We start from the raw sequence: 72,089 nt of genomic DNA, 5'->3' as shown, positions 1-72,089 counted from the left end.
TTCCATTTTTGGATGATGGATTGAACAGTGCTCCTTGAGCTGTTCAAAGCTCAGGATATTTTTTTTATAACCTATCCGTGCTTTAAACTTATCTACAACTTTATCACTGACCTGCCTGGTGAGTTCCTTGGTTTTCATGAAGCTGTTTGTTCATTAATGTTCTGTAACAAACTACTGAGGCCGTCACAGAGCAGTTGTATTTATAATGAGACTAAATTACACACAGGTAAACTTGTCTAATTTGGTTGACTTCTAAAGGCAATTGATATCACTGGATTTTGTTTAGGGGTATCAGAGTACAGGAAACTGAAAGCTAATCAACATGACACTTTTCAGATTTTATTTGCTTAATATTCTGAAAACCATGTATCATTTTCATACCACTTTACAGTTATGTGGTACTTTGTGTTGGTCTGTCACAGAAGATCTAAGAAAAAATCCATTTACGTTTGTTGTTGTGAAGTGACAAAATGTGTGAAAGTTTTTCAAGGTACTGTAGGTCTACATTCTTCTTCTTCTTTGTTAGAGCAGCCTGGGCAGAGTAAGACCCAGCTGCCATCTGTTAGCACAAATGACTGTAGAAAACATCGGTTATTGCAATAGCACATATTTATTTTTTGGGCGGGGGGCAGAGATTGAAACTTTACTGATAAATGTCATGTGACAACCTATATATGTGATGTCGTTACGGGATAATGACATGACATATATTTAGAATCTTACCACCAGTTTGATCCTTTGATCCTTAAATCCATAAATAGGGGTGAAAAGTGATGACTTTTAGTCCATTAATTGCAGCAATTATGTTTGCAGAATTGAAACATTTGCCAGAGAAGTATTTTTGAAACATCTGGATCCTTTTCGGAGTAACTGTTTACAGATTCCAACATGTCTCAGAGAAAACAACCCTACAGATTTCTAAGGTAAGTTTTCTTTCTTTTTTCTGTTGTTCATTAACAGAAAAAAGACTCACACAGACTCAGCCTCTACACGGCTGCCGTCTCCTGTAACCCGGCATGTTTCTAGGGTTTGTTTTCTTCTTTTTTTATGTTGTTCTTTCAGTGTTTGTCTTGAGATAAGGTTTGAAGTGTCTGTGGTGCAGCTGGTCTGGTCTGTCTCGAGACAGTGCAGGCTGCACCCACCTGTAACAGGTGGAGACTCACCAGGACATTCAGAACTCACAAGTTTTGTCTTCTGTAGAGGGTTTCTCTGAGAAGCAAGGGGAAGGCAGTGAGGCCTGGGGGAGGTCCACCGATATAAAGCATGGCCAGGAGGCCTGGTCCGGGTTTTTTCTTCTTTCTTTCACACGCCTGGTAGGCGGTGCCACCCCATCACAAGGGCTGGCCAGGCTTTCGGAGCCCGGGGAGCGGACACCCGTATAAAGGGTGGCCAGGCGGCCCAGTGCGGGATTTTTCTACTTTCTTTCACACGCCTGGTGGGTGGTGCCACCCCATCTCAAGGGCTGGCCAGGCTTTCGGAGCCCGGGGAGCGGACACCCGTATAAAGGGTGGCCAGGCGGCCCAGTGCGGGATTTTTCTACTTTCTTTCACACGCCTGGTGGGCGGTGCCACACCATGACAAGGGCTGGCATGGCTTTCGGAGCCTGGGGAGCGGACACCCGTATAAAGTTTGGCTGGTCGGCTGGACGTCTGCGCATAATCACATGTATTTGCAAACATTTCCGTGTTTGGATTTCTTGGAATTTGGTTTCTTTGGTGGAGATTTTTTCTTGATACGTGCAGATGTATGTGCATTAATGTTGGCATGCGTGGAGTCCTGAGGATGGCTGGTTGGGTGGACCTCTGGGCATAATCACAAGTGTGTGCAAACAATTTTATGTTTGGATTTCTTGGAATTTGGTTTCTTTGGTGGAGATTTTCTCTTGATGCGTGCAGATGTATGTGCATTAATGTTGGCATGCGTGGAGTCCTGAGGATGGCTGGTCGGGTGGACCTCTGCGCATAATCACAACTGTGTGCAAACATTTCCATGTTTGGATTTCTTGGAATTTGGATTCATTAGAGGAGATTTTCTCTGGGTGTGTGCAGATGTATGTGCATTCATGTGAGCATGCGTGGAGTCCTGAGGATTGGTGGTCGGGTGGACCTCTGTGCATGATCACAGGTGTGTGCAAACATTTTCATGTTTGGATTTCTTGGAATTTGGTTTCGTTAGAGGAGATTTTCTCTGGATATGTGCAGATGTATGTGCATTCATTTGAGCATGCGTGGAGTCCTGAGGATTGGTGGTCGGGTGGACCTCTGCGCATAATCACAAGTGTGTGCAAACATTTCCATGTTTGGATTTCTTGAAATCCGTTTTCTTTGGTGCAGTTTTTCTCTGGATATGTGCAGATGTCTGTGCATTCATGTGAGCATGCATGGAGTCCTGAGGATCGCCTGTCAGGTGGACCTCTGCGCATAATCACGTGTGTGCAAACATTTCCATGTTTGGATTTTTTGGAATTTGGTTTCATTAGAGGAGATTTTCTCTGGGTGTGTGCAGATGTATGTGCATTCATTTGAGCATGCGTGGAGTCCTGAGGATGCCTGGTCGGGTTGACCTCTGCGCATGATCAGAAGTGTGTGCAAACATTTCCATGTTTGGATTTCTTTTAAATTGGTTTCTTTGGAGGAGATTTTCTCTGGATATGTGCAGATGTATGTGCATTAATGTGAGCATGCGTGGAGTCCTGAGGATGGCTGGTCGGGTGGACCTCTGCGCATAATCACAAGTGTGTGCAAACATTTCCATGTTTGGATTTCTTCAAATCCGTTTTCTTTAGTGCAGTTTTCCTCTGGATGTGTGCAGATGTCTGTGCATTCATTTGAGCATTCGTGGAGTCCTGAGGATTGGTGGTCGGGTGGACCTCTGCGCATGATCACAACTGTGTGCAAACATTTTCATGTATTGGATTTCTTGAAATCTGGTTTCGTTAGAGGAGATTTTTTCTGGATGTGTGCAGATGTATGTGCATACATGTGAGCATGCGTGGAGTCCTGAGGATGGCTGGTCGGGTGGACCTCTGCGCATAATCACAACTGTGGGCAAACATTTCCATGTTTGGATTTCTTGGAATTTGGTTTTGTTAGAGGAGATTTTCTCTGGATATGTGCAAATGTATGTGCATTCATGTGAGCATGCGTGTAGTCCTGAGGATGGCTGGTCGGGTGGACCTCTGCGCATCATCACATGTGTGGGCAAACATTTCCATGTTTGGATTTCTTGGAATTTCGTTTCGTTAGAGGAGTTTTTCTCTGGATGTGTGCAGATGTATGTGCATTCATGTGAGCATGCGTGGAGTCCTGAGGATGACTGGTCGGGTGGACCTCTGCGCATAATCACATGTGTGGGGAACCATTTCCATGTTTGGATTTCTTGGAATTTGGTTTCGTTAGAGGAGATTTTCCCTGGATATGTGCAGATGTATGTGCATTCATGTGAGCATGCGTGGAGTCCTGAGGATTGGTGGTCGGGTGGACCTCTGCGCATAATCACAAGTGTGTGCAAACATTTTCATATTTGGATTACTTGAAATCTGGTTTCTTTGGTGGAGTTTTTCTCTGGATGTGTGCAGACGTATGTGCATTCATGTGAGCATGCGTGGAGTCCTGAGGATGGCTGGTCGGGTGGACCTCTGCGCATAATCACATGTGTGTGCAAACATTTCCACGTTTGGATTTTTTGGAATTTGGTTTCATTAGAGGAGATTTTCTCTGTATGTGTGCAGATGTATGTGCATACATGTGAGCATGCGTGGAGTCCTGAGGATGGCTGGTCGGGTGGACCTCTGCGCATAATCACAACTGTGGGCAAACATTTCCATGTTTGGATTTCTTGGAATTTGGTTTTGTTAGAGGAGATTTTCTCTGGATATGTGCAAATGTATGTGCATTCATGTGAGCATGCGTGGAGTCCTGAGGATGGCTGGTCGGGTGGACCTCTAATCATGATCACAAGTGCGTGCAAACATTTTCATGTTTGGATTTCTTGAAATCTGGTTTCTTTGGTGGAGTTTTTCTCTGGATGTGTGCAGATGTATGTGCATTAATGTGAGCATGCGTGGAGTCCTGAGGATGGCTGGTTGGGTGGACCTCTGCGCATAATCACAACTGTGTGCAAACATTTCCACGTTTGGATTTTTTGGAATTTGGTTTCATTAGAGGAGATTTTGTCTGGGTGTGTGCAGATGTATGTGCATTCATTTGAGCATGCGTGGAGTCCTGAGGATGGCTGGTCGGGTGGACCTCTGCGCATGATCACAACTGTGTGCAAACATTTTCATGTTTGGAGTTCTTGAAATCTGGTTTCTTTGGTACAGTTTTTCTCTGGATGTGTGCAGATGTCTGTGCATTCATGTGAGCATGCATGGAGTCCTGAGGATGGCTGGCCGGGTGGACCTCTGCGCATGATCACATGTGTGGGCAACCATTTCCATGTTTGGATTTCTTGGCATTTGGTTTCGTTAGAGGAGATTTTCTCTGGATATGTGCAGATGTATGTGCATACATGTGAGCATGCGTGGAGTCCTGAGGATGGCTGGTTGGGTGGACCTCTGTGCATAATCACATGTGTGGGCAACCATTTCCATGTTTGGATTTCTGGGAATTTGGTTTCGTTAGAGGAGATTTTCTCTGGATATGTGCAGATGTATGTGTATTCATGTGAGCATGCGTGGAGTCATGAGGATGGCTGGTTGGGTGTACCTCTGCGCATAATCACATGTGTGTGCACACATTTCCACTTTTGGATTTTTTGGAATTTGGTTTCATTAGAGGAGATTTTCTCTGGGTGTGTGCAGATGTATGTGCATTCCTTTGAGCATGCGTGGAGTCATGAGGATGGCTGGTTGGGTGGACCTCTGCGCATAATCACATGTGTGGGCAAACATTTCCATGTTTGGATTTTTTGGAATTTGGTTTCGTTAGAGGAGATTTTCTCTGGATATGTGCAGATGTATGTGCATACATGTGAGCATGCATGGAGTCCTGAGGATGGCTGGTCGGGTGGACCTCTGCGCATGATCACAAGTGTGTGCAAACATTTCCACGTTTCGATTTCTTGAAATCTGGTTTCTTTATTGCAGTTTTTCTCTGGATGTGTGCACATGTCTGTGCATTCATGTGAGCATGCCTGGAGTCCTGAGGATGGCTGGTCGGGTGGACCTCTGTGCATAATCACATGTGTGGGTAACCATTTCCATGCTTGGATTTCTTGGAATTTGGTTTCGTCAGAGGAGATTTTCTCTCGATATGTGCAGATGTATGTGCATTCATGTGAGCATGCGTGGAGTCCTGAGAATGGCTGGTTGGGTGGACCTCTGCGCATAATCACATGTGTGTGCAAACATTTCCACTTTTGGATTTTTTGGAATCTGGTTTCTTTGGTGGAGTTTTTCTCTGGATGTGTGCAGATGTATGTGCATTCATGTGAGCATGCGTGGAGTCCTGAGGATTGGTGGTCGGGTGGACCTCTGCGCATAATCACAAGTGTGTGCAAACATTTTCATATTTGTATTTCTTGAAATCTGGTTTCTTTGGTGCAGTTTTTCTCTGGATGTGTGCAGATGTATGTGCATTCATGTGAGCATGCGTGGAGTCCTGAGGATGGCTGGTTGGGTGGACCTCTGCGCATAATCACATGTGTGTGCAAACATTTCCACGTTTGGATTTTTTGGAATTTGGTTTCATTAGAGGAGATTTTCTCTGGGTGTGTGGAGATGTCTGTGCATTCATTTGAGCATGCGTGGAGTCCTGAGGATGGCTGGTTTGGTGGACCTCTGCGCATGATCAGAACTGTGTGCAAGCATTTCCATGTTTGGATTTCTTGAAATCTGGTTTCTTTGGTGCAGTTTTTCTCTGGATATGTGCAGATGTATGTGCATTCATGTGAGCATGCGTGAAGTCCTGAGGATGGCTGGTCGGGTGGACCTCTGCGCATGATCAGAAATGTGTGCAAGCATTTTCATGTTTGGATTTCTTGAAATCTGGTTTCTTTGGTGCAGTTTTTCTCTGGGTGTGTGCAGATGTATGTGCATTCATGTGAGCATGCGTGGAGTCCTGAGGATGGCTGGTCGGGTGGACCTCTGCGCATAATCACATGTGTGGCAACCATTTCCATGCTTGGATTTCTTGGAATTTGGTTTCGTTAGAGGAGATTTTCTCTGGATATGTGCAGATGTATGTGCATTCATGTGAGCATGCGTGGAGTCATGAGGATGGCTGGTTGGGTGGACCTCTGCGCATAATCACATGTGTGTGCACACATTTCCACGTTTGGATTTTTTGGAATTTGGTTTCATTAGAGGAGATTTTCTCTGGGTGTGTGCAGATGTCTGTGCATTCATTTGAGCATGCGTGGAGTCCTGAGGATGGCTGGTCGGGTGGACCTCTGCGCATAATCACGTGTGGGCAAACATTTCCATGTTTGGATTTTTTGGAATTTGGTTTCGTTAGAGGAGATTTTCTCTGGATATGTGCAGATGTATGTGCATACATGTGAGCATGCATGGAGTACTGAGGATGGCTGGTCGGGTGGACCTCTGCGCATGATCACAAGTGTGTGCAAACATTTCCACGTTTGGATTTCTTGAAATCTGGATTCTTTGGTGCAGTTTTTCTCTGGATGTGTGCAGATGTATGTGCATACATGTGAGCATGCCTGGAGTCCTGAGGATGGCTGGTCGGGTGGATCTCTGCGCATAATCACATGTGTGGGTAACCATTTCCATGCTTGGATTTCTTGGAATTTGGTTTCGTTAGAGGAGATTTTCTCTCGATATGTGCAGATGTATGTGCATTCATGTGAGCATGCGTGGAGTCCTGGGGATTGGTGGTCGGGTGGACCTCTGCGCATGATCACAAGTGTGTGCAAACATTTTCATGTTTGGATTTCTTGAAATCTGGTTTCTTTGGTTGAGATTTTCTCTGGATGTGTGCAGATGTATGTGCATTCATGTGAGCATGCGTGGAGTCCTGAGAATGGCTGGTTGGGTGGACCTCTGCGCATAATCACATGTGTGTGCAAACATTTCCACTTTTGGATTTTTTGGAATCTGGTTTCTTTGGTGGAGTTTTTCTCTGGATGTGTGCAGATGTATGTGCATTAATGTGAGCATGCGTGGAGTCCTGAGGATTGGTGGTCGGGTGGACCTCTGCGCATAATCACATGTGTGGGTAACCATTTCCATGTTTGGATTTCTTGGAATTTGGTTTCGTTAGAGGAGATTTTCTCTGGATATGTGCAGATGTATGTGCATTAATGTGAGCATGCGTGGAGTCCTGAGGATTGGTGGTCGGGTGGACCTCTGCGCATAATCACAAGTGTGTGCAAACATTTTCATATTTGGATTTCTTGAAATCTGGTTTCTTTGGTGCAGTTTTTCTCTGGATATGTGCAGATGTATGTGCATTCATGTGAGCATGCGTGGAGTCCTGAGGATGGCTGGTTGGGTGGACCTCTGCGCATAATCACATGTGTGTGCAAACATTTCCACGTTTGGATTTTTTGGAATTTGGTTTCATTAGAGGAGATTTTCTCTGGGTGTGTGGAGATGTCTGTGCATTCATTTGAGCATGCGTGAAGTCCTGAGGATGGCTGGTCGGGTGGACCTCTGCGCATGATCAGAACTGTGTGCAAGCATTTCCATGTTTGGATTTCTTGAAATCTGGTTTCTTTGGTGCAGTTTTTCTCTGGGTGTGTGCAGATGTCTGTGCATTCATGTGAGCATGCGTGGAGTCCTGAGGATGGCTGGTCGGGTGGACCTCTGCGCATAATCACATGTGTGGGCAACCATTTCCATGCTTGGATTTCTTGGAATTTGGTTTCGTTAGAGGAGATTTTCTCTGGATATGTGCAGATGTATGTGCATTCATGTGAGCATGCGTGGAGTCCTGAGGATTGCTGGTCGGGTGGACCTCTGCGCATAATCACATGTGTGGGCAACCATTTCCATGTTTGGATTTCTTGGAATTTGGTTTCGTTAGAGGAGATTTTCTCTGGATATGTGCAGATGTCTGTGCATTCATGTGAGCATGCGTGGAGTCCTGAGGATTGGTGGTCGGGTGGACCTCTAATCATGATCACAAGTGTGTGCACACATTTTCATGTTTGGATTTCTTGAAATCTGATTTCTTTGGTGGAGATTTTCTCTGGATATGTGCAGATGTATGTGCATTAATGTGAGCATGCGTGGAGTCCTGAGGATGGCTGGTTGGGTGGACCTCTGCGCATGATCACAAGTGTGTGCAAACATTTTCATGTTTGGATTTCTTGAAATCTGGTTTCTTTGGTGCAGTTTTTCTCTGGATGTGTGCAGATGTCTGTGCATTCATGTGAGCATGCATGGAGTCCTGAGGATGGCTGGTCGGGTGGATCTCTGCGCCTAATCACATGTGTGGGTAACCATTTCCATGTTTGGATTTCTTGGAATTTGGTTTCGTTAGAGGAGATTTTCTCTGGATATGTGCAGATGTCTGCGCATTCATGTGAGCATGCGTGGAGTCCTGAGGATGGCTGGTTGGGTGGACCTCTGCGCATAATCACAACTGTGTGCAACCATTTCCTTGTTTGGATTTCTTGGAATTTGGTTTCTTTGGTGGAGATTTTCTCTGGATGTGTGCAGATGTATGTGCATTCATGTGAGCATGCGTGGAGTCATGAGGATGGCTGGTTGGGTGGACCTCTGCGCATAATCACATGTGTGTGCACACATTTCCACGTTTGGATTTTTTGGAATTTGGTTTCATTAGAGGAGATTTTCTCTGGGTGTGTGCAGATGTCTGTGCATTCATTTGAGCATGCGTGGAGTCCTGAGGATGGCTGGCCGGGTGGACCTCTGCGCATGATCACATGTGTGGGCAACCATTTCCATGTTTGGATTTCTTGGCATTTGGTTTCGTTAGAGGAGATTTTCTCTGGGTGTGTGGAGATGTCTGTGCATTCATTTGAGCATGCGTGGAGTCCTGAGGATGGCTGGTCGGGTGGACCTCTGCGCATAATCACGTGTGTGGGCAAACATTTCCATGTTTGGATTTTTTGGAATTTGGTTTCGTTAGAGGAGATTTTCTCTGGATATGTGCAGATGTATGTGCATACATGTGAGCATGCATGGAGTCCTGAGGATGGCTGGTCGGGTGGACTTCTGCGCATGATCACAAGTGTGTGCAAACATTTCCACGTTTGGATTTCTTGAAATCTGGTTTCTTTGGTGCAGTTTTTCTCTGGATGTGTGCAGATGTATGTGCATACATGTGAGCATGCCTGGAGTCCTGAGGATGGCTGGTCGGGTGGACCTCTGCGCATAATCACATGTGTGGGTAACCATTTCCATGCTTGGATTTCTTGGAATTTGGTTTCGTTAGAGGAGATTTTCTCTCGATATGTGCAGATGTATGTGCATTCATGTGAGCATGCGTGGAGTCCTGGGGATTGGTGGTCGGGTGGACCTCTGCGCATGATCACAAGTGTGTGCAAACATTTTCATGTTTGGATTTCTTGAAATCTGGTTTCTTTGGTTGAGATTTTCTCTGGATGTGTGCAGATGTATGTGCATTCATGTGAGCATGCGTGGAGTCCTGAGAATGGCTGGTTGGGTGGACCTCTGCGCATAATCACATGTGTGTGCAAACATTTCCACTTTTGGATTTTTTGGAATCTGGTTTCTTTGGTGGAGTTTTTCTCTGGATGTGTGCAGATGTATGTGCATTAATGTGAGCATGCGTGGAGTCCTGAGGATTGGTGGTCGGGTGGACCTCTGCGCATAATCACATGTGTGGGTAACCATTTCCATGTTTGGATTTCTTGGAATTTGGTTTCGTTAGAGGAGATTTTCTCTGGATATGTGCAGATGTATGTGCATTAATGTGAGCATGCGTGGAGTCCTGAGGATTGGTGGTCGGGTGGACCTCTGCGCATAATCACAAGTGTGTGCAAACATTTTCATATTTGGATTTCTTGAAATCTGGTTTCTTTGGTGCAGTTTTTCTCTGGATATGTGCAGATGTATGTGCATTCATGTGAGCATGCGTGGAGTCCTGAGGATGGCTGGTTGGGTGGACCTCTGCGCATAATCACATGTGTGTGCAAACATTTCCACGTTTGGACTTTTTGGAATTTGGTTTCATTAGAGGAGATTTTCTCTGGGTGTGTGGAGATGTCTGTGCATTCATTTGAGCATGCGTGAAGTCCTGAGGATGGCTGGTCGGGTGGACCTCTGCGCATGATCAGAACTGTGTGCAAGCATTTCCATGTTTGGATTTCTTGAAATCTGGTTTCTTTGGTGCAGTTTTTCTCTGGGTGTGTGCAGATGTCTGTGCATTCATGTGAGCATGCGTGGAGTCCTGAGGATGGCTGGTCGGGTGGACCTCTGCGCATAATCACATGTGTGGGCAACCATTTCCATGCTTGGATTTCTTGGAATTTGGTTTCGTTAGAGGAGATTTTCTCTGGATATGTGCAGATGTATGTGCATTCATGTGAGCATGCGTGGAGTCCTGAGGATTGCTGGTCGGGTGGACCTCTGCGCATAATCACATGTGTGGGCAACCATTTCCATGTTTGGATTTCTTGGAATTTGGTTTCGTTAGAGGAGATTTTCTCTGGATATGTGCAGATGTCTGTGCATTCATGTGAGCATGCGTGGAGTCCTGAGGATTGGTGGTCGGGTGGACCTCTAATCATGATCACAAGTGTGTGCACACATTTTCATGTTTGGATTTCTTGAAATCTGATTTCTTTGGTGGAGATTTTCTCTGGATATGTGCAGATGTATGTGCATTAATGTGAGCATGCGTGGAGTCCTGAGGATGGCTGGTTGGGTGGACCTCTGCGCATGATCACAAGTGTGTGCAAACATTTTCATGTTTGGATTTCTTGAAATCTGGTTTCTTTGGTGCAGTTTTTCTCTGGATGTGTGCAGATGTCTGTGCATTCATGTGAGCATGCATGGAGTCCTGAGGATGGCTGGTCGGGTGGATCTCTGCGCCTAATCACATGTGTGGGTAACCATTTCCATGTTTGGATTTCTTGGAATTTGGTTTCGTTAGAGGAGATTTTCGCTGGATATGTGCAGATGTATGTGCATTCATGTGAGCATGCGTGGAGTCCTGAGGATGGCTGGTTGGGTGGACCTCTGCGCATAATCACAAGTGTGTGCAACCATTTCCATGTTTGGATTTCTTGGAATTTGGTTTCTTTGGTGGAGATTTTCTCTGGATGTGTGCAGATGTATGTGCATTCATGTGAGCATGCGTGGAGTCCTGAGGATGGCTGGTTGGGTGGACCTCTGCGCATAATCACATGTGTGTGCAAACATTTCCACGTTTGGATTTTTTGGAATTTGATTTCATTAGAGGAGATTTTCTCTGGGTGTGTGCAGATGTATGTGCATTCATTTGAGCATGCGTGGAGTCCTGAGGATGGCTGGTCGGGTGGACCTCTGCGCATAATAACGTGTGTGGGCAAACATTTCCATGTTTGGATTTTTTGGAATTTGGTTTCGTTAGAGGAGATTTTCTCTGGATATGTGCAGATGTATGTGCATACATGTGAGCATGCCTGGAGTCCTGAGGATGGCTGGTCGGGTGGACCTCTGCGTATAATCACATGTGTGGTGAACCTTTTCCATGTTTGGATTTCTTGGAATTTGGTTTCGTTAGAGGAGATTTTCTCTGGATATGTGCAGATGTATGTGCATTCATGTGAGCATGCGTGGAGTCCCGAGGATGGCTGGTCGGGTGGACCTCTGCGCATGATCACAAGTGTGTGCAAACATTTCCACGTTTGGATTTCTTGAAATCTGGTTTCTTTGGTGCAGTTTTTCTCTGGATGTGTGCACATGTCTGTGCATTCATGTGAGCATGCATGGAGTCCTGAGGATGGCTGGTCGGGTGGACCTCTGCGCATAATCACATGTGTGGGTAACCATTTCCATGCTTGGATTTCTTGGAATTTGGTTTCGTCAGAGGAGATTTTCTCTCGATATGTGCAGATGTATGTGCATACATGTGAGCATGCGTGGAGTCCTGAGGATGGCTGGTCGGGTGGACCTCTGCGCATAATCACAACTGTGGGCAAACATTTCCATGTTTGGATTTCTTGGAATTTGGTTTTGTTAGAGGAGATTTTCTCTGGATATGTGCAAATGTATGTGCATTCATGTGAGCATGCGTGGAGTCCTGAGGATGGCTGGTCGGGTGGACCTCTAATCATGATCACAAGTTCGTGCAAACATTTTCATGTTTGGATTTCTTGAAATCTGGTTTCTTTGGTGGAGTTTTTCTCTGGATGTGTGCAGATGTATGTGCATTAATGTGAGCATGCGTGGAGTCCTGAGGATGGCTGGTTGGGTGGACCTCTGCGCATAATCACAACTGTGTGCAAACATTTCCACGTTTGGATTTTTTGGAATTTGGTTTCATTAGAGGAGATTTTGTCTGGGTGTGTGCAGATGTATGTGCATTCATTTGAGCATGCGTGGAGTCCTGAGGATGGCTGGTCGGGTGGACCTCTGCGCATGATCACAACTGTGTGCAAACATTTTCATGTTTGGAGTTCTTGAAATCTGGTTTCTTTGGTACAGTTTTTCTCTGGATGTGTGCAGATGTCTGTGCATTCATGTGAGCATGCGTGGAGTCCTGAGGATGGCTGGCCGGGTGGACCTCTGCGCATGATCACATGTGTGGGCAACCATTTCCATGTTTGGATTTCTTGGCATTTGGTTTCGTTAGAGGAGATTTTCTCTGGATATGTGCAGATGTATGTGCATACATGTGAGCATGCGTGGAGTGCTGAGGATGGCTGGTCGGGTGGACCTCTGCGCATAATCACATGTGTGGGCAACCATTTCCATGTTTGGATTTCTGGGAATTTGGTTTCGTTAGAGGAGATTTTCTCTGGATATGTGCAGATGTATGTGTATTCATGTGAGCATGCGTGGAGTCATGAGGATGGCTGGTTGGGTGGACCTCTGCGCATGATCACATGTGTGTGCACACATTTCCACTTTTGGATTTTTTGGAATTTGGTTTCATTAGAGGAGATTTTCTCTGGGTGTGTGCAGATGTATGTGCATTCCTTTGAGCATGCGTGGAGTCATGAGGATGGCTGGTTGGGTGGACCTCTGCGCATAATCACATGTGTGGGCAAACATTTCCATGTTTGGATTTTTTGGAATTTGGTTTCGTTAGAGGAGATTTTCTCTGGATATGTGCAGATGTATGTGCATACATGTGAGCATGCATGGAGTCCTGAGGATGGCTGGTCGGGTGGACCTCTGCGCATGATCACAAGTGTGTGCAAACATTTCCACGTTTCGATTTCTTGAAATCTGGTTTCTTTATTGCAGTTTTTCTCTGGATGTGTGCACATGTCTGTGCATTCATGTGAGCATGCCTGGAGTCCTGAGGATGGCTGGTCGGGTGGACCTCTGCGCATAATCACATGTGTGGGTAACCATTTCCATGCTTGGATTTCTTGGAATTTGGTTTCGTCAGAGGAGATTTTCTCTCGATATGTGCAGATGTATGTGCATTCATGTGAGCATGCGTGGAGTCCTGAGAATGGCTGGTTGGGTGGACCTCTGCGCATAATCACATGTGTGTGCAAACATTTCCACTTTTGGATTTTTTGGAATCTGGTTTCTTTGGTGGAGTTTTTCTCTGGATGTGTGCAGATGTATGTGCATTCATGTGAGCATGCGTGGAGTCCTGAGGATTGGTGGTCGGGTGGACCTCTGCGCATAATCACAAGTGTGTGCAAACATTTTCATATTTGTATTTCTTGAAATCTGGTTTCTTTGGTGCAGTTTTTCTCTGGATGTGTGCAGATGTATGTGCATTCATGTGAGCATGCGTGGAGTCCTGAGGATGGCTGGTTGGGTGGACCTCTGCGCATAATCACATGTGTGTGCAAACATTTCCACGTTTGGATTTTTTGGAATTTGGTTTCATTAGAGGAGATTTTCTCTGGGTGTGTGGAGATGTCTGTGCATTCATTTGAGCATGCGTGGAGTCCTGAGGATGGCTGGTTTGGTGGACCTCTGCGCATGATCAGAACTGTGTGCAAGCATTTCCATGTTTGGATTTCTTGAAATCTGGTTTCTTTGGTGCAGTTTTTCTCTGGATATGTGCAGATGTATGTGCATTCATGTGAGCATGCGTGAAGTCCTGAGGATGGCTGGTCGGGTGGACCTCTGCGCATGATCAGAACTGTGTGCAAGCATTTTCATGTTTGGATTTCTTGAAATCTGGTTTCTTTGGTGCAGTTTTTCTCTGGGTGTGTGCAGATGTATGTGCATTCATGTGAGCATGCGTGGAGTCCTGAGGATGGCTGGTCGGGTGGACCTCTGCGCATAATCACATGTGTGGCAACCATTTCCATGCTTGGATTTCTTGGAATTTGGTTTCGTTAGAGGAGATTTTCTCTGGATATGTGCAGATGTATGTGCATTCATTTGAGCATGCGTGGAGTCCTGAGGATGGCTGGCCGGGTGGACCTCTACGCATAATCACATGTGTGGGCAACCATTTCCATGTTTGGATTTCTGGGATTTTGGTTTCGTTAGAGGAGATTTTCTCTGGATATGTGCAGATGTATGTGCATTCATGTGAGCATGCGTGGAGTCATGAGGATGGCTGGTTGGGTGGACCTCTGCGCATAATCACATGTGTGTGCACACATTTCCACGTTTGGATTTTTTGGAATTTGGTTTCATTAGAGGAGATTTTCTCTGGGTGTGTGCAGATGTCTGTGCATTCATGTGAGCATGCGTGGAGTCCTGAGGATGGCTGGTCGGGTGGACCTCTGCGCATAATCACGTGTGGGCAAACATTTCCATGTTTGGATTTTTTGGAATTTGGTTTCGTTAGAGGAGATTTTCTCTGGATATGTGCAGATGTATGTGCATACATGTGAGCATGCATGGAGTCCTGAGGATGGCTGGTCGGGTGGACCTCTGCGCATGATCACAAGTGTGTGCAAACATTTCCACGTTTGGATTTCTTGAAATCTGGATTCTTTGGTGCAGTTTTTCTCTGGATGTGTGCAGATGTATGTGCATACATGTGAGCATGCCTGGAGTCCTGAGGATGGCTGGTCGGGTGGACCTCTGCGCATAATCACATGTGTGGGTAACCATTTCCATGCTTGGATTTCTTGGAATTTGGTTTCGTTAGAGGAGATTTTCTCTCGATATGTGCAGATGTATGTGCATTCATGTGAGCATGCGTGGAGTCCTGGGGATTGGTGGTCGGGTGGACCTCTGCGCATGATCACAAGTGTGTGCAAACATTTTCATGTTTGGATTTCTTGAAATCTGGTTTCTTTGGTTGAGATTTTCTCTGGATGTGTGCAGATGTATGTGCATTCATGTGAGCATGCGTGGAGTCCTGAGAATGGCTGGTTGGGTGGACCTCTGCGCATAATCACATGTGTGGGTAACCATTTCCATGTTTGGATTTCTTGGAATTTGGTTTCGTTAGAGGAGATTTTCTCTGGATATGTGCAGATGTATGTGCATTAATGTGAGCATGCGTGGAGTCCTGAGGATTGGTGGTCGGGTGGACCTCTGCGCATAATCACAAGTGTGTGCAAACATTTTCATATTTGGATTTCTTGAAATCTGGTTTCTTTGGTGCAGTTTTTCTCTGGATATGTGCAGATGTATGTGCATTCATGTGAGCATGCGTGGAGTCCTGAGGATGGCTGGTTGGGTGGACCTCTGCGCATAATCACATGTGTGTGCAAACATTTCCACGTTTGGATTTTTTGGAATTTGGTTTCATTAGAGGAGATTTTCTCTGGGTGTGTGGAGATGTCTGTGCATTCATTTGAGCATGCGTGAAGTCCTGAGGATGGCTGGTCGGGTGGACCTCTGCGCATGATCAGAACTGTGTGCAAGCATTTCCATGTTTGGATTTCTTGAAATCTGGTTTCTTTGGTGCAGTTTTTCTCTGGGTGTGTGCAGATGTCTGTGCATTCATGTGAGCATGCGTGGAGTCCTGAGGATGGCTGGTCGGGTGGACCTCTGCGCATAATCACATGTGTGGGCAACCATTTCCATGCTTGGATTTCTTGGAATTTGGTTTCGTTAGAGGAGATTTTCTCTGTATATGTGCAGATGTATGTGCATTCATGTGAGCATGCGTGGAGTCCTGAGGATTGCTGGTCGGGTGGACCTCTGCGCATAATCACATGTGTGGGCAACCATTTCCATGTTTGGATTTCTTGGAATTTGGTTTCGTTAGAGGAGATTTTCTCTGGATATGTGCAGATGTCTGTGCATTCATGTCAGCATGCGTGGAGTCCTGAGGATTGGTGGTCGGGTGGACCTCTAATCATGATCACAAGTGTGTGCACACATTTTCATGTTTGGATTTCTTGAAATCTGATTTCTTTGGTGGAGATTTTCTCTGGATATGTGCAGATGTATGTGCATTAATGTGAGCATGCGTGGAGTCCTGAGGATGGCTGGTTGGGTGGACCTCTGCGCATTATCACAAGTGTGTGCAAACATTTTCATGTTTGGATTTCTTGAAATCTGGTTTCTTTGGTGCAGTTTTTCTCTGGATATGTGCAGATGTCTGTGCATTCATGTGAGCATGCGTGGAGTCCTGAGGATGGCTGGTTGGGTGGACCTCTGCGCATAATCACAACTGTGTGCAACCATTTCCATGTTTGGATTTCTTGGAATTTGGTTTCTTTGGTGGAGATTTTCTCTGGATGTGTGCAGATGTATGTGCATTCATGTGAGCATGCGTGGAGTCCTGAGGATGGCTGGTTGGGTGGACCTCTGCGCATAATCACATGTGTGTGCAAACATTTCCACGTTTGGATTTTTTGGAATTTGATTTCATTAGAGGAGATTTTCTCTGGGTGTGTGCAGATGTATGTGCATTCATTTGAGCATGCGTGGAGTCCTGAGGATGGCTGGTCGGGTGGACCTCTGCGCATAATCACGTGTGTGGGCAAACATTTCCATGTTTGGATTTTTTGGAATTTGGTTTCGTTAGAGGAGATTTTCTCTGGATATGTGCAGATGTATGTGCATACATGTGAGCATGCCTGGAGTCCTGAGGATGGCTGGTCGGGTGGACCTCTGCGTATAATCACATGTGTGGTGAACCTTTTCCACGTTTGGATTTCTTGGAATTTGGTTTCGTTAGAGGAGACTTTCTCTGGATATGTGCAGATGTATGTGCATTCATGTGAGCATGCGTGGAGTCCCGAGGATGGCTGGTCGGGTGGACCTCTGCGCATGATCACAAGTGTGTGCAAACATTTCCACGTTTGGATTTCTTGAAATCTGGTTTTGTTAGAGGAGATTTTCTCTGGATATGTGCAAATGTATGTGCATTCATGTGAGCATGCGTGGAGTCCTGAGGATGGCTGGTCGGGTGGACCTCTAATCATGATCACAAGTGCGTGCAAACATTTTCATGTTTGGATTTCTTGAAATCTGGTTTCTTTGGTGGAGTTTTTCTCTGGATGTGTGCAGATGTATGTGCATTAATGTGAGCATGCGTGGAGTCCTGAGGATGGCTGGTTGGGTGGACCTCTGCGCATAATCACAACTGTGTGCAAACATTTCCACGTTTGGATTTTTTGGAATTTGGTTTCATTAGAGGAGATTTTGTCTGGGTGTGTGCAGATGTATGTGCATTCATTTGAGCATGCGTGGAGTCCTGAGGATGGCTGGTCGGGTGGACCTCTGGGCATGATCACAACTGTGTGCAAACATTTTCATGTTTGGAGTTCTTGAAATCTGGTTTCTTTGGTACAGTTTTTCTCTGGATGTGTGCAGATGTCTGTGCATTCATGTGAGCATGCATGGAGTCCTGAGGATGGCTGGCCGGGTGGACCTCTGCGCATGATCACATGTGTGGGCAACCATTTCCATGCTTGGATTTCTTGGAATTTGGTTTCGTTAGAGGAGATTTTCTCTGTATATGTGCAGATGTATGTGCATTCATGTGAGCATGCGTGGAGTCCTGAGGATTGCTGGTCGGGTGGACCTCTGCGCATAATCACATGTGTGGGCAACCATTTCCATGTTTGGATTTCTTGGAATTTGGTTTCGTTAGAGGAGATTTTCTCTGGATATGTGCAGATGTCTGTGCATTCATGTCAGCATGCGTGGAGTCCTGAGGATTGGTGGTCGGGTGGACCTCTAATCATGATCACAAGTGTGTGCACACATTTTCATGTTTGGATTTCTTGAAATCTGATTTCTTTGGTGGAGATTTTCTCTGGATATGTGCAGATGTATGTGCATTAATGTGAGCATGCGTGGAGTCCTGAGGATGGCTGGTTGGGTGGACCTCTGCGCATTATCACAAGTGTGTGCAAACATTTTCATGTTTGGATTTCTTGAAATCTGGTTTCTTTGGTGCAGTTTTTCTCTGGATATGTGCAGATGTCTGTGCATTCATGTGAGCATGCGTGGAGTCCTGAGGATGGCTGGTTGGGTGGACCTCTGCGCATAATCACAACTGTGTGCAACCATTTCCATGTTTGGATTTCTTGGAATTTGGTTTCTTTGGTGGAGATTTTCTCTGGATGTGTGCAGATGTATGTGCATTCATGTGAGCATGCGTGGAGTCCTGAGGATGGCTGGTTGGGTGGACCTCTGCGCATAATCACATGTGTGTGCAAACATTTCCACGTTTGGATTTTTTGGAATTTGATTTCATTAGAGGAGATTTTCTCTGGGTGTGTGCAGATGTATGTGCATTCATTTGAGCATGCGTGGAGTCCTGAGGATGGCTGGTCGGGTGGACCTCTGCGCATAATCACGTGTGTGGGCAAACATTTCCATGTTTGGATTTTTTGGAATTTGGTTTCGTTAGAGGAGATTTTCTCTGGATATGTGCAGATGTATGTGCATACATGTGAGCATGCCTGGAGTCCTGAGGATGGCTGGTCGGGTGGACCTCTGCGTATAATCACATGTGTGGTGAACCTTTTCCACGTTTGGATTTCTTGGAATTTGGTTTCGTTAGAGGAGACTTTCTCTGGATATGTGCAGATGTATGTGCATTCATGTGAGCATGCGTGGAGTCCCGAGGATGGCTGGTCGGGTGGACCTCTGCGCATGATCACAAGTGTGTGCAAACATTTCCACGTTTGGATTTCTTGAAATCTGGTTTTGTTAGAGGAGATTTTCTCTGGATATGTGCAAATGTATGTGCATTCATGTGAGCATGCGTGGAGTCCTGAGGATGGCTGGTCGGGTGGACCTCTAATCATGATCACAAGTGCGTGCAAACATTTTCATGTTTGGATTTCTTGAAATCTGGTTTCTTTGGTGGAGTTTTTCTCTGGATGTGTGCAGATGTATGTGCATTAATGTGAGCATGCGTGGAGTCCTGAGGATGGCTGGTTGGGTGGACCTCTGCGCATAATCACAACTGTGTGCAAACATTTCCACGTTTGGATTTTTTGGAATTTGGTTTCATTAGAGGAGATTTTGTCTGGGTGTGTGCAGATGTATGTGCATTCATTTGAGCATGCGTGGAGTCCTGAGGATGGCTGGTCGGGTGGACCTCTGGGCATGATCACAACTGTGTGCAAACATTTTCATGTTTGGAGTTCTTGAAATCTGGTTTCTTTGGTACAGTTTTTCTCTGGATGTGTGCAGATGTCTGTGCATTCATGTGAGCATGCATGGAGTCCTGAGGATGGCTGGCCGGGTGGACCTCTGCGCATGATCACATGTGTGGGCAACCATTTCCATGTTTGGATTTCTTGGCATTTGGTTTCGTTAGAGGAGATTTTCTCTGGATATGTGCAGATGTATGTGCATACATGTGAGCATGCGTGGAGTGCTGAGGATGGCTGGTCGGGTGGACCTCTGCGCATAATCACATGTGTGGGCAACCATTTCCATGTTTGGATTTCTGGGAATTTGGTTTCGTTAGAGGAGATTTTCTCTGGATATGTGCAGATGTATGTGTATTCATGTGAGCATGCGTGGAGTCATGAGGATGGCTGGTTGGGTGGACCTCTGCGCATAATCACATGTGTGTGCACACATTTCCACTTTTGGATTTTTTGGAATTTGGTTTCATTAGAGGAGATTTTCTCTGGGTGTGTGCAGATGTATGTGCATTCCTTTGAGCATGCATGGAGTCCTGAGGATGGCTGGTCGGGTGGACCTCTGCGCATAATCACATGTGTGGGTAACCATTTCCATGCTTGGATTTCTTGGAATTTGGTTTCGTCAGAGGAGATTTTCTCTCGATATGTGCAGATGTATGTGCATTCATGTGAGCATGCGTGGAGTCCTGAGAATGGCTGGTTGGGTGGACCTCTGCGCATAATCACATGTGTGTGCAAACATTTCCACTTTTGGATTTTTTGGAATCTGGTTTCTTTGGTGGAGTTTTTCTCTGGATGTGTGCAGATGTATGTGCATTCATTTGAGCATGCGTGGAGTCCTGAGGATGGCTGGTCGGGTGGACCTCTGCGCATGATCACAACTGTGTGCAAACATTTTCATGTTTGGAGTTCTTGAAATCTGGTTTCTTTGGTACAGTTTTTCTCTGGATGTGTGCAGATGTCTGTGCATTCATGTGAGCATGCATGGAGTCCTGAGGATGGCTGGCCGGGTGGACCTCTGCGCATGATCACATGTGTGGGCAACCATTTCCATGTTTGGATTTCTTGGCATTTGGTTTCGTTAGAGGAGATTTTCTCTGGATATGTGCAGATGTATGTGCATACATGTGAGCATGCGTGGAGTGCTGAGGATGGCTGGTCGGGTGGACCTCTGCGCATAATCACATGTGTGGGCAACCATTTCCATGTTTGGATTTCTGGGAATTTGGTTTCGTTAGAGGAGATTTTCTCTGGATATGTGCAGATGTATGTGTATTCATGTGAGCATGCGTGGAGTCATGAGGATGGCTGGTTGGGTGGACCTCTGCGCATAATCACATGTGTGGGCACACATTTCCACTTTTGGATTTTTTGGAATTTGGTTTCATTAGAGGAGATTTTCTCTGGGTGTGTGCAGATGTATGTGCATTCCTTTGAGCATGCGTGGAGTCATGAGGATGGCTGGTTGGGTGGACCTCTGCGCATAATCACATGTGTGGGCAAACATTTCCATGTTTGGATTTTTTGGAATTTGGTTTCGTTAGAGGAGATTTTCTCTGGATATGTGCAGATGTATGTGCATACATGTGAGCATGCATGGAGTCCTGAGGATGGCTGGTCGGGTGGACCTCTGCGCATGATCACAAGTGTGTGCAAACATTTCCACGTTTCGATTTCTTGAAATCTGGTTTCTTTATTGCAGTTTTTCTCTGGATGTGTGCACATGTCTGTGCATTCATGTGAGCATGCCTGGAGTCCTGAGGATGGCTGGTCGGGTGGACCTCTGCGCATAATCACATGTGTGGGTAACCATTTCCATGCTTGGATTTCTTGGAATTTGGTTTCGTCAGAGGAGATTTTCTCTCGATATGTGCAGATGTATGTGCATTCATGTGAGCATGCGTGGAGTCCTGAGAATGGCTGGTTGGGTGGACCTCTGCGCATAATCACATGTGTGTGCAAACATTTCCACTTTTGGATTTTTTGGAATCTGGTTTCTTTGGTGGAGTTTTTCTCTGGATGTGTGCAGATGTATGTGCATTCATGTGAGCATGCGTGGAGTCCTGAGGATTGGTGGTCGGGTGGACCTCTGCGCATAATCACAAGTGTGTGCAAACATTTTCATATTTGTATTTCTTGAAATCTGGTTTCTTTGGTGCAGTTTTTCTCTGGATGTGTGCAGATGTATGTGCATTCATGTGAGCATGCGTGGAGTCCTGAGGATGGCTGGTTGGGTGGACCTCTGCGCATAATCACATGTGTGTGCAAACATTTCCACGTTTGGATTTTTTGGAATTTGGTTTCATTAGAGGAGATTTTCTCTGGGTGTGTGGAGATGTCTGTGCATTCATTTGAGCATGCGTGGAGTCCTGAGGATGGCTGGTTTGGTGGACCTCTGCGCATGATCAGAACTGTGTGCAAGCATTTCCATGTTTGGATTTCTTGAAATCTGGTTTCTTTGGTGCAGTTTTTCTCTGGATATGTGCAGATGTATGTGCATTCATGTGAGCATGCGTGAAGTCCTGAGGATGGCTGGTCGGGTGGACCTCTGCGCATGATCAGAACTGTGTGCAAGCATTTTCATGTTTGGATTTCTTGAAATCTGGTTTCTTTGGTGCAGTTTTTCTCTGGGTGTGTGCAGATGTATGTGCATTCATGTGAGCATGCGTGGAGTCCTGAGGATGGCTGGTCGGGTGGACCTCTGCGCATAATCACATGTGTGGCAACCATTTCCATGCTTGGATTTCTTGGAATTTGGTTTCGTTAGAGGAGATTTTCTCTGGATATGTGCAGATGTCTGTGCATTCATTTGAGCATGCGTGGAGTCCTGAGGATGGCTGGCCGGGTGGACCTCTACGCATAATCACATGTGTGGGCAACCATTTCCATGTTTGGATTTCTGGGAATTTGGTTTCGTTAGAGGAGATTTTCTCTGGATATGTGCAGATGTATGTGCATTCATGTGAGCATGCGTGGAGTCATGAGGATGGCTGGTTGGGTGGACCTCTGCGCATAATCACATGTGTGTGCACACATTTCCACGTTTGGATTTTTTGGAATTTGGTTTCATTAGAGGAGATTTTCTCTGGGTGTGTGCAGATGTCTGTGCATTCATTTGAGCATGCGTGGAGTCCTGAGGATGGCTGGTCGGGTGGACCTCTGCGCATAATCACGTGTGGGCAAACATTTCCATGTTTGGATTTTTTGGAATTTGGTTTCGTTAGAGGAGATTTTCTCTGGATATGTGCAGATGTATGTGCATACATGTGAGCATGCATGGAGTCCTGAGGATGGCTGGTCGGGTGGACCTCTGCGCATAATCACATGTGTGGGTAACCATTTCCATGCTTGGATTTCTTGGAATTTGGTTTCGTTAGAGGAGATTTTCTCTCGATATGTGCAGATGTATGTGCATTCATGTGAGCATGCGTGGAGTCCTGGGGATTGGTGGTCGGGTGGACCTCTGCGCATGATCACAAGTGTGTGCAAACATTTTCATGTTTGGATTTCTTGAAATCTGGTTTCTTTGGTTGAGATTTTCTCTGGATGTGTGCAAATGTATGTGCATTCATGTGAGCATGCGTGGAGTCCTGAGAATGGCTGGTTGGGTGGACCTCTGCGCATAATCACATGTGTGTGCAACCATTTCCACTTTTGGATTTTTTGGAATCTGGTTTCTTTGGTGGAGTTTTTCTCTGGATGTGTGCAGATGTATGTGCATTAATGTGAGCATGCGTGGAGTCCTGAGGATTGGTGGTCGGGTGGACCTCTGCGCATAATCACATGTGTGGGTAACCATTTCCATGTTTGGATTTCTTGGAACTTGGTTTCGTTAGAGGAGATTTTCTCTGGATATGTGCAGATGTATGTGCATTAATGTGAGCATGCGTGGAGTCCTGAGGATTGGTGGTCGGGTGGACCTCTGCGCATAATCACAAGTGTGTGCAAACATTTTCATATTTGGATTTCTTGAAATCTGGTTTCTTTGGTGCAGTTTTTCTCTGGATATGTGCAGATGTATGTGCATTCATGTGAGCATGCGTGGAGTCCTGAGGATGGCTGGTTGGGTGGACCTCTGCGCATTATCACATGTGTGTGCAAACATTTCCACGTTTGGATTTTTTGGAATTTGGTTTCATTAGAGGAGATTTTCTCTGGGTGTGTGGAGATGTCTGTGCATTCATTTGAGCATGCGTGAAGTCCTGAGGATGGCTGGTCGGGTGGACCTCTGCGCATGATCAGAACTGTGTGCAAGCATTTCCATGTTTGGATTTCTTGAAATCTGGTTTCTTTGGTGCAGTTTTTCTCTGGGTGTGTGCAGATGTCTGTGCATTCATGTGAGCATGCGTGGAGTCCTGAGGATGGCTGGTCGGGTGGACCTCTGCGCATAATCACATGTGTGTGCAACCATTTCCATGCTTGGATTTCTTGGAATTTGGTTTCGTTAGAGGAGATTTTCTCTGGATATGTGCAGATGTATGTGCATTCATGTGAGCATGCGTGGAGTCCTGAGGATTGCTGGTCGGGTGGACCTCTGCGCATAATCACATGTGTGGGCAACCATTTCCATGTTTGGATTTCTTGGAATTTGGTTTCGTTAGAGGAGATTTTCTCTGGATATGTGCAGATGTCTGTGCATTCATGTGAGCATGCGTGGAGTCCTGAGGATTGGTGGTCGGGTGGACCTCTAATCATGATCACAAGTGTGTGCACACATTTTCATGTTTGGATTTCTTGAAATCTGATTTCTTTGGTGGAGATTTTCTCTGGATATGTGCAGATGTATGTGCATTAATGTGAGCATGCGTGGAGTCCTGAGGATGGCTGGTTGGGTGGACCTCTAATCATGATCACAAGTGTGTGCAAACATTTTCATGTTTGGATTTCTTGGAATTTGGTTTCTTTGGTGGAGATTTTCTCTGGATGTGTGCAGATGTATGTGCATTCATGTGAGCATGCGTGGAGTCCTGAGGATGGCTGGTTGGGTGGACCTCTGCGCATAATCACATGTGTGTGCAAACATTTCCACGTTTGGATTTTTTGGAATTTGATTTCATTAGAGGAGATTTTCTCTGGGTGTGTGGAGATGTATGTGCATTCATTTGAGCATGCGTGGAGTCCTGAGGATGGCTGGTCGGGTGGACCTCTGCGCATAATCACGTGTGTGGGCAAACATTTCCATGTTTGGATTTCTGGGAATTTGGTTTCGTTAGAGGAGATTTTCTCTGGATATGTGCAGATGTATGTGCATTCATGTGAGCATGCGTGGAGTCCCGAGGATGGCTGGTCGGGTGGACCTCTGCGCATGATCACAAGTGTGTGCAAACATTTCCACGTTTGGATTTCTTGAAATCTGGTTTCTTTGGTGCAGTTTTTCTCTGGATGTGTGCACATGTCTGTGCATTCATGTGAGCATGCATGGAGTCCTGAGGATGGCTGGTCGGGTGGACCTCTGCGCATAATCACATGTGTGGGTAACCATTTCCATGCTTGGATTTCTTGGAATTTGGTTTCGTCAGAGGAGATTTTCTCTCGATATGTGCAGATGTATGTGCATTCATGTGAGCATGCGTGGAGTTCTGGGGATTGGTGGTCGGGTGGACCTCTGCGCATGATCACAAGTGTGTGCAAACATTTCCACGTTTGGATTTCTTGAAATCTGGTTTCTTTGGTGGAGATTTTCTCTGGATGTGTGCAGATGTATGTGCATTCATGTGAGCATGCGTGGAGTCCTGAGGATGGCTGGTCGGGTGGACCTCTGCGCATAATCACATGTGTGTTCAAACATTTCCACTTTTGGATTTTTTGGAATCTGGTTTCTTTGGTGGAGTTTTTCTCTGGATGTGTGCAGATGTATGTGCATTAATGTGAGCATGCGTGGAGTCCTGAGGATGGCTGGTTGGGTGGACCTCTGCGCATAATCACATGTGTGTGCAAACATTTCCACGTTTGGATTTTTTGGAATTTGGTTTCTTTGGTGCAGTTTTTCTCTGGGTGTGTGCAGATGTCTGTGCTTTCATGTGAGCATGCGTGGAGTCCTGAGGATGGCTGGTCGGGTGGACCTCTGCGCATAATCACATGTGTGTGCAAACATTTCCACTTTTGGATTTTTTGGAATCTGGTTTCTTTGGTGGAGTTTTTCTCTGGATGTGTGGAGATGTATGTGCATTAATGTGAGCATGCGTGGAGTCCTGAGGATGGCTGGTTGGGTGGACCTCTGCGCATAATCACAACTGTGTGCAAACATTTGCACGTTTGGATTTCTTGGCATTTGGTTTCGTTAGAGGAGATTTTCTCTGGATATGTGCAGATGTATGTGCATTCATGTGAGCATGCGTGGAGTCCTGATGATGGCTGGTCGGGTGGACCTCTGCGCATCATCACATGTGTGTGCAACCATTTCCATGTTTGGATTTCTTGGAATTTGGTTTCGTTAGAGGAGATTTTCTCTGGATATGTGCAGATGTATGTGCATTCATGTGAGCATGCGTGGAGTCCTGAGGATGGCTGGTTGGGTGGACCTCTGCACATAATCACAAGTGTGTGCAAACATTTTCATATTTGGATTTCTTGAAATCTGGTTTCTTTGGAGGAGTTTTTCTCTGGATGTGTGAAGACGTATGTGCATTAATGTGAGCATGCGTGGAGTCCTGAGGATGGCTGGTTGGGTGGACCTCTGCGCATAATCACATGTGTGTGCAAACATGTCCACGTTTGGATTTTTTGGAATTTGGTTTCATTAGAGGAGATTCTCTCTGGGTGTGTGGAGATGTATGTGCATTCATTTGAGCATGCGTGGAGTCCTGAGGATGACTGGTCGGGTGGACCTCTGCGCATAATCACAACTGTGGGCAAACATTTCCATGTTTGGATTTCTTGGAATTTGGTTTCGTTAGAGGAGATTTTCTCTGGATATGTGCAGATGTATGTGCATTCATGTGAGCATGCGTGGAGTCCTGAGGATGGCTGGTCGGGTGGACCTCTGCGCATAATCACATGTGTGTGCAACCATTTCCATGTTTGGATTTCTTGGAATTTGGTTTCGTTAGAGGAGATTTTCTCTGGATATGTGCAGATGTATGTGCATACATGTGAGCATGCGTGGAGTCCTGAGGATGGCTGGTTGGGTGGACCTCTGCGCCTAATCACATGTGTGGGCAACCATTTCCATGTTTGGATTTCTTGGAATTTGGTTTCGTTAGAGGAGATTTTCTCTGGATGTGTGCAGATGTATGTGCATTCATTTAAGCATGCGTGGAGTCCTGAGGATGGCTGGTCGGGTGGACCTCTGCGCATAATCACATGTGTGAGTAACCATTTCCATGTTTGGATTTCTTGGAATTTGGTTTCGTTAGAGCAGATTTTCTCTGGATATGTGCAGATGTATGTGCATTCATGTGAGCATGCGTGGAGTCCTGAGGATGGCTGGTTGGGTGGACCTCTGCGCATAATCACATGTGTGTGCAAACATTTCCACGTTTGGATGTTTTGGAATTTGGTTTCATTAGAGGAGATTTTCTCTGGATATGTGCAGATGTATGTGCATTCATTTGAGCATGCGTGGAGTCCTGAGGATGGCTGGTCGGGTGGACCTCTGCGCATAATCACATGTGTGGTGAACCTTTTCCATGTTTGGATTTCTTGAAATTTGGTTGCGTTAGAGGAGATTTTCTCTGGATGTGTGCAGATGTATGTGCATTCATGTGAGCACGCATGGAGTCCTGCGGATGGCTGGTCGGGTGGACCTCTGCGCGTAATCACATGTGTGGGTAACCATTTTCATGTTTGGATTTCTTGGAATTTGATTTCGTTAGAGGAGATTTTCCCTGGATATGTGCAGATGTATGTGCATTCATGTGAGTATGCGTGGAGTCCTGAGGATTGGTGGTCGGGTGGACCTCTGCACATAATCACAACTGTGTGCAACCATTTCCATGTTTGGATTTCTTGGAATTTGGTTTCTTTGGTGGAGATTTTCTCTGGGTGTGTGCAGATGTATGTGCATTCATGTGAGCATGCGTGGAGTCCTGAGGATGGCTGGTTGGGTGGACCTCTGCGCATAATAACATGTGTGTGCAAACATTTCCACGTTTGGATTTTTTGGAATTTGGTTTCATTAGAGGAGATTTTCTCTGGGTGTGTGCAGATGTATGTGCATTCATTTGAGCATGCGTGGAGTCCTGAGGATGGCTGGTCGGGTGGACCTCTGCCCATCATCACATGTGTGGGCAACCATTTCCATGTTTGGATTTCTTGGAATTTGGTTTCTTTGGTGTAGTTTTTCTCTAGATGTGTGCAGATTTCTGTGCATTCATGTGAGCATGCGTGGAGTCCTGAGGATGGCTGGTCGGGTGGACCTCTGCACATAATCACATGTGTGGGCAACCATTTCCATGTTTGGATTTCTGGGAATTTGGTTTCGTTAGAGGAGATTTTCTCTGGATATGTGCAGATGTATGTGTATTCATGTGAGCATGCGTGGAGTCATGAGGATGGCTGGTTGGGTGGACCTCTGCGCATAATCACATGTGTGTGCACACATTTCCACTTTTGGATTTTTTGGAATTTGGTTTCATTAGAGGAGATTTTCTCTGGGTGTGTGCAGATGTATGTGCATTCCTTTGAGCATGCGTGGAGTCATGAGGATGGCTGGTTGGGTGGACCTCTGCGCATAATCACATGTGTGGGCAAACATTTCCATGTTTGGATTTTTTGGAATTTGGTTTCGTTAGAGGAGATTTTCTCTGGATATGTGCAGATGTATGTGCATACATGTGAGCATGCATGGAGTCCTGAGGATGGCTGGTCGGGTGGACCTCTGCGCATGATCACAAGTGTGTGCAAACATTTCCACGTTTCGATTTCTTGAAATCTGGTTTCTTTATTGCAGTTTTTCTCTGGATGTGTGCACATGTCTGTGCATTCATGTGAGCATGCCTGGAGTCCTGAGGATGGCTGGTCGGGTGGACCTCTGCGCATAATCACATGTGTGGGTAACCATTTCCATGCTTGGATTTCTTGGAATTTGGTTTCGTCAGAGGAGATTTTCTCTCGATATGTGCAGATGTATGTGCATTCATGTGAGCATGCGTGGAGTCCTGAGAATGGCTGGTTGGGTGGACCTCTGCGCATAATCACATGTGTGTGCAAACATTTCCACTTTTGGATTTTTTGGAATCTGGTTTCTTTGGTGGAGTTTTTCTCTGGATGTGTGCAGATGTATGTGCATTCATGTGAGCATGCGTGGAGTCCTGAGGATTGGTGGTCGGGTGGACCTCTGCGCATAATCACAAGTGTGTGCAAACATTTTCATATTTGTATTTCTTGAAATCTGGTTTCTTTGGTGCAGTTTTTCTCTGGATGTGTGCAGATGTATGTGCATTCATGTGAGCATGCGTGGAGTCCTGAGGATGGCTGGTTGGGTGGACCTCTGCGCATAATCACATGTGTGTGCAAACATTTCCACGTTTGGATTTTTTGGAATTTGGTTTCATTAGAGGAGATTTTCTCTGGGTGTGTGGAGATGTCTGTGCATTCATTTGAGCATGCGTGGAGTCCTGAGGATGGCTGGTTTGGTGGACCTCTGCGCATGATCAGAACTGTGTGCAAGCATTTCCATGTTTGGATTTCTTGAAATCTGGTTTCTTTGGTGCAGTTTTTCTCTGGATATGTGCAGATGTATGTGCATTCATGTGAGCATGCGTGAAGTCCTGAGGATGGCTGGTCGGGTGGACCTCTGCGCATGATCAGAACTGTGTGCAAGCATTTTCATGTTTGGATTTCTTGAAATCTGGTTTCTTTGGTGCAGTTTTTCTCTGGGTGTGTGCAGATGTATGTGCATTCATGTGAGCATGCGTGGAGTCCTGAGGATGGCTGGTCGGGTGGACCTCTGCGCATAATCACATGTGTGGCAACCATTTCCATGCTTGGATTTCTTGGAATTTGGTTTCGTTAGAGGAGATTTTCTCTGGATATGTGCAGATGTCTGTGCATTCATTTGAGCATGCGTGGAGTCCTGAGGATGGCTGGCCGGGTGGACCTCTACGCATAATCACATGTGTGGGCAACCATTTCCATGTTTGGATTTCTGGGAATTTGGTTTCGTTAGAGGAGATTTTCTCTGGATATGTGCAGATGTATGTGCATTCATGTGAGCATGCGTGGAGTCATGAGGATGGCTGGTTGGGTGGACCTCTGCGCATAATCACATGTGTGTGCACACATTTCCACGTTTGGATTTTTTGGAATTTGGTTTCATTAGAGGAGATTTTCTCTGGGTGTGTGCAGATGTCTGTGCATTCATTTGAGCATGCGTGGAGTCCTGAGGATGGCTGGTCGGGTGGACCTCTGCGCATAATTACGTGTGGGCAAACATTTCCATGTTTGGATTTTTTGGAATTTGGTTTCGTTAGAGGAGATTTTCTCTGGATATGTGCAGATGTATGTGCATACATGTGAGCATGCATGGAGTCCTGAGGATGGCTGGTCGGGTGGACCTCTGCGCATAATCACATGTGTGGGTAACCATTTCCATGCTTGGATTTCTTGGAATTTGGTTTCGTTAGAGGAGATTTTCTCTCGATATGTGCAGATGTATGTGCATTCATGTGAGCATGCGTGGAGTCCTGGGGATTGGTGGTCGGGTGGACCTCTGCGCATGATCACAAGTGTGTGCAAACATTTTCATGTTTGGATTTCTTGAAATCTGGTTTCTTTGGTTGAGATTTTCTCTGGATGTGTGCAGATGTATGTGCATTCATGTGAGCATGCGTGGAGTCCTGAGAATGGCTGGTTGGGTGGACCTCTGCGCATAATCACATGTGTGTGCAAACATTTCCACTTTTGGATTTTTTGGAATCTGGTTTCTTTGGTGGAGTTTTTCTCTGGATGTGTGCAGATGTATGTGCATTAATGTGAGCATGCGTGGAGTCCTGAGGATTGGTGGTCGGGTGGACCTCTGCGCATAATCACATGTGTGGGTAACCATTTCCATGTTTGGATTTCTTGGAATTTGGTTTCGTTAGAGGAGATTTTCTCTGGATATGTGCAGATGTATGTGCATTAATGTGAGCATGCGTGGAGTCCTGAGGATTGGTGGTCGGGTGGACCTCTGCGCATAATCACAAGTGTGTGCAAACATTTTCATATTTGGATTTCTTGAAATCTGGTTTCTTTGGTGCAGTTTTTCTCTGGATATGTGCAGATGTATGTGCATTCATGTGAGCATGCGTGGAGTCCTGAGGATGGCTGGTTGGGTGGACCTCTGCGCATAATCACATGTGTGTGCAAACATTTGCACGTTTGGATTTTTTGGAATTTGGTTTCATTAGAGGAGATTTTCTCTGGGTGTGTGGAGATGTCTGTGCATTCATTTGAGCATGCGTGAAGTCCTGAGGATGGCTGGTCGGGTGGACCTCTGCGCATGATCAGAACTGTGTGCAAGCATTTCCATGTTTGGATTTCTTGAAATCTGGTTTCTTTGGTGCAGTTTTTCTCTGGGTGTGTGCAGATGTCTGTGCATTCATGTGAGCATGCGTGGAGTCCTGAGGATGGCTGGTCGGGTGGACCTCTGCGCATAATCACATGTGTGTGCAACCATTTCCATGCTTGGATTTCTTGGAATTTGGTTTCGTTAGAGGAGATTTTCTCTGGATATGTGCAGATGTATGTGCATTCATGTGAGCATGCGTGGAGTCCTGAGGATTGCTGGTCGGGTGGACCTCTGCGCATAATCACATGTGTGGGCAACCATTTCCATGTTTGGATTTCTTGGAATTTGGTTTCGTTAGAGGAGATTTTCTCTGGATATGTGCAGATGTCTGTGCATTCATGTGAGCATGCGTGGAGTCCTGAGGATTGGTGGTCGGGTGGACCTCTAATCATGATCACAAGTGTGTGCACACATTTTCATGTTTGGATTTCTTGAAATCTGATTTCTTTGGTGGAGATTTTCTCTGGATATGTGCAGATGTATGTGCATTAATGTGAGCATGCGTGGAGTCCTGAGGATGGCTGGTTGGGTGGACCTCTAATCATGATCACAAGTGTGTGCAAACATTTTCATGTTTGGATTTCTTGGAATTTGGTTTCTTTGGTGGAGATTTTCTCTGGATGTGTGCAGATGTATGTGCATTCATGTGAGCATGCGTGGAGTCCTGAGGATGGCTGGTTGGGTGGACCTCTGCGCATAATCACATGTGTGTGCAAACATTTCCACGTTTGGATTTTTTGGAATTTGATTTCATTAGAGGAGATTTTCTCTGGGTGTGTGGAGATGTATGTGCATTCATTTGAGCATGCGTGGAGTCCTGAGGATGGCTGGTCGGGTGGACCTCTGCGCATAATCACGTGTGTGGGCAAACATTTCCATGTTTGGATTTCTTGGAATTTGGTTTCGTTAGAGGAGATTTTCTCTGGATATGTGCAGATGTATGTGCATTCATGTGAGCATGCGTGGAGTCCCGAGGATGGCTGGTCGGGTGGACCTCTGCGCATGATCACAAGTGTGTGCAAACATTTCCACGTTTGGATTTCTTGAAATCTGGTTTCTTTGGTGCAGTTTTTCTCTGGATGTGTGCACATGTCTGTGCATTCATGTGAGCATGCATGGAGTCCTGAGGATGGCTGGTCGGGTGGACCTCTGCGCATAATCACATGTGTGGGTAACCTTTTCCATGCTTGGATTTCTTGGAATTTGGTTTCGTCAGAGGAGATTTTCTCTCGATATGTGCAGATGTATGTGCATTCATGTGAGCATGCGTGGAGTTCTGGGGATTGGTGGTCGGGTGGACCTCTGCGCATGATCACAAGTGTGTGCAAACATTTCCACGTTTGGATTTCTTGAAATCTGGTTTCTTTGGTGGAGATTTTCTCTGGATGTGTGCAGATGTATGTGCATTCATGTGAGCATGCGTGGAGTCCTGAGGATGGCTGGTCGGGTGGACCTCTGCGCATAATCACATGTGTGTTCAAACATTTCCACTTTTGGATTTTTTGGAATCTGGTTTCTTTGGTGGAGTTTTTCTCTGGATGTGTGCAGATGTATGTGCATTAATGTGAGCATGCGTGGAGTCCTGAGGATGGCTGGTTGGGTGGACCTCTGCGCATAATCACATGTGTGTGCAAACATTTCCACGTTTGGATTTTTTGGAATTTGGTTTCTTTGGTGCAGTTTTTCTCTGGGTGTGTGCAGATGTCTGTGCTTTCATGTGAGCATGCCTGGAGTCCTGAGGATGGCTGGTCGGGTGGACCTCTGCGCATAATCACATGTGTGTGCAAACATTTCCACTTTTGGATTTTTTGGAATCTGGTTTCTTTGGTGGAGTTTTTCTCTGGATGTGTGGAGATGTATTCAATTCAATTCAATTCAATTTTATTTATATAGCGCCAAATCACAACAAAAGTCGCCTCAAGGCGCTTTATATTGTACAGTAGATAGCACAATAATAAATACAGAGAAAAACCCAACAATCATATCATATGACCCCCTATGAGCAAGCACTTTGGCGACAGTGGGAAGGAAAAACTCCCTTTTAACAGGAAGAAACCTCCGGCAGAACCAGGCTCAGGGAGGGGCGGCCATCTGCTGCGACCGGTTGGGGTGAAAGAAGGAAAACAGGATGAAAGACATGCTGTGGAAGAGAGACAGAGATTAATAACAGATATGATTTGATGCAGAGAGGTCTATTAACACATAGTGAGTGAGAAGGTGACTGGAAAGGAAAAACTCAATGCATCATGGGAATCCCCGGCAGCCTACGTCTATTGCAGCATAACTAAGGGAGGATTCAGGGTCACCTGGTCCAGCCCTAACTATATGCTTTAGCAAAAAGGAAAGTTTTAAGCCTAACCTTGAAAGTAGAGATAGTGTCTGTCTCCTGAATCCAAACTGGAAGCTGGTTCCACAGAAGAGGGGCCTGAAAACTGAAGGCTCTCCCTCCCATTCTACTTTTAAATACTCTAGGAACAACAAGTAAGCCTGCAGAGCGAGAGCGAAGTGCTCTAATAGGGTGATATGGTACTACAAGGTCATTAAGATAAGATGGGGCCTGATTATTTAAGACCTTGTATGTGAGGAGCAGGATTTTGAATTCAATTCTGGATTTAACAGGAAGCCAATGAAGGGAAGCCAAAACAGGAGAAATATGCTCTCTCTTTCTAGTCCCTGTCAGTACTCTTGCTGCAGCATTTTGGATTAACTGAAGACTTTTCAGGGAGTTTTTAGGACATCCTGATAATAATGAGTTACAGTAGTCCAGCCTGGAAGTAATGAAGGCATGAACTAGTTTTTCAGCATCACTCTGAGACAGGATATTTCTAATTTTAGAGATGTTGCGCAAATGGAAGAAAGCAGTCTTACATATTTGTTTAATATGTGCCTTGAAGGACATGTCCTGGTCAAAAATGACTCCAAGGTTCCTCACAGCATTACTGGAGGCCAAGGTAATGCCATCCAGAGTAAGGATCTGCTTAGATACCATATTTCTAAGATTTTCAGGGCCGAGTACAATAACCTCAGTTTTATCTGAATTAAGAAGCAGGAAGTTAGCGGCCATCCAGGTCTTTATGTCTTTAAGACATTCCTGCAGTTTAACTAATTGGTGTGTGTTACCTGGCTTCATGGATAGATAGAGCTGCGTATCATCTGCATAGCAGTGAAAATTTATGCTATGTCTTCTAATGATGCTACCTAGGGGAAGCATGTATAATGTAAATAGAATTGGTCCTAGCACTGAACCCTGTGGAACTCCATAATTAACCTCAGCATGTGAAGAAGACTCTCCATTTACTTGAACAAATTGGAGTCTATTAGATAGATATGATACAAACCACTGCAGTGCAGTACCTGTAATACCTACAGCATGTTCTAATCGCTCTAATAGGATATTATGGTCGACAGTATCAAACGCTGCACTGAGGTCTAGCAGGACAAGCACAGAGATGAGTCCACTGTCAGAGGCCATAAGAAGATCATTTGTAACCTTCACTAAAGCTGTTTCTGTGCTGTGATGAGCTCTGAAACCTGACTGAAACTCTTCAAATAAGCCATTCCTCTGCAGATGATCTGTTAGCTGTTTGACAACTACTCTTTCAAGGATTTTTGATATGAAAGGAAGGTTGGAGATTGGCCTGTAATTAGCTAAGACAGCTGGGTCTAGAGATTGCTTTTTAAGTAAGGGTTTAACTACAGCCACCTTGAAGGCCTGTGGTACATAGCCAATTATTAGAGATAGATTGATCATATTTAAGATTGAAGAATTAATTAATGGCAGGACTTCTTTGAGCAGTTTTGTAGGAATGGGGTCTAAAAGACACGTTGACGGTTTGGAGGAAGTAATTATTGAAGTTAACTCAGAAAGATCGATTGGAGAAAAAGAGTCTAACTTAACATCAATGGTACTAAAAGTAGCTGTAGACGATATTACATCTGTGGGATGATTATTGGTAATTTTTTCTCTAATGATAAAAATTTTATTTCTGAAGAAGTTCATGAAGTCATTACTAGTTAGCGTTAAAGGGATTGTTGGCTCAGTAGAGCTCTGACTTTTTGTCAGCCTGGCTACAGTGCTGAAGAGAAACCTGGGGTTGTTCTTATTTTCTTCAATCAGTGACGAATAGTAAGATGTTCTGGCTTTGCGGAGGGCTTTCTTATAAAGCAGCAAACTATTTCTCCAGGCTAAATGATGATCCTCTAAATTTGTGACACGCCATTTCCTCTCCAGCTTACGAGTTATCTGCTTTAGGCTACGTGTTTGAGAATTATACCACGGAGTCAGGTACTTCTGATTTGAGACCTTAGTTTTCACTGGAGCTACAGTATCCAGAGTCGTACGTAGTGAGGAGGTAAAATTATTAACAAGATAATCGACCTCTGTTGGAGTAGCGTTCAGATAGCTGCTCTGCTCTATGTTGGTACAGGGCATTGAAGATGATAACAGTGGGTGGATTATATTCTTAAACTTAGTTACAGCACTATCAGAAAGACATCTAGTTTGATAAAGTCTACTCTCCACTGCTGTGTAATCAATTATTGTAAATGTAAATGTTATCAGGAAATGATCAGACAGCAGAGGGTTTTCAGGAAACACTGTTAAATGTTCAGTTTCTATGCCATATGTTAAAACAAGATCTAGAGTGTGATTAAAGTGGTGGGTGGGTTCTTTTACATTTTGAGAGAAGCCAATTGAGTGCATTAATGTGAGCATGCGTGGAGTCCTGAGGATGGCTGGTTGGGTGGACCTCTGCGCATAATCACAACTGTGTGCAAACATTTGCACGTTTGGATTTCTTGGCATTTGGTTTCGTTAGAGGAGATTTTCTCTGGATATGTGCAGATGTATGTGCATTCATGTGAGCATGCGTGGAGTCCTGATGATGGCTGGTCGGGTGGACCTCTGCGCATCATCACATGTGTGGGCAACCATTTCCATGTTTGGATTTCTTGGAATTTGGTTTCGTTAGAGGAGATTTTCTCTGGATATGTGCAGATGTATGTGCATTCATGTGAGCACGCGTGGAGTCCTGAGGATGGCTGGTCGGGTGGACCTCTGCGCATAATCACATGTGTGGGTAACCATTTCCATGTTTGGATTTCTTGGAATTTGGTTTCGTTAGAGGAGATTTTCTCTGGATATGTGCAGATGTATGTGCATTCATGTGAGCATGCGTGGAGTCCTGAGGATGGCTGGTTGGCTGGACCTCTGCACATAATCACAAGTGTGTGCAAACATTTTCATATTTGGATTTCTTGAAATCTGGTTTCTTTGGAGGAGTTTTTCTCTGGATGTGTGAAGACGTATGTGCATTCATGTGAGCATGCGTGGAGTCATGAGGATGGCTGGTTGGGTGGACCTCTGCGCATAATCACATGTGTGTGCAAACATGTCCACGTTTGGATTTTTTGGAATTTGGTTTCATTAGAGGAGATTCTCTCTGGGTGTGTGGAGATGTATGTGCATTCATTTGAGCATGCGTGGAGTCCTGAGGATGACTGGTCGGGTGGACCTCTGCGCATAATCACAACTGTGGGCAAACATTTCCATGTTTGGATTTCTTGGAATTTGGTTTCGTTAGAGGAGATTTTCTCTGGATATGTGCAGATGTATGTGCATTCATGTGAGCATGCGTGGAGTCCTGAGGATGGCTGGTCGGGTGGACCTCTGCGCATAATCACATGTGTGTGCAACCATTTCCATGTTTGGATTTCTTGGAATTTGGTTTCGTTAGAGGAGATTTTCTCTGGATATGTGCAGATGTATGTGCATACATGTGAGCATGCGTGGAGTCCTGAGGATGGCTGGTTGGGTGGACCTCTGCGCCTAATCACATGTGTGGGCAACCATTTCCATGCTTGGATTTCTTGGAATTTGGTTTCGTTAGAGGAGATTTTCTCTGGATGTGTGCAGATGTATGTGCATTCATTTAAGCATGCGTGGAGTCCTGAGGATGGCTGGTCGGGTGGACCTCTGCGCATAATCACATGTGTGGGCAACCATTTCCATGTTTGGATTTCTTGGAATTTGGTTTCGTTAGAGCAGATTTTCTCTGGATATGTGCAGATGTATGTGCATTCATGTGAGCATGCGTGGAGTCCTGAGGATGGCTGGTTGGGTGGACCTCTGCGCATAATCACATGTGTGTGCAAACATTTCCACGTTTGGATGTTTTGGAATTTGGTTTCATTAGAGGAGATTTTGTCTGGGTGTGTGCAGATGTATGTGCATTCATTTGAGCATGCGTGGAGTCCTGAGGATGGCTGGTCGGGTGGACCTCTGCGCCTAATCACATGTGTGGGCAACCATTTCCATGCTTGGATTTCTTGGAATTTGGTTTCGTTAGAGGAGATTTTCTCTGGATGTGTGCAGATGTATGTGCATTCATTTAAGCATGCGTGGAGTCCTGAGGATGGCTGGTCGGGTGGACCTCTGCGCATAATCACATGTGTGGGCAACCATTTCCATGTTTGGATTTCTTGGAATTTGGTTTCGTTAGAGCAGATTTTCTCTGGATATGTGCAGATGTATGTGCATTCATGTGAGCATGCGTGGAGTCCTGAGGATGGCTGGTTGGGTGGACCTCTGCGCATAATCACATGTGTGTGCAAACATTTCCACGTTTGGATGTTTTGGAATTTGGTTTCATTAGAGGAGATTTTGTCTGGGTGTGTGCAGATGTATGTGCATTCATTTGAGCATGCGTGGAGTCCTGCGGATGGCTGGTCGGGTGGACCTCTGCGCGTAATCACATGTGTGGGTAACCATTTTCATGTTTGGATTTCTTGGAATTTGATTTCGTTAGAGGAGATTTTCCCTGGATATGTGCAGATGTATGTGCATTCATGTGAGCATGCGTGGAGTCCTGAGGATTGGTGGTCGGGTGGACCTCTGCACATAATCACAACTGTGTGCAACCATTTCCATGTTTGGATTTCTTGGAATTTGGTTTCTTTGGTGGAGATTTTCTCTGGGTGTGTGCAGATGTATGTGCATTCATGTGAGCATGCGTGGAGTCCTGAGGATGGCTGGTTGGGTGGACCTCTGCGCATAATAACATGTGTGTGCAAACATTTCCACGTTTGGATTTTTTGGAATTTGGTTTCATTAGAGGAGATTTTCTCTGGGTGTGTGCAGATGTATGTGCATTCATTTGAGCATGCGTGGAGTCCTGAGGATGGCTGGTCGGGTGGACCTCTGCCCATCATCACATGTGTGGGCAACCATTTCCATGTTTGGATTTCTTGGAATTTGGTTTCTTTGGTGGAGTTTTTCTCTAGATGTGTGCAGATTTCTGTGCATTCATGTGAGCATGCGTGGAGTCCTGAGGATGGCTGGTCGGGTGGACCTCTGCACATAATCACATGTGTGGGCAACCATTTCCATGTTTGGATTTCTTGGAATTTGGTTTCGTTAGAGGAGATTTTCTCTGGATATGTGCAGATGTCTGTGCATACATGTGAACATGCGTGGAGTCCTGAGGATGGCTGGTCGGGTGGACCTCTGCCCATCATCACATGTGTGGGCAACCATTTCCATGTTTGGATTTCTTGGAATTTGGTTTCGTTAGAGGAGATTTTCTCTGGATATGTGCAGTTGTATGTGCATTCATGTGAGCACGCGTGGAGTCCTGAGGATGGCTGGTCGGGTGGACCTCTGCGCATAATCACATGTGTGGGTAACCATTTCCATGTTTGGATTTCTTGGAATTTGGTTTCGTTAGAGGAGTTTTTCTCTGGATATGTGCAGATGTATGTGCATTCATGTGAGCATGCGTGGAGTCCTGAGGATGGCTGGTTGGGTGGACCTCTGCGCATAATCACATGTGTGTGCAAACATTTCCACGTTTGGATTTTTTTGGAATTTGGTTTCATTAGAGGAGATTTTCTCTGGATATGTGCAGATGTATGTGCATACATGTGAGCATGCGTGGAGTCCTGAGGATGGCTGGTCGGGTGGACCTCTGCGCATGATCAGAACTGTGTGCAAGCATTTCCATGTTTGGATTTCTTGAAATCTGGTTTCTTTGGTGCAGTTTTTCTCTGGGTGTGTGCAGATGTCTGTGCATTCATGTGAGCATGCGTGGAGTCCTGAGGATGGCTGGTTGGGTGGACCTCTGCGCATAATCACATGTGTGGGCAACCATTTCCATGTTTGGATTTCTTGGAATTTGGTTGCGTTAGAGGAGATTTTCTCTGGATATGTGCAGATGTATGTGCATACATGTGAGCATGCGTGGAGTCCTGAGGATGACTGGTCGGGTGGACCTCTGCGCATAATCACAACTGTGGGCAACCATTTCCATGTTTGGATTTCTTGGAATTTGGTTTCGTTAGAGGAGATTTTCTCTGGATATGTGCAGATGTATGTGCATTCATGTGAGCATGCGTGGAGTCCTGAGGATGGCTGGTCGGGTGGACCTCTGCGCATAATAACATGTGTGTGCAAACATTTCCACGTTTGGATTTTTTGGAATTTGGTTTCATTAGAGGAGATTTTCTCTGGGTGTGTGCAGATGTATGTGCATACATGTGAGCATGCGTGGAGTCCTGAGGATGGCTGGTCGGGTGGACCTCTGCGCATAATAACATGTGTGTGCAAACATTTCCATGTTTGGATTTCTTGGAATTTGGTTTCATTAGAAGAGATTTTCTCTGGGTGTGTGCAGATGTATGTGCATTCATTTGAGCATGCGTGGAGTCCTGAGGATGGCTGGTCGGGTGGACCTCTGCGCATGATCACAAGTGTGTTCAAACATTTTCATGTTTGGATTTCTTGAAATCTGGTTTCTTTGGTGTAGTTTTTCTCTAGATGTGTGCAGATTTCTGTGCATTCATGTGAGCATGCGTGGAGTCCTGAGGATGGCTGGTCGGGTGGACCTCTGCACATAATCACATGTGTGGGCAACCATTTCCATGTTTGGATTTCTTGGAATTTGGTTTCGTTAGAGGAGATTTTCTCTGGATATGTGCAGATGTATGTGCATTCATGTGAGCATGCGTGGAGTCCTGAGGATGGCTGGTCGGGTGGACCTCTGCGCATAATCACATGTGTGTGCAACCATTTCCATGTTTGGATTTCTTGGAATTTGGTTTCGTTAGAGGAGATTTTCTCTGGATATGTGCAGATCTATGTGCATACATGTGAGCATGCGTGGAGTCCTGAGGATGGCTGGTCGGGTGGACTTCTGCGCATCATCACATATGTGGGCAACCATTTCCATGTTTGGATTTCTTGGAATTTGGTTTCTTTGGTGCAGTTTTTCTCTGGATGTGTGCAGATGTATGTGCATTCATGTGAGCACGCATGCAGTCCTGAGGATGGCTGGTCGGGTGGACCTCTGCGCGTAATCACATGTGTGGGGAACCATTTCCATGTTTGGATGTTTTGGAATTTGGTTTCGTTAGAGGAGATTTTCCCTGGATATGTGCAGATGTATGTGCATTCATGTGAGCATGCGTGGAGTCCTGAGGATTTGTGGTCGGGTGGACCTCTGCGCATAATCACAAGTGTGTGCAAACATTTTCATATTTGGATTTCTTGAAATCTGGTTTCTTTGGTGGAGTTTTTCTCTGGATGTGTGCAGATGTCTGTGCATTCATGTGAGCATGCGTGGAGTCCTGAGGATGGCTGGTCGGGTGGACCTCTGCGCATAATCACATGTGTGGGCAACCATTTCCATGTTTGGATTTCTTGGAATTTGGTTTCGTTAGAGGAGATTTTCTCTGAATATGTGCAGATGTCTGTGCATACATGTGAGCATGCGTGGAGTCCTGAGGATGGCTGGTCGGGTGGACCTCTGCCCATCATCACATGTGTGGGCAACCATTTCCATGTTTGGATTTCTTGGAATTTGGTTTCGTTAAAGGAGATTTTCTCTGGATATGTGCAGATGTATGTGCATTCATGTGAGCACGCGTGGAGTCCCAAGGATGGCTGGTCGGGTGGACGTCTGCGCATAATCACATGTGTGGGTAACCATTTCCATGTTTGGATTTCTTGGAATTTGGTTTCGTTAGAGGAGATTTTCTCTGGATATGTGCAGATGTATGTGCATTCATGTGAGTATGCGTGGAGTCCTGAGGATGGCTGGTTGGGTGGACCTCTGCGCATAATCACATGTGTGTGCAAACATTTCCACGTTTGGATTTTTTGGATTTTGGTTTCATTAGAGGAGATTTTCTCTGGGTGTGTGCAGATGTATGTGCATTCATTTGAGCATGCGTGGAGTCCTGAGGATGGCTGGTCGGGTGGACCTCTGCGCATGATCACAAGTGTGTGCAAACATTTTCATGTTTGGATTTCTTGAAATCTGGTTTCTTTGGTGGAGTTTTTCTCTGGATGTGTGCAGATGTCTGTGCATTCATGTGAGCATGCGTGGAGTCCTGAGGATGGCTGGTCGGGTGGACCTCTGCGCATAATCACATGTGTGGGCAACCATTTCCATGTTTGGATTTCTTGGAATTTGGTTTCGTTAGAGAAGATTTTCTCTGGATATGTGCAGATGTATGTGCATTCATGTGAGTATGCGTGGAGTCCTGAGGATGGCTGGTTGGGTGGACCTCTGCGCATAATCACATGTGTGTGCAAACATTTCCACGTTTGGATTTTTTGGATTTTGGTTTCATTAGAGGAGATTTTCTCTGGGTGTGTGCAGATGTATGTGCATTCATTTGAGCATGCGTGGAGTCCTGAGGATGGCTGGTCGGGTGGACCTCTGCGCATGATCACAAGTGTGTGCAAACATTTTCATGTTTGGATTTCTTGAAATCTGGTTTCTTTGGTGCAGTTTTTCTTTGGATGTGTGCAGATGTCTGTGCATTCATGTGAGCATGCGTGGAGTCCTGAGGATGGCTGGTCGGGTGGACCTCTGCACATAATCACATGTGTGGGCAACCATTTCCATGTTTGGATTTCTTGGAATTTGGTTTCGTTAGAGGAGATTTTCTCTGGATATGTGCAGATGAATGTGCATACATGTGAGCATGCGTGGAGTCCTGAGGATGGCTGGTCGGGTGGACCTCTGCGCATAATCACATGTGTGGGCAACCATTTCCACTTTTGGATTTCTTGGAATGTGGTTTCATTAGAGGAGATTTTCTCTGGGTGTGTGCAGATGTATGTGCATTCATTTGAGCATGCGTGGAGTCCTGAGGATGGCTGGTCGGGTGGACCTCTGCGCATAATCACATGTGTGGGCAACCATTTCCATGTTTGGATTTCTTGGAATTTGGTTTCGTTAGAGGAGATTTTCTCGGGATATGTGCAGATGTATGTGCATTCATGTGAGCATGCGTGGAGTCCTGAGGATGGCTGGTTGGGTGGACCTCTGCACATAATCACAAGTGTGTGCAAACATTTTCATATTTGGATTTCTTGAAATCTGGTTTCTTTGGAGGAGTTTTTCTTTGGATGTGTGCAGACGTATGTGCATTAATGTGAGCATGCGTGGAGTCCTGAGGATGGCTTGTCGGGTGGACCTCTGCGCATAATCACATGTGTGGGCAACCATTTCCACTTTTGGATTTCTTGGAATTTGGTTTCATTATAGGAGATTTTCTCTGGATATGTGCAGATGTATGTGCATTCATTTGAGCATGCGTGGAGTCCTGAGGATGGCTGGTCGGGTGGACCTCTGCACATAATCACATGTGTGGGCAACCATTTCCATGTTTGGATTTCTTGGAATTTGGTTTCGTTAGAGGAGATTTTCTCTGGATATGTGCAGATGAATGTGCATACATGTGAGCATGCGTGGAGTCCTGAGGATGGCTGGTCGGGTGGACCTCTGCGCATAATCACATGTGTGTGCAACCATTTCCATGTTTGGATTTCTTGGAATTTGGTTTCGTTAGAGGAGATTTTCTCTGGATATGTGCAGATGTATGTGCATTCATGTGAGCATGCGTGGAGTCCTGAGGATGGCTGGTTGGGTGGACCTCTGCACATAATCACAAGTGTGTGCAAACATTTTCATATTTGGATTTCTTGAAATCTGGTTTCTTTGGAGGAGTTTTTCTTTGGATGTGTGCAGACGTATGTGCATTAATGTGAGCATGCGTGGAGTCATGAGAATGGCTGGTTGGGTGGACCTCTGCGCATAATCACATGTGTGTGCAAACATTTCCACGTTTGGATTTTTTGGAATTTGGTTTCGTTAGAGGAGATTTTCTCTGGGTGTGTGGAGATGTATGTGCATTCATTTGAGCATGCGTGGAGTCCTGAGGATGGCTGGTCAGGTGGACCTCTGCTAATAATCACATGTGTGGGCAACCATTTCCATGTTTGGATTTCTTGGAATTTGGTTTCGTTAGAGGAGATTTTCTCTGGATATGTGCAGATGTATGTGCATACATGTGAGCATGCGTGGAGTCCTGAGGATGGCTGGTCGGGTGGACCTCTGCACATGATCAGAACTGTGTGCAAGCATTTCCATGTTTGGATTTCTTGAAATCTGGTTTCTTTGGTGCAGTTTTTCTCTGGGTGTGTGCAGATGTCTGTGCATTCATGTGAGCATGCGTGGAGTCCTGAGGATTTCTGGTCGGGTGGACCTCTGCGCATACTCACATGTGTGGGCAACCATTTCCATGTTTGGATTTCTTGGAATTTGGTTGCGTTAGAGGAGATTTTCTCTGGATATGTGCAGATGTCTGTGCATACATGTGAGCATGCGTGGAGTCCTGAGGATGACTGGTCGGGTGGACCTCTGCGCATAATCACAACTGTGGGCAAACATTTCCATGTTTGGATTTCTTGGAATTTGGTTTCGTTAGAGGTGATTTTCTCTGGATATGTGCAGATGTATGTGCATACATGTGAGCATGCGTGGAGTCCTGAGGATGGCTCGTCGGGTGGACCTCTGCGCATAATCACATGTGTGGGTAACCATTTCCATGTTTGGATTTCTTGAAATTTGGTTGCGTTAGAGGAGATTTTCTCTGGATATGTGCAGATGTATGTGCATTCATGTGAGCATGCGTGGAGTCCTGAGGATGGCTGGTCGGGTGGACCTCTGCGCATGATCACAAGTGTGTGCAAGCATTTTCATATTTGGATTTCTTGAAATCTGGTTTCTTTGGTGGAGATTTTCTCTGGATGTGTGCAGACGTATGTGCATTAATGTGAGCATGCGTGGAGTCCTCAGGATGGCTGGTTGGGTGGACCTCTGCGTATAATCACATGTGTGGGCAACCATTTCCATGTTTGGATTTCTTGGAATTTGGTTTCGTTAGAGGAGATTTTCTCTGGATATGTGCAGATGTCTGTGCATACATGTGAGCATGCGTGGAGTCCTGAGGATGGCTGGTCGGATGGACCTCTGCGCATCATCACACAACCCGTTCTCACTCCCAAATCGTAACATTTTACGCTAGGTGACAAATCGTCAACATATTACGTTTTCGGGCACCCAAGGCGTTCCTACGTCACGACATCGGTAAACTACGGACACATGAGAACCGTTTGGACTCAATCTACACATCTTCGCTTTTTTCCTTAAAATCGCTTTAGAAAACACTATTTCACCTCATTAAAGTGCTGGTTAAGGTTAGGAATAAGGTTATGCTTAGGTTTAGCGATAAGGTTAGGTTTAGGCTTAGGTATACGGTTTTGGTTAGGTTTAGGCATAAGGTTATGGTTAGGTTTAGGGACAAGATTAGGTTTAGGCGTAGGGATACGGTTATGGTTAAGGTTAGGAATAAGGTTATGGTTAGGCATAAGATTATGGTTAAGGTTAGGCATAAGGTTATGGTTAGGCTTAGTGATAAGGTTAAGTTTAGGGCTGCAGTACAGGGCTGGAAACCGCCGCGTACCATAACAACCTGGAAGGTCACGTTTCGCGTTCCTCAGGAACGCCGCAGGACGTGACAAAACGTCGGGATGTTACGCCTCGGGAGTGAGAACGGGCTCCATCACATGTGTGGGCAACCATTTCCATTTTTGGATTTCTTGGAATTTGGTTTCGTTAGAGGAGATTTTCCCTGGATATGTGCAGATGTATGTGCATTCATGTGAGCACGCATGGAGTCCTGAGGATGGCTGGTCGGGTGGACCTCTGCGCGTAATCACATGTGTGGGGAAACATTTCCATGTTTGGATTTCTTGGAATTTGGTTTCGTTAGAGGAGATTTTCCCTGGATATGTGCAGATGTATGTGCATTCATGTGAGCATGCGTGGAGTCCTGGGGATTGGTGGTCGGGTGGACCTCTGCGCATAATCACAAGTGTGTGCAAACATTTTCATATTTGGATTTCTTGAAATCTGGTTTCTTTGGTGGAGTTTTTCTCTGGATGTGTGCAGATGTCTTTGCATATATGTGAGCATGCGTGGAGTCCTGAGGATGGCTGGTCGGGTGGACCTCTGCGCATCATCACATGTGTGGGCAACCATTTCCACGTTTGGATTTCTTGGAATTTGGTTTCGTTAGAGGAGATTTTCTCTGGATGTGTGCAGATGTATGTGCATTCATGTGAGCACGCATGGAGTCCTGCGGATTGGTGGTCGGGTGGACCTCTGCGCATAATCACAAGTGTGTGCAAACATTTTCATATTTGGATTTCTTGAAATCTGGTTTCTTTGGTGGAGTTTTTCTCTGGATGTGTGGAGATGTCTGTGCATTCATGTGAGCATGCGTGGAGTCCTGAGGATGGCTGGTCGGGTGGACCTCTGCGCATAATCACATATGTGGGCAACCATTTCCATGTTTGGATTTCTTGGAATTTGGTTTCGTTAGAGGAGATTTTCTCTGGATATGTGCAGATGTATGTGCATTCATGTGAGCATGCGTGGAGTCCTGAGGATGGCTGGTTGGGTGGACCTCTGCGCATAATCACATGTGTGTGCAAACATTTCCACGTTTGGATTTTTTTGGAATTTGGTTTCATTAGAGGAGATTTTCTCTGGATATGTGCAGATGTATGTGTATACATGTGAGCATGCGTGGAGTCCTGAGGATGGCTGGTCGGGTGGACCTCTGCGCATGATCAGAACTGTGTGCAAGCATTTCCATGTTTGGATTTCTTGAAATCTGGTTTCTTTGGTGCAGTTTTTCTCTGGGTGTGTGCAGATGTCTGTGCATCCATGTGAGCATGCGTGGAGTCCTGAGGATGGCTGGTTGGGTGGACCTCTGCGCATAATCACATGTGTGGGCAACCATTTCCATGTTTGGATTTCTTGGAATTTGGTTGCGTTAGAGGAGATTTTCTCTGGATATGTGCAGATGTATGTGCATACATGTGAGCATGCGTGGAGTCCTGAGGATGACTGGTCGGGTGGACCTCTGCGCATAATCACAACTGTGGGCAAACATTTCCATGTTTGGATTTCTTGGAATTTGGTTTCGTTAGAGGAGATTTTCTCTGGATATGTGCAGATGTATGTGCATTCATGTGAGCATGCGTGGAGTCCTGAGGATGGCTGGTCGGGTGGACCTCTGCGCATAATAACATGTGTGTGCAAACATTTCCACGTTTGGATTTTTTGGAATTTGGTTTCATTAGAGGAGATTTTCTCTGGGTGTGTGCAGATGTATGTGCATACATGTGAGCATGCGTGGAGTCCTGAGGATGGCTGGTCGGGTGGACCTCTGCGCATGATCACAAGTGTGTTCAAACATTTTCATGTTTGGATTTCTTGAAATCTGGTTTCTTTGGTGTAGTTTTTCTCTAGATGTGTGCAGATTTCTGTGCATTCATGTGAGCATGCGTGGAGTCCTCAGGATGGCTGGTCGGGTGGACCTCTGCACATAATCACATGTGTGGGCAACCATTTCCATGTTTGGATTTCTTGGAATTTGGTTTCGTTAGAGGAGATTTTCTCTGGATATGTGCAGATGTATGTGCATTCATGTGAGCATGCGTGGAGTCCTGAGGATGGCTGGTCGGGTGGACCTCTGCGCATAATCACATGTGTGTGCAAACATTTCCATGTTTGGATTTCTTGGAATTTGGTTTCGTTAGAGGAGATTTTCTCTGGATATGTGCAGATGTATGTGCATACATGTGAGCATGCGTGGAGTCCTGAGGATGGCTGGTCGGGTGGACCTCTGCGCATCATCACATGTGTGTGCAACCATTTCCATGTTTGGATTTCTTGGAATTTGGTTTCTTTGGTGCAGTTTTTCTCTGGATGTGTGCAGATGTATGTGCATTCATGTGAGCACGCATGCAGTCCTGAGGATGGCTGGTCGGGTGGACCTCTGCGCGTAATCACATGTGTGGGGAACCATTTCCATGTTTGGATTTCTTGGAATTTGGTTTCGTTAGAGGAGATTTTCTCTGGATATGTGCAGATGTCTGTGCATACATGTGAGCATGCGTGGAGTCCTGAGGATGGCTGGTCGGATGGACCTCTGCGCATCATCACACAACCCGTTCTCACTCCCAAATCGTAACATTTTACGCTAGGTGACAAATCGTCAACATATTACGTTTTCGGGCACCCAAGGCGTTCCTACGTCACGACATCGGTAAACTACGGACACATGAGAACCGTTTGGACTCAATCTACACATCTTCGCTTTTTTCCTTAAAATCGCTTTAGAAAACACTATTTCACCTCATTAAAGTGCTGGTTAAGGTTAGGAATAAGGTTATGCTTAGGTTTAGCGATAAGGTTAGGTTTAGGCTTAGGTATACGGTTTTGGTTAGGTTTAGGCATAAGGTTATGGTTAGGTTTAGGGACAAGATTAGGTTTAGGCGTAGGGATACGGTTATGGTTAAGGTTAGGAATAAGGTTATGGTTAGGCATAAGATTATGGTTAAGGTTAGGCATAAGGTTATGGTTAGGCTTAGTGATAAGGTTAAGTTTAGGGCTGCAGTACAGGGCTGGAAACCGCCGCGTACCATAACAACCTGGAAGGTCACGTTTCGCGTTCCTCAGGAACGCCGCAGGACGTGACAAAACGTCGGGATGTTACGCCTCGGGAGTGAGAACGGGCTCCATCACATGTGTGGGCAACCATTTCCATTTTTGGATTTCTTGGAATTTGGTTTCGTTAGAGGAGATTTTCCCTGGATATGTGCAGATGTATGTGCATTCATGTGAGCACGCATGGAGTCCTGAGGATGGCTGGTCGGGTGGACCTCTGCGCGTAATCACATGTGTGGGGAAACATTTCCATGTTTGGATTTCTTGGAATTTGGTTTCGTTAGAGGAGATTTTCCCTGGATATGTGCAGATGTATGTGCATTCATGTGAGCATGCGTGGAGTCCTGGGGATTGGTGGTCGGGTGGACCTCTGCGCATAATCACAAGTGTGTGCAAACATTTTCATATTTGGATTTCTTGAAATCTGGTTTCTTTGGTGGAGTTTTTCTCTGGATGTGTGCAGATGTCTTTGCATATATGTGAGCATGCGTGGAGTCCTGAGGATGGCTGGTCGGGTGGACCTCTGCGCATCATCACATGTGTGGGCAACCATTTCCACGTTTGGATTTCTTGGAATTTGGTTTCGTTAGAGGAGATTTTCTCTGGATGTGTGCAGATGTATGTGCATTCATGTGAGCACGCATGGAGTCCTGCGGATTGGTGGTCGGGTGGACCTCTGCGCATAATCACAAGTGTGTGCAAACATTTTCATATTTGGATTTCTTGAAATCTGGTTTCTTTGGTGGAGTTTTTCTCTGGATGTGTGGAGATGTCTGTGCATTCATGTGAGCATGCGTGGAGTCCTGAGGATGGCTGGTCGGGTGGACCTCTGCGCATAATCACATATGTGGGCAACCATTTCCATGTTTGGATTTCTTGGAATTTGGTTTCGTTAGAGGAGATTTTCTCTGGATATGTGCAGATGTATGTGCATTCATGTGAGCATGCGTGGAGTCCTGAGGATGGCTGGTTGGGTGGACCTCTGCGCATAATCACATGTGTGTGCAAACATTTCCACGTTTGGATTTTTTTGGAATTTGGTTTCATTAGAGGAGATTTTCTCTGGATATGTGCAGATGTATGTGTATACATGTGAGCATGCGTGGAGTCCTGAGGATGGCTGGTCGGGTGGACCTCTGCGCATGATCAGAACTGTGTACAAGCATTTCCATGTTTGGATTTCTTGAAATCTGGTTTCTTTGGTGCAGTTTTTCTCTGGGTGTGTGCAGATGTCTGTGCATCCATGTGAGCATGCGTGGAGTCCTGAGGATGGCTGGTTGGGTGGACCTCTGCGCATAATCACATGTGTGGGCAACCATTTCCATGTTTGGATTTCTTGGAATTTGGTTGCGTTAGAGGAGATTTTCTCTGGATATGTGCAGATGTATGTGCATACATGTGAGCATGCGTGGAGTCCTGAGGATGACTGGTCGGGTGGACCTCTGCGCATAATCACAACTGTGGGCAAACATTTCCATGTTTGGATTTCTTGGAATTTGGTTTCGTTAGAGGAGATTTTCTCTGGATATGTGCAGATGTATGTGCATTCATGTGAGCATGCGTGGAGTCCTGAGGATGGCTGGTCGGGTGGACCTCTGCGCATAATAACATGTGTGTGCAAACATTTCCACGTTTGGATTTTTTGGAATTTGGTTTCATTAGAGGAGATTTTCTCTGGGTGTGTGCAGATGTATGTGCATACATGTGAGCATGCGTGGAGTCCTGAGGATGGCTGGTCGGGTGGACCTCTGCGCATGATCACAAGTGTGTTCAAACATTTTCATGTTTGGATTTCTTGAAATCTGGTTTCTTTGGTGTAGTTTTTCTCTAGATGTGTGCAGATTTCTGTGCATTCATGTGAGCATGCGTGGAGTCCTCAGGATGGCTGGTCGGGTGGACCTCTGCACATAATCACATGTGTGGGCAACCATTTCCATGTTTGGATTTCTTGGAATTTGGTTTCGTTAGAGGAGATTTTCTCTGGATATGTGCAGTTGTATGTGCATTCATGTGAGCATGCGTGGAGTCCTGAGGATGGCTGGTCGGGTGGACCTCTGCGCATAATCACATGTGTGTGCAAACATTTCCATGTTTGGATTTCTTGGAATTTGGTTTCGTTAGAGGAGATTTTCTCTGGATATGTGCAGATGTATGTGCATACATGTGAGCATGCGTGGAGTCCTGAGGATGGCTGGTCGGGTGGACCTCTGCGCATCATCACATGTGTGTGCAACCATTTCCATGTTTGGATTTCTTGGAATTTGGTTTCTTTGGTGCAGTTTTTCTCTGGATGTGTGCAGATGTATGTGCATTCATGTGAGCACGCATGCAGTCCTGAGGATGGCTGGTCGGGTGGACCTCTGCGCGTAATCACATGTGTGGGGAACCATTTCCATGTTTGGATGTTTTGGAATTTGGTTTCGTTAGAGGAGATTTTCCCTGGATATGTGCAGATGTATGTGCATTCATGTGAGCATGCGTGGAGTCCTGAGGATTTGTGGTCGGGTGGACCTCTGCGCATAATCACAAGTGTGTGCAAACATTTTCATATTTGGATTTCTTGAAATCTGGTTTCTTTGGTGGAGTTTTTCTCTGGATGTGTGCAGATGTCTGTGCATTCATGTGAGCATGCGTGGAGTCCTGAGGATGGCTGGTCGGGTGGACCTCTGCGCATAATCACATGTGTGGGCAACCATTTCCATGTTTGGATTTCTTGGAATTTGGTTTCGTTAGAGGAGATTTTCTCTGGATATGTGCAGATGTCTGTGCATACATGTGAGCATGCGTGGAGTCCTGAGGATGGCTGGTCGGGTGGACCTCTGCCCATCATCACATGTGTGGGCAACCATTTCCATGTTTGGATTTCTTGGAATTTGGTTTCGTTAAAGGAGATTTTCTCAGGATATGTGCAGATGTATGTGCATTCATGTGAGCATGCGTGGAGTCCTAAGGATGGCTGGTCGGGTGGACCTCTGCGCATAATCACATGTGTGGGTAACCATTTCCATGTTTGGATTTCTTGGAATTTGGTTTCGTTAGAGGAGATTTTCTCTGGATATGTGCAGATGTATGTGCATTCATGTGAGCATGCGTGGAGTCCTGAGGATGGCTGGTTGGGTGGACCTCTGCACATAATCACAAGTGTGTGCAAACATTTTCATATTTGGATTTCTTGAAATCTGGTTTCTTTGGAGGAGTTTTTCTCTGGATGTGTGCAGACGTATGTCCATTAATGTGAGCATGCGTGGAGTCCTGAGGATGGCTGGTCGGGTGGACCTCTGCGCATAATCACAAGTGTGTGCAAACATTTTCATATTTGGATTTCTTGAAATCTGGTTTCTTTGGTGGAGTTTTTCTCTGGATGTGTGCAGATGTCTGTGCATTCATGTGAGCATGCGTGGAGTCCTGAGGTTGGCTGGTCGGGTGGACCTCTGCGCATAATCACATGTGTGGGCAACCATTTCCATGTTTGGATTTCTTGGAATTTGGTTTCGTTAGAGAAGATTTTCTCTGGATATGTGCAGATGTATGTGCATTCATGTGAGTATGCGTGGAGTCCTGAGGATGGCTGGTCGGGTGGACCTCTGCGCATAATCACATGTGTGTGCAAACATTTCCACGTTTGGATTTTTTGGATTTTGGTTTCATTAGAGGAGATTTTCTCTGGGTGTGTGCAGATGTATGTGCATTCATTTGAGCATGCGTGGAGTCCTGAGGATGGCTGGTCGGGTGGACCTCTGCGCATGATCACAAGTGTGTGCAAACATTTTCATGTTTGGATTTCTTGAAATCTGGTTTCTTTGGTGCAGTTTTTCTTTGGATGTGTGCAGATGTCTGTGCATTCATGTGAGCACGCGTGGAGTCCTGAGGATGGCTGGTTGGGTGGACCTCTGCACATAATCACATGTGTGGGCAACCATTTCCATGTTTGGATTTCTTGGAATTTGGTTTCGTTAGAGGAGATTTTCTCTGGATATGTGCAGATGAATGTGCATACATGTGAGCATGCGTGGAGTCCTGAGGATGGCTGGTCGGGTGGACCTCTGCGCATAATCACATGTGTGGGCAACCATTTCCACTTTTGGATTTCTTGGAATTTGGTTTCATTAGAGGAGATTTTCTCTGGATATGTGCAGATGAATGTGCATACATGTGAGCATGCGTGGAGTCCTGAGGATGGCTGGTCGAGTGGACCTCTGCGCATAATCACATGTGTGGGCAACCATTTCCATGTTTGGATTTCTTGGAATTTGGTTTCGTTAGAGGAGATTTTCTCTGGATATGTGCAGATGTATGTGCATTCATGTGAGCATGCGTGGAGTCCTGAGGATGGCTGGTTGGGTGGACCTCTGCACATAATCACAAGTGTGTGCAAACATTTTCATATTTGGATTTCTTGAAATCTGGTTTCTTTGGAGGAGTTTTTCTCTGGATGTGTGCAGACGTATGTGCATTAATGTGAGCATGCGTGGAGTCCTGAGGATGGCTTGTCGGGTGGACCTCTGCGCATAATCACATGTGTGGGCAACCATTTCCACTTTTGGATTTCTTGGAATTTGGTTTCATTATAGGAGATTTTCTCTGGATATGTGCAGATGTATGTGCATTCATTTGAGCATGCGTGGAGTCCTGAGGATGGCTGGTCGGGTGGACCTCTGCACATAATCACATGTGTGGGCAACCATTTCCATGTTTGGATTTCTTGGAATTTGGTTTCGTTAGAGGAGATTTTCTCTGGATATGTGCAGATGAATGTGCATACATGTGAGCATGCGTGGAGTCATGAGGATGGCTGGTTGGGTGGACCTCTGCGCATCATCACATGTGTGGGCAACCATTTCCATGTTTGGATTTCTTGGAATTTGGTTTCGTTAGAGGAGATTTTCTCTGGATATGTGCAGATGTATGTGCATTCATGTGAGCATGCGTGGAGTCCTGAGGATGGCTGGTTGGGTGGACCTCTGCACATAATCACAAGTGTGTGCAAACATTTTCATATTTGGATTTCTTGAAATCTGGTTTCTTTGGAGGAGTTTTTCTCTGGATGTGTGCAGACGTATGTGCATTAATGTGAGCATGCGTGGAGTCATGAGGATGGCTGGTTGGGTGGACCTCTGCGCATAATCACATGTGTGTGCAAACATTTCCACGTTTGGATTTTTTGGAATTTGGTTTCATTAGAGGAGATTTTCTCTGGGTGTGTGGAGATGTATGTGCATTCATTTGAGCATGCGTGGAGTCCTGAGGATGGCTGGTCGGGTGGACCTCTGCTCATAATCACATGTGTGGGCAACCATTTCCATGTTTGGATTTCTTGGAATTTGGTTTCGTTAGAGGAGATTTTCTCTGGATATGTGCAGATGTATGTGCATACATGTGAGCATGCGTGGAGTCCTGAGGATGGCTGGTCGGGTGGACCTCTGCACATGATCAGAACTGTGTGCAAGCATTTCCATGTTTGGATTTCTTGAAATCTGGTTTCTTTGGTGCAGTTTTTCTCTGGGTGTGTGCAGATGTCTGTGCATTCATGTGAGCATGCGTGGAGTCCTGAGGATTTCTGGTCGGGTGGACCTCTGCGCATAATCACATGTGTGGGCAACCATTTCCATGTTTGGATTTCTTGGAATTTGGTTGCGTTAGAGGAGATTTTCTCTGGATATGTGCAGATGTCTGTGCATACATGTGAGCATGCGTGGAGTCCTGAGGATGACTGGTCGGGTGGACCTCTGCGCATAATCACAACTGTGGGCAAACATTTCCATGTTTGGATTTCTTGGAATTTGGTTTCGTTAGAGGTGATTTTCTCTGGATATGTGCAGATGTATGTGCATTCATGTGAGCATGCGTGGAGTCCTGAGGATGGCTTGTCGGGTGGACCTCTGCGCATAATCACATGTGTGGGTAACCATTTCCATGTTTGGATTTCTTGGAATTTGGTTTCGTTAGAGGAGATTTTCTCTGGATATGTGCAGATGTATGTGCATTCATGTGAGCATGCGTGGAGTCCTGAGGATGGCTGGTTGGGTGGACCTCTGCGCATAATCACATGTGTGGTGAACCTTTTCCATGTTTGGATTTCTTGAAATTTGGTTGCGTTAGAGGAGATTTTCTCTGGATATGTGCAGATGTATGTGCATTCATGTGAGCATGCGTGGAGTCCTGAGGATGGCTGGTTGGGTGGACCTCTGCGCATAATCACATGTGTGGTGAACCTTTTCCATGTTTGGATTTCTTGAAATTTGGTTGCGTTAGAGGAGATTTTCTCTGGATATGTGCAGATGTATGTGCATTCATGTGAGCATGCGTGGAGTCCTGAGGATGGCTGGTTGGGTGGACCTCTGCGCATGATCACAAGTGTGTGCAAGCATTTTCATATTTGGATTTCTTGAAATCTGGTTTCTTTGGTGGAGATTTTCTCTGGATGTGTGCAGACGTATGTGCATTAATGTGAGCATGCGTGGAGTCCTCAGGATGGCTGGTTGGGTGGACCTCTGCGTATAATCACATGTGTGGGCAACCATTTCCATGTTTGGATTTCTTGGAATTTGGTTTCGTTAGAGGAGATTTTCTCTGGATATGTGCAGATGTCTGTGCATACATGTGAGCATGCGTGGAGTCCTGAGGATGGCTGGTCGGATGGACCTCTGCGCATCATCACACAACCCGTTCTCACTCCCAAATCGTAACATTTTACGCTAGGTGACAAATCGTCAACATATTACGTTTTCGGACACCCAAGGCGTTCCTACGTCACGACATCGGTAAACTACGGACACATGAGAACCGTTTGGACTCAATCTACACATCTTCGCTTTTTTCCTTAAAATCGCTTTAGAAAACACTATTTCACCTCATTAAAGTGCTGGTTAAGGTTAGGAATAAGGTTATGCTTAGGTTTAGCGATAAGGTTAGGTTTAGGCTTAGGTATACGGTTATGGTTAGGTTTAGGCATAAGGTTATGGTTAGGTTTAGGGACAAGGTTAGGTTTAGGCGTAGGGATACGGTTATGGTTAAGGTTAGGAATAAGGTTATGGTTAGGCATAAGATTATGGTTAAGGTTAGGCATAAATAAGGTTATGGTTAGGCTTAGTGATAAGGTTAAGTTTAGGGCTGCAGTACAGGGCTGGAAACCGCCGCGTACCATAACAACGTGGAAGGTCACGTTTCGCGTTCCTCAGGAACGCCGCAGGACGTGACAAAACGTCGGGATGTTACGCCTCGGGAGTGAGAACGGGCTCCATCACATGTGTGGGCAACCATTTCCATTTTTGGATTTCTTGGAATTTGGTTTCGTTAGAGGAGATTTTCTCTGGATATGTGCAGATGTATGTGCATTCATGTGAGCACGCATGGAGTCCTGAGGATGGCTGGTCGGGTGGACCTCTGCGCGTAATCACATGTGTGGGGAAACATTTCCATGTTTGGATTTCTTGGAATTTGGTTTCGTTAGAGGAGATTTTCCCTGGATATGTGCAGATGTATGTGCATTCATGTGAGCATGCGTGGAGTCCTGAGGATTGGTGGTCGGGTGGACCTCTGCGCATAATCACAAGTGTGTGCAAACATTTTCATATTTGGATTTCTTGAAATCTGGTTTCTTTGGTGGAGTTTTTCTCTGGATGTGTGCAGATGTCTTTGCATATATGTGAGCATGCGTGGAGTCCTGAGGATGGCTGGTCGGGTGGACCTCTGCGCATCATCACATGTGTGGGCAACCATTTCCATGTTTGGATTTCTTGGAATTTGGTTTCGTTAGAGGAGATTTTCTCTGGATGTGTGCAGATGTATGTGCATTCATGTGAGCACGCATGGAGTCCTGCGGATTGGTGGTCGGGTGGACCTCTGCGCATAATCACAAGTGTGTGCAAACATTTTCATATTTGGATTTCTTGAAATCTGGTTTCTTTGGTGGAGTTTTTCTCTGGATGTGTGGAGATGTCTGTGCATTCATGTGAGCATGCGTGGAGTCCTGAGGATGGCTGGTCGGGTGGACCTCTGCGCATAATCACATGTGTGTGCAACCATTTCCATGTTTGGATTTCTTGGAATTTGGTTGCGTTAGAGGAGATTTTCTCTGGATATGTGCAGATGTATGTGCATTCATGTGAGCATGCGTGGAGTCCTGAGGATTGGTGGTCGGGTGGACCTCTGCGCATGATCACAAGTGCGTGCAAACATTTTCATGTTTGGATTTCTTGGAATCTGGTTTCTTTGGTGTAGTTTTTCTCTAGATGTGTGCAGATTTCTGTGCATTCATGTGAGCATGCGTGGAGTCCTGAGGATGGCTGGTTGGGTGGACCTCTGCGCATAATCACAACTGTGTGCAAACATTTCCACGTTTGGATTTTTTGGAATTTGGTGTCATTAGAGGAGATTTTGTCTGGGTGTGTGCAGATGTCTGTGCATTCATTTGAGCATGCGTGGAGTCCTGAGGATGGCTGGTTGGGTGGACCTCTGCGCATAATCACATGTGTGGGCAACCATTTCCATGTTTGGATTTCTTGGAATTTGGTTTCGTTAGAGGAGATTTTCCGTGGATATGTGCAGATGTATGTGCATTCATGTGAGCATGCGTGGAGTCCTGAGGATGGCTGGTCGGGTGGACCTCTGCGCATAATCACGTGTGGGCAAACATTTCCATGTTTGGATTTCTTGGAATCTGGTTTCTTTGGTGGAGATTTTCTCTGGATGTGTGCAGATGTATGTGCATTCATGTGAGCATGCGTGGAGTCCTGAGGATGGCTGGTTGGGTGGACCTCTGCGCATAATCACAACTGTGTGCAACCATTTCCATGTTTGGATTTCTTGGAATTTGGTTTCTTTGGTGGAGATTTTCTCTGGATGTGTGCAGATGTATGTGCATTCATGTGAGCATGCGTGGAGTCCTGAGGATGGCTGGTTGGGTGGACCTCTCCGCATAATAACATGTGTGTGCAAACATTTCCACGTTTGGATTTCTTGGAATTTGGTTTCATTAGAGGAGATTTTCTCTGGGTGTGTGCAGATGTCTGTGCATTCATTTGAGCATGCGTGGAGTCCTGAGGATGGCTGGTCGGGTGGACCTCTGCGCATAATCACAACTGTGTGCAAACATTTTCATGTATTGGATTTCTTGAAATCTGGTTTCGTAAGGGAGATTTTCTCTGGGTTTGTGCAGATGTATGTGCATTCATTTGAGCATCCGTGGAGTCCTGAGGATGGCTGGTCGGGTGGACCTCTGCGCATAATCACATGTGTGGGCAACCATTTCCATGTTTGGATTTCTTGGAATTTGGTTTCGTTAGAGGAGATTTTCTGTGGATATGTGCAGATGTATGTGCATTAATGTGAGCATGCGTGGAGTCATGAGGATGGCTGGTCGGGTGGACCTCTGCGCATAATCACATGTGTGGGCAACCATTTCCATGTTTGGATTTCTTGGAATTTGGTTTCGTTAGAGGAGATTTTCTGTGGATATGTGCAGATGTATGTGCATACATGTGAGCATGCGTGGAGTCCTGAGGATGGCTGGTCGGGTGGACCTCTGCGCCTAATCACATGTGTGGGCAACCATTTCCATATTTGGATTTCTTGGAATTTGGTTTCGTTAGAGGAGATTTTCTCTGGATATGTGCAGATGTATGTGCATTCATGTGAGCATGCGTGGAGTCCTGAGGATGGCTGGTTGGGTGGACCTCTGCGCATAATCACAACTGTGTGCAACCATTTCCATGTTTGGATTTCTTGGAATCTGGTTTCTTTGGTGGAGATTTTCTCTGGATGTGTGCAGATGTATGTGCATTCATGTGAGCATGCGTGGAGTCCTGAGGATGGCTGGTTGGGTGGACCTCTGCGCATAATAACATGTGTGTGCAAACATTTCCACGTTTGGATTTTTTGGAATTTGGTTTCATTAGAGGAGATTTTCTCTGGGTGTGTGCAGATGTATGTGCATTCATGTGAGCATGCGTGGAGTCCTCAGGATGGCTGGTCGGGTGGACCTCTGCGCATAATCACATGTGTGGGCACCCATTTCCATGTTTGGATTTCTTGGAATTTGGTTTCGTTAGAGGAGCTTTTCTGTGGATATGTGCAGATGTATGTGCATTCATGTGAGCATGCGTGGAGTCCTGAGGATGGCTGGTCGGGTGGACCTCTGCGCATAATCACGTGTGGGCAAACATTTCCATGTTTGGATTTCTTGGAATCTGATTTCTTTGGTGGAGATTTTCTGTGGATGTGTGCAGATGTATGTGCATTCATGTGAGCATGCGTGGAGTCCTGAGGATGGCTGGTTGGGTGGACCTCTGCGCATAATCACAACTGTGTGCAACCATTTCCATGTTTGGATTTCTTGGAATTTGGTTTCTTTGGTGGAGATTTTCTCTGGATGTGTGCAGATGTATGTGCATTCATGTGAGCATGCGTGGAGTCCTGAGGATGGCTGGTTGGGTGGACCTCTGCGCATAATAACATGTGTGTGTAAACATTTCCACGTTTGGATTTCTTGGAATTTGGTTTCATTAGAGGAGATTTTCTCTGGGTGTGTGCAGATGTATGTGCATTCATTTGAGCATGCGTGGAGTCCTGAGGATGGCTGGTCGGGTGGACCTCTGCGCATAATCACAACTGTGTGCAAACATTTTCATGTATTGGATTTCTTGAAATCTGGTTTCGTAAGGGGAGATTTTCTCTGGGTGTGTGCAGATGTATGTGCATTCATTTGAGCATCCGTGGAGTCCTGAGGATGGCTGGTCAGGTGGACCTCTGCGCATAATCACATGTGTGGGCAACCATTTCCATGTTTGGATTTCTTGGAATTTGGTTTCGTTAGAGGAGATTTTCTGTGGATATGTGCAGATGTATGTGCATTCATGTGAGCATGCCTGGAGTCATGAGGATGGCTGGTCGGGTGGACCTATGCGCCTAATCACATGTGTGGGCAACCATTTCCATGTTTGGATTTCTTGGAATCTGGTTTCTTTGATGGAGATTTTCTCTGGATGTGTGCAGATGTATGTGCATTCATGTGAGCATGCGTGGAGTCCTGAGGATGGCTGGTTGGGTGGACCTCTGCGCATAATAACATGTGTGTGCAAACATTTCCACGTTTGGATCTTTTGGAATTTGGTTTCATTAGAGGAGATTTTCTCTGGGTGTGTGCAGATGTATGTGCATTCATTTGAGCATGCGTGGAGTCCTGAGGATGGCTGGTTGGGTGGACCTCTGCGCATAATAACATGTGTGTGCAAACATTTCCACGTTTGGATTTTTTGGAATTTGGTTTCATTAGAGGAGATTTTCTCTGGGTGTGTGCAGATGTATGTGCATTCATTTGAGCATGCGTGGAGTCCTGAGGATGGCTGGTCGGGTGGACCTCTGCGCATGATCACATGTGTGGGTAACCATTTCCACGCCTGGATTTCTTGGAATTTTTTTTCGTTAGAAGAGATTTTCTCTGGATATGTGCAGATGTATGTGCATTCATGTGAGCATACGTGGAGTCCTGGGGATTGGTGGTCGGGTGGACCTCTGCGCATGATCACAAGTGTGTGCAAACATTTTCATGTTTGGATTTCTTGAAATCTGGTTTCTTTGGTGTAGTTTTTCTCTAGATGTGTGCAGATGTATGTGCATTCATGTGAGCATGCGTGGAGTCCTGAGGATGGCTGGTCGGGTGGACCTCTGCGCATAATCACATGTGTGGGTAACCATTTCCACGCCTGGATTTCTTGGAATTTTTTTTCGTTAGAGGAGATTTTCTCTGGATATGTGCAGATGTATGTGCATTCATGTGAGCATGCGTGGAGTCCTGAGGATGGCTGGTTGGGTGGACCTCTGCGCATGATCACAACTGTGTGCAAACATTTCCATGTTTGGATTTCTTGGAATTTGGTTTCTTTGGTGGAGATTTTCTCTGGATGTGTGCAGATGTATGTGCATTCATGTGAGCATGCGTGGAGTCCTGAGGATGGCTGGTCGGGTGGACCTCTGCGCATAATCACATGTGTGGGCAACCATTTCCATGTTTGGATTTCTTGGAATTTGGTTTCGTTAGAGGAGATTTTCTGTGGATATGTGCAGATGTATGTGCATTCATGTGAGCATGCGTGGAGTCATGAGGATGGCTGGTTGGGTGGACCTCTGCGCATAATCACATGTGTGGGCAACCATTTCCATGTTTGGATTTCTTGGCATTTGGTTTCGTTAGAGGAGATTTTCTCTGGATATGTGCAGATGTATGTGCATACATGTGAGCATGCGTGGAGTCCTCAGGATGGCTGGTCGGGTGGACCTCTGCGCATAATCACATGTGTGGGCACCCATTTCCATGTTTGGATTTCTTGGAATTTGGTTTCGTTAGAGGAGATTTTCTGTGGATATGTGCAGATGTATGTGCATTCATGTGAGCATGCGTGGAGTCCTGAGGATGGCTGGTCAGGTGGACCTCTGCGCATAATCACGTGTGGGCAAACATTTCCATGTTTGGATTTCTTGGAATCTGGTTTCTTTGGTGGAGATTTTCTCTGGATGTGTGCAGATGTATGTGCATTCATGTGAGCATGCGTGGAGTCCTGAGGATGGCTGGTTGGGTGGACCTCTGCGCATAATCACAACTGTGTGCAACCATTTCCATGTTTGGATTTCTTGGAATTTGGTTTCTTTGGTGGAGATTTTCTCTGGATGTGTGCAGATGTATGTGCATTCATGTGAGCATGCGTGGAGTCCTGAGGATGGCTGGTTGGGTGGACCTCTGCGCATAATAACATGTGTGTGCAAACATTTCCACGTTTGGATTTCTTGGAATTTGGTTTCATTAGAGGAGATTTTCTCTGGGTGTGTGCAGATGTATGTGCATTCATTTGAGCATGCGTGGAGTCCTGAGGATGGCTGGTCGGGTGGACCTCTGCGCATAATCACAACTGTGTGCAAACATTTTCATGTATTGGATTTCTTGAAATCTGGTTTCGTAAGGGGAGATTTTCTCTGGGTGTGTGCAGATGTATGTGCATTCATTTGAGCATCCGTGGAGTCCTGAGGATGGCTGGTCGGGTGGACCTCTGCGCATAATCACATGTGTGGGCAACCATTTCCATGTTTGGATTTCTTGGAATTTGGTTTCGTTAGAGGAGATTTTCTCTGGATATGTGCAGATGTATGTGCATACATGTGAGCATGCGTGGAGTCCTGAGGATGGCTGGTCGGGTGGACCTCTGCGCATGATCACAACTGTGTGCAACCATTTCCACGTTTGGATTTCTTGGAATCTGGTTTCTTTGGTGGAGATTTTCTCTGGATGTGTGCAGATGTATGTGCATTCATGTGAGCATGCGTGGAGTCCTGAGGATGGCTGGTTGGGTGGACCTCTGCGCATAATAACATGTGTGTGCAAACATTTCCACGTTTGGATTTTTTGGAATTTGGTTTCATTAGAGGAGATTTTCTCTGGGTGTGTGCAGATGTATGTGCATTCATTTGAGCATGCGTGGAGTCCTGAGGATGGCTGGTTGGGTGGACCTCTGCGCATAATAACATGTGTGTGCAAACATTTCCATGTTTGGATTTTTTGGAATTTGGTTTCATTAGAGGAGATTTTCTCTGGGTGTGTGCAGATGTATGTGCATTCATTTGAGCATGCGTGGAGTCCTGAGGATGGCTGGTCGGGTGGACCTCTGCGCATGATCACAAGTGTGTGCAAACATTTTCATGTTTGGATTTCTTGAAATCTGGTTTCTTTGGTGTAGTTTTTCTCTAGATGTGTGCAGATTTCTGTGCATTCATGTGAGCATGCGTGGAGTCCTGAGGATGGCTGGTCGGGTGGACCTCTGCGCATGATCACAAGTGTGTGTAAACATTTTCATGTTTGGATTTCTTGAAATCTGGTTTCTTTGGTGGAGATTTTCTCTGGATGTGTGCAGATGTATGTGCATTCATGTGAGCATGCGTGGAGTCCTGAGGATGGCTGGTTGGGTGGACCTCTGCGCATGATCACAACTGTGTGCAAACATTTTCATGTATTGGATTTCTTGAAATCTGGTTTCTTTGGTGCAGTTTTTCTCTGGATGTGTGCAGATTAATGTGCATTCATGTGAGCATGCATGGAGTCCTGAGGATGGCTGGCCGGGTGGACCTCTGCGCATAATCACATGTGTGGGCAACCATTTCCATGTTTGGATTTCTTGGCATTTGGTTTCGTTAGAGGAGATTTTCTCTGGATATGTGCAGATGTATGTGTATACATGTGAGCCTGCGTGGAGTCCTGAGGATGGCTGGTCGGGTGGACCTCTGCGCATAATCACATGTGTGGGCAACCATTTCCATGTTTGGATTTCTTGGAATTTGGTTTCGTTAGAGGAGATTTTCTCTGGATATGTGCAGATGTATGTGCATTCATGTGAGCATGCGTGGAGTCCTGAGGATGGCTGGTTGGGTGGACCTCTGCGCATAATCACATGTGTGTGCACACATTTCCACTTTTGGATTTTTTGGAATTTGGTTTCATTAGAGGAGATTTTCTCTGGGTGTGTGGAGATGTATGTGCATACATGTGAGCATGCGTGGAGTCCTGAGGATGGCTGGTCGGGTGGACCTCTGCGCATAATCACGTGTGTGCAAACATTTCCATGTTTGGATTTCTTGGAATTTGGTTTCGTTAGAGGAGATTTTCTCTGGATATGTGCAGATGTATGTGCATTCATGTGAGCATGCGTGGAGTCCTGAGGATGGCTGGTCGGGTGGACCTCTGCGCATGATCACAAGTGTGTGCAAACATTTTCATGTTTGGATTTCTTGAAATCTGGTTTCTTTGGTGTACTTTTTCTCTAGATGTGTGCAGATTTCTGTGCATTCATGTGAGCATGCGTGGAGTCCTGAGGATGGCTGGTCGGGTGGACCTCTGCGCCTAATCACATGTGTGGGCAACAATTTCCATGTTTGGATTTCTTGGAATTTGGTTTCGTTAGAGGAGATTTTCTCTGGATATGTGCAGATGTATGTGCATTCATGTGAGCATGCGTGGAGTCCTGAGGATGGCTGGTCGGGTGGACCTCTGTGCATAATCACATGTGTAGACAACCATTTCCATGCTTGTATTTTTGGAATTTGGTTTTGTTAGAGGAGATTTTCTCTGGATATGTGCAGATGTATGTGCATACATGTGAGCATGCGTGGAGTCCTGGGGATTGGTGGTCGGGTGGACCTCTGCGCATGATCACAAGTGTGTGCAAACATTTTCATGTTTGGATTTCTTGAAATCTGGTTTCTTTGGTGGAGATTTTCTCTGGATGTGTGCAGATGTATGTGCATTCATGTGAGCATGCGTGGAGTCCTGAGGATGGCTGGTTGGGTGGACCTCTGCGCATGATCACAACTGTGTGCAAACATTTCCACGTTTGGATTTCTTGAAATCTGGTTTCTTTGGTGCAGTTTTTCTCTGGATGTGTGCAGATGAATGTGCATTCATGTGAGCATGCATGGAGTCCTGAGGATGGCTGTCCGGGTGGACCTCTGCGCATAATCACATGTGTGGGCAACCATTTCCATGTTTGGATTTCTTGGAATTTGGTTTCGTTAGAGGAGATTTTCTCTGGATATGTGCAGATGTATGTGCATTCATGTGAGCATGCGTGGAGTCATGAGGATGGCTGGTTGGGTGGACCTCTGCGCATAATCACATGTGTGTGCACCCATTTCCACTTTTGGATTTTTTGGAATTTGGTGTCAGTAGAGGAGATTTTCTCTGGGTGTGTGGAGATGTATGTGCATACATGTGAGCATGCGTGGAGTCCTGAGGATGGCTGGTCGGGTGGACCTCTGCGCATAATCACGTGTGGGCAAACATTTCCATGTTTGGATTTCTTGGAATTTGGTTTCGTTAGAGGAGATTTTCTCTGGATATGTGCAGATGTATGTGCATTCATGTGAGCATGCGTGGAGTCCTGAGGATGGCTGGTCGGGTGGACCTCTGCGCATGATCACAAGTGTGTGCAAACATTTCCACGTTTGTATTTCTTGAAATCTGGTTTCTTTGGTGCAGTTTTTCTCTGGATGTGTGCAGATGTCTGTGCATTCATGTGAGCATGCGTGGAGTCCTGAGGATGGCTCGTCGGGTGGACCTCTGCGCCTAATCACATGTGTGGGCAACAATTTCCATGTTTGGATTTCTTGGAATTTGGTTTCGTTAGAGGAGATTTTGTCTGGGTGTGTGCAGATGTCTGTGCATTCATTTGAGCATGCGTGGAGTCCTGAGGATGGCTGGTCATGTGGACCTCTGCGCATAATCGCATGTGTGGGCAACCATTTCCATGTTTGGATTTCTTGGAATTTGGTTTCATTAGAGGAGATTTTCTCTGGGTGTGTGCAGATGTATGTGCATTCATGTGAGCATGCGTGGAGTCCTGAGAATGGCTGGTTGGGTGGACCTCTGCGCATAATCACATGTGTGGGCAACCATTTCCATGTTTGGATTTCTTGGAATTTGGTTTCGTTAGAGGAGATTTTCTCTGGATATGTGCAGATGTATGTGCATTCATGTGAGCATGCGTGGAGTCCTGAGGATGGCTGGTCGGGTGGACCTCTGCGCATAATCACATGTGTGGGCAACCATTTCCATGTTTGGATTTCTTGGAATTTGGTTTCGTTAGAGGAGATTTTCTCTGGATATGTGCAGATGTATGTGCATACATGTGAGCATGCGTGGAGTCCTGAGGATGGCTGGTCGGGTGGACCTCTGCGCCTAATCACATGTGTGGGCAACAATTTCCATGTTTGGATTTCTTGGAATTTGGTTTCGTTAGAGGAGATTTTCTCTGGATATGTGCAGATGTATGTGCATTCATGTGAGCATGCGTGGAGTCCTGAGGATGGCTGGTCGGGTGGACCTCTGTGCATAATCACATGTGTAGACAACCATTTCCATGCTTGGATTTCTTGGAATTTGGTTTTGTTAGAGGAGATTTTCTCTGGATATGTGCAGATGTATGTGCATACATGTGAGCATGCGTGGAGTCCTGGGGATTGGTGGTCGGGTGGACCTCTGCGCATGATCACAAGTGTGTGCAAACATTTTCATGTTTGGATTTCTTGAAATCTGGTTTCTTTGGTGGAGATTTTCTCTGGATGTGTGCAGATGTATGTGCATTCATGTGAGCATGCGTGGAGTCCTGAGGATGGCTGGTTGGGTGGACCTCTGCGCATGATCACAACTGTGTGCAAACATTTCCATGTTTGGATTTCTTGAAATCTGGTTTCTTTGGTGCAGTTTTTCTCTGGATGTGTGCAGATGAATGTGCATTCATGTGAGCATGCATGGAGTCCTGAGGATGGCTGGCCGGGTGGACCTCTGCGCATAATCACATGTGTGGGCAACCATTTCCATGTTTGGATTTCTTGGAATTTGGTTTCGTTAGAGGAGATTTTCTCTGGATATGTGCAGATGTATGTGCATTCATGTGAGCATGCGTGGAGTCCTGAGGATGGCTGGTTGGGTGGACCTCTGCGCATGATCACAACTGTGTGCAAACATTTTCATGTTTGGATTTCTTGAAATCTGGTTTCTTTGGTGGAGATTTTTTCTGGATGTGTGCAGATGTATGTGCATTCATGTGAGCATGCGTGGAGTCCTGAGGATGGCTGGTTGGGTGGACCTCTGCGCATGATCACAACTGTGTGCAAACATTTCCATGTTTGGATTTCTTGAAATCTGGTTTCTTTGGTGCAGTTTTTCTCTGGATGTGTGCAGATGAATGTGCATTCATGTGAGCATGCATGGAGTCCTGAGGATGGTTGGCCGGGTGGACCTCTGCGCATAATCACATGTGTGGGCAACCATTTCCATGTTTGGATTTCTTGGAATTTGGTTTCGTTAGAGGAGATTTTCTCTGGATATGTGCAGATGTATGTGCATTCATGTGAGCATGCGTGGAGTCATGAGGATGGCTGGTTGGGTGGACCTCTGCGCATAATCACATGTGTGTGCACCCATTTCCACTTTTGGATTTTTTGGAATTTGGTGTCAGTAGAGGAGATTTTCTCAGGGTGTGTTGAGATGTATGTGCATACATGTGAGCATGCGTGGAGTCCTGAGGATGGCTGGTCGGGTGGACCTCTGCGCATAATCACGTGTGGGCAAACATTTCCATGTTTGGATTTCTTGGAATTTGGTTTCGTTAGAGGAGATTTTCTCTGGATATGTGCAGATGTATGTGCATTCATGTGAGCATGCGTGGAGTCCTGAGGATGGCTGGTCGGGTGGACCTCTGCGCATGATCACAAGTGTGTGCAAACATTTCCACGTTTGTATTTCTTGAAATCTGGTTTCTTTGGTGCAGTTTTTCTCTGGATGTGTGCAGATGTCTGTGCATTCATGTGAGCATGCGTGGAGTCCTGAGGATGGCTCGTCGGGTGGACCTCTGCGCCTAATCACATGTGTGGGCAACAATTTCCATGTTTGGATTTCTTGGAATTTGGTTTCGTTAGAGGAGATTTTGTCTGGCTGTGTGCAGATGTCTGTGCATTCATTTGAGTATGCGTGGAGTCCTGAGGATGGCTGGTCATGTGGACCTCTGCGCATAATCGCATGTGTGGGCAACCATTTCCATGTTTGGATTTCTTGGAATTTGGTTTCATTAGAGGAGATTTTCTCTGGGTGTGTGCAGATGTATGTGCATTCATGTGAGCATGCGTGGAGTCCTGAGAATGGCTGGTTGGGTGGACCTCTGCGCCTAATCACATGTGTGGGCAACCATTTCCATGTTTGGATTTCTTGGAATTTGGTTTCGTTAGAGGAGATTTTCTCTGGATATGTGCAGATGTATGTGCATTCATGTGAGCATGCGTGGAGTCCTGAGGATGGCTGGTCGGGTGGACCTCTGTGCATAATCACATGTGTAGACAACCATTTCCATGCTTGGATTTCTTGGAATTTGGTTTCGTTAGAGGAGATTTTCTCTGGATATGTGCAGATGTATGTGCATTCATGTGAGCATGCGTGTAGTCCTGAGGATGGCTGGTCGGGTGGACCTCTGCGCATAATCACATGTGTGTGCAACCGTTTCCACTTTTGGATTTTTTGGAATTTGGTTTCATTAGAGGAGATTTTCTCTGGGTGTGTGCAGATGTATGTGCATTCATGTGAGCATGCGTGGAGTCCTGAGGATGGCTGGTCGGGTGGACCTCTGCGCATAATCACATGTGTAGACAACCATTTCCATGCTTGGATTTCTTGGAATTTGGTTTCGTTAGAGGAGATTTTCTCTGGATATGTGCAGATGTATGTGCATTCATGTGAGCATGCGTGGAGTCCTGAGGATGGCTGGTCGGGTGGACCTCTGCGCATGATCACAAGTGTGTGCAAACATTTCCACGTTTGGATTTCTTGAAATCTGGTTTCTTTGGTGGAGATTTTCTCTGGATGTGTGCAGATGTATGTGCATTCATGTGAGCATGTGTGGAGTCCTGAGGATGGCTGGTTGGGTGGACCTCTGCGCATAATCACAACTGTGTGCAAACATTTCCATGTTTGGATTTCTTGGAATTTTGTTTCTTTGGTGGAGATTTTCTCTGGATGTGTGCAGATGTATGTGCATTCATGTGAGCATGCGTGGAGTCCTGAGGATGGCTGGTCGGGTGGACCTCTGCGCCTAATTACATGTGTGTGCAACAATTTCCATGTTTGGATTTCTTGGAATTTGGTTTCGTTAGAGGAGATTTTCTCTGGATATGCGCAGATGTATGTGCATTCATGTGAGCATGCGTGGAGTCCTGAGGATGGCTGGTCGGGTGGACCTCTGCGCATAATCACATGTGTGTGCAAACATTTCCACGTTTGGATTTTTTGGAATTTGGTTTAATTAGAGGAGATTTTCTCTGGATATGTGCAGATGTATGTGCATTCATTTGAGCATGCGTGGAGTCCTGAGGATGGCTGGTCGGGTGGACCTCTGCACATAATCACATGTGTGGGCAACCATTTCCATGTTTGGATTTCTTGGAATTTGGTTTCGTTAGAGGAGATTTTCTCTGGATATGTGCAGATGAATGTGCATAAATGTGAGCATGCGTGGAGTCCTGAGGATGGCTGGTCGGGTGGACCTCTGCGCATAATCACATGTGTGGGCAACCATTTCCATGTTTGGATTTCTTGGAATTTGGTTTCGTTAGAGGAGATTTTCTCTGGATATGTGCAGATGAATGTGCATTCATGTGAGTATTCGTGGAGTCCTGAGGATGGCTGGTCGGGTGGACCTCTGCGCATAATCACATGTGTGGGCAACCATTTCCACTTTTGGATGTTTTGGAATTTGGTTTCGTTAGAGGAGATTTTCTCTGGGTGTGTGCAGATGTATGTGCATTCATTTGAGCATGCGTGGAGTCCTGAGGATGGCTGGTCGGGTGGACCTCTGCGCATAATCACATGTGTGGGCAACCATTTCCATGTTTGGATTTCTTGGAATTTGGTTTCGTTAGAGGAGATTTTCTCTGGATATGTGCAGATGTATGTGCATTCATGTGAGTATGCGTGGAGTCCTGAGGATGGCTGGTCGGGTGGACCTCTGCGCATAATCACAACTGTGTGCAACCATTTCCATGTTTGGATTTCTTGGAATTTGGTTTCTTTAGTGGAGATTTTCTCTGGATGTGTGCAGATGTATGTGCATTCATGTGAGCATGCGTGGAGTCCTGAGGATGGCTGGTTGGGTGGACCTCTGCGCATAATCACATGTGTGTGCAACCATTTCCATGTTTGGATTTCTTGGAATTTGGCTTCGTTAGAGGAGATTTTCTCTGGATATGTGCAGATGTATGTGCATTCATTTGAGCATGCGTGGAGTCCTGAGGATGGCTGGTTGGGTGGACCTCTGCGCATAATCACATGTGTGTGCAACCATTTCCATGTTTGGATTTCTTGGAATTTTGTTTCGTTAGAGGAGATTTTCTCTGGATATGTGCAGATGTATGTGCATTCATGTGAGCATGTGTGGAGTTCTGGGGATTGGTGGTCGGGTGGACCTCTGCGCATGATCACAACTGTGTGCAAACATTTTCATGTTTGGATTTCTTGAAATCTGGTTTCTTTGGTGCAGTTTTTCTCTGGATGTATGCAGATGTCTGTGCATTCATGTGAGCATGCGTGGAGTCCTGGGGATTGGTGGTCGGGTGGACCTCTGCGCATGATCACAAGTGTGTGCAAACATTTTCATGTTTGGATTTCTTGGAATTTGGTTGCGTTAGAGGAGATTTTCTCTGGATATGTGCAGATGTATGTGCATTCATGTGAGCATGCGTGGAGTCATGAGGATGGCTGGTTGGGTGGACCTCTGCGCATAATCACATGTGTGTGCACCCATTTCCACTTTTGGATTTTTTGGAATTTGGTGTCAGTAGAGGAGATTTTCTCTGGGTGTGTGGAGATGTATGTGCATACATGTGAGCATGCGTGGAGTCCTGAGGATGGCTGGTCGGGTGGACCTCTGCGCATAATCACGTGTGGGCAAACATTTCCATGTTTGGATTTCTTGGAATTTGGTTTCGTTAGAGGAGATTTTCTCTGGATATGTGCAGATGTATGTGCATTCATGTGAGCATGCGTGGAGTCCTGAGGATGGCTGGTCGGGTGGACCTCTGCGCATGATCACAAGTGTGTGCAAACATTTCCATGTTTGGATTTCTTGAAATCTGGTTTCTTTGGTGCAGTTTTTCTCTGGATGTGTGCAGATGTCTGTGCATTCATGTGAGCATGCGTGGAGTCCTGAGGATGGCTCGTCGGGTGGACCTCTGCGCCTAATCACATGTGTGGGCAACAATTTCCATGTTTGGATTTCTTGGAATTTGGTTTCTTTAGAGGAGATTTTGTCTGGGTGTGTGCAGATGTCTGTGCATTCATTTGAGCATGCGTGGAGTCCTGAGGATGGCTGGTCATGTGGACCTCTGCGCATAATCGCATGTGTGGGCACCCATTTCCATGTTTGGATTTCTTGGAATTTGGTTTCATTAGAGGAGATTTTCTCTGGGTGTGTGCAGATGTATGTGCATTCATGTGAGCATGCGTGGAGTCCTGAGAATGGCTGGTTGGGTGGACCTCTGCGCATAATCACATGTGTGGGCAACCATTTCCATGTTTGGATTTCTTGGAATTTGGTTTCGTTAGAGGAGATTTTCTCTGGATATGTGCAGATGTATGTGCATTCATGTGAGCATGCGTGGAGTCCTGAGGATGGCTGGTTGGGTGGACCTCTGTGCATAATCACATGTGTAGACAACCATTTCCATGCTTGGATTTCTTGGAATTTGGTTTCGTTAGAGGAGATTTTCTCTGGATATGTGCAGATGTATGTGCATTCATGTGAGCATGCGTGTAGTCCTGAGGATGGCTGGTCGGGTGGACCTCTGCGCATAATCACATGTGTGGGCAACCATTTCCACTTTTGGATTTCTTGGAATTTGGTTTCATTAGAGGAGATTTTCTCTGGGTGTGTGCAGATGTATGTGCATTCATGTGAGCATGCGTGGAGTCCTGAGAATGGCTGGTTGGGTGGACCTCTGCGCATAATCACATGTGTGTGCAACCGTTTCCACTTTTGAATTTTTTGGAATTTGGTTTCATTAGAGGAGATTTTCTCTGGGTGTGTGCAGATGTATGTGCATTCATGTGAGCATGCGTGGAGTCCTGAGGATGGCTGGTCGGGTGGACCTCTGCGCATAATCACATGTGTAGACAACCATTTCCACGCTTGGATTTCTTGGAATTTGGTTTCGTTAGAGGAGATTTTCTCTGGATATGTGCAGATGTATGTGCATTCATGTGAGCATGCGTGGAGTCCTGAGGATGGCTGGTCGGGTGGACCTCTGCGCATGATCACAAGTGTGTGCAAACATTTCCACGTTTGGATTTCTTGAAATCTGGTTTCTTTGGTGGAGATTTTCTCTGGATGTGTGCAGATGTATGTGCATTCATGTGAGCATGTGTGGAGTCCTGAGGATGGCTGGTTGGGTGGACCTCTGCGCATAATCACAACTGTGTGCAAACATTTCCATGTTTGGATTTCTTGGAATTTTGTTTCTTTGGTGGAGATTTTCTCTGGATGTGTGCAGATGTATGTGCATTCATGTGAGCATGCGTGGAGTCCTGAGGATGGCTGGTCGGGTGGACCTCTGCGCCTAATCACATGTGTGTGCAACAATTTCCATGTTTGGATTTCTGGGAATTTGGTTTCGTTAGAGGAGATTTTCTCTGGATATGCGCAGATGTATGTGCATTCATGTGAGCATACGTGGAGTCCTGAGGATGGCTGGTCGGGTGGACCTCTGCGCATAATCACATGTGTGTGCAAACATTTCCATGTTTGGATTTTTTGGAATTTGGTTTAATTAGAGGAGATTTTCTCTGGATATGTGCAGATGTATGTGCATTCATTTGAGCATGCGTGGAGTCCTGAGGATGGCTGGTCGGGTGGACCTCTGCGCATAATCACATGTGTGGGCAACCATTTCCATGTTTGGATTTCTTGGAATTTGGTTTCGTTAGAGGAGATTTTCTCTGGATATGTGCAGATGAATGTGCATTCATGTGAGTATTCGTGGAGTCCTGAGGATGGCTGGTCGGGTGGACCTCTGCGCATAATCACATGTGTGGGCAACCATTTCCACTTTTGGATTTCTTGGAATTTGGTTTCGTTAGAGGAGATTTTCTCTGGATATGTGCAGATGAATGTGCATTCATGTGAGTATTCGTGGAGTCCTGAGGATGGCTGGTCGGGTGGACCTCTGCGCATAATCACATGTGTGGGCAACCATTTCCACTTTTGGATGTTTTGGAATTTGGTTTCGTTAGAGGAGATTTTCTCTGGATGTGTGCAGATGTATGTGCATTCATTTGAGCATGCGTGGAGTCCTGAGGATGGCTGGTCGGGTGGACCTCTGCGCATAATCACATGTGTGGGCAACCATTTCCATGTTTGGATTTCTTGGAATTTGGTTTCGTTAGAGGAGATTTTCTCTGGATATGTGCAGATGTATGTGCATTCATGTGAGTATGCGTGGAGTCCTGAGGATGGCTGGTCGGGTGGACCTCTGCGCATAATCACAACTGTGTGCAACCATTTCCATGTTTGGATTTCTTGGAATTTGGTTTTTTTGGTGGAGATTTTCTCTGGATG

This window comes from Pelmatolapia mariae, linkage group LG17, assembly GCF_036321145.2.
Source record: "Pelmatolapia mariae isolate MD_Pm_ZW linkage group LG17, Pm_UMD_F_2, whole genome shotgun sequence".
NCBI lineage: Eukaryota > Metazoa > Chordata > Actinopteri > Cichliformes > Cichlidae > Pelmatolapia > Pelmatolapia mariae.
The sequence above is the reverse complement of the archived record's forward strand: the minus strand, read 5'-3'. Positions refer to the sequence as shown.